Source organism: Sceloporus occidentalis, unplaced genomic scaffold (assembly GCF_023333645.1).
Source record: "Sceloporus occidentalis isolate IW3139 unplaced genomic scaffold, rSceOcc1.0.p SCAF_28, whole genome shotgun sequence".
Lineage (NCBI taxonomy): Eukaryota > Metazoa > Chordata > Lepidosauria > Squamata > Phrynosomatidae > Sceloporus > Sceloporus occidentalis.
The window spans coordinates 6213284-6271283 of NW_028317008.1; the positions used below are offsets into that span (position 1 = coordinate 6213284).

The 58000-nt window shown below is 40.8% G+C and overlaps 1 protein-coding gene across 1 annotated transcript; it reads right to left on the minus strand.

The window, feature by feature from the left end:
* Positions 1 to 6413: 6413 nt before the first annotated feature.
* LOC149299745 (solute carrier family 41 member 2) lies at positions 6414 to 41946 on the minus strand. Its single transcript, XM_089486033.1, has 10 exons — positions 41428 to 41946; positions 40709 to 40816; positions 38886 to 38957; positions 38288 to 38432; positions 37585 to 37731; positions 30763 to 30910; positions 27530 to 27609; positions 19442 to 19573; positions 18552 to 18700; positions 6414 to 6599 (listed from the first exon to the last, which is right to left on the minus strand). Exons 1-10 carry the CDS (start codon positions 41944 to 41946, stop codon positions 6414 to 6416), a joined length of 1686 nt encoding a protein of 561 aa, XP_089342159.1.
* Between the last annotated feature and the right edge of the window lie 16054 nt (positions 41947 to 58000).

Genomic DNA, 58000 nt, shown 5'->3' on the forward strand with positions numbered 1-58000 from the left:
CTTTGCCCCCTGCCCCCCTCTTCCAACATACTCTCTGGCACATATATGCAGATATGCTTACACAAATCACACACTCATACTTACTAACACATACATTAGCACACACAATTACACATGCATGTTCACACGCATACACACAATTAAACATCCATGCTTACACACATACACAATTACACATCCATGCTAACAAACATACATCCCCACCTCCGCTTACCAGCTTTCTGCAGCCTCGGTTTCACTGCAGGGTCACGTGATGTCCCCATACGCTCCTGTCTTCCCGTGCCGGTTCAAAATAGTTTAGAAAGGACCCTTCTGACCTGGATCAGTGTGGTCCAGGTCGGAAGGGCAGTTTCTAAATTATTTTGCATCGGTACGAGGAAACACAAAGCAGGGGTCGCACCATCACTGGGACCCCTGTAGTTACGGCAGTGCCACCAGCCATTAGTCAGACTTTCCAGACTTTACTGCTGCATCTTGGATTGTTGGTAACTAGGCGCATATATCGTACATGTTCTATTAAAACATAGAATTGGAAGACTAGATAGGTCAAATCCGCTGTCAAATTGTATGCCTCTCAAGGCTGCACCCAGGTAAGGTTTGTTACCTTTCACATTAATCAAGGATGTTCAATCCAGGCCTTTTGGGTCTTTATGTTTTAAGACAGCTTATTACTATGTAATTAACCAATTCATTCTGTGCATTGCTGAGCAATATGACAAACAGCACCTTACAAACCTTGGAAATCGGAAGCCCTCAAGGACTGAATCTGCAGCTGGGTTAACAGAGCTATCCAGAAGCTGCGGCGAGTCTCCCTGTTCGGTCTCGGTACTGGCTTGTAATGCTGAGTGCCGGAAGATTACCTCGTTTCCGGCGCTCAGCATTACAAGCCGGCACCGAGACCGAACAGGGAGACTCGCCGCAGGACTGCTGAAAGGTAAGTACAAGGGGGGGGTAAGGGTACATAATGGGGGGGGGCAGAGACGGAGGGAGAGGAAGGGTAGATAAGGGGGGCGGCATTTTGTCTTTGGCCGGCCCTGACACCAGGACATCTCATGATAATGCCAAGGAACTTCAGGGTCTTTCTTTAAGATCATGAGATACATCACTGACAAGTAAAATGAGTGAGTGAGGCTGATATGCGCCTGCTCTCTCACACATAGACATAAATGACTCATTTTCCATAACATCTGCAGGTTGGATCAGGGCAATGCTCTACATGCAGTAAGTAATTAGACTCATCTCATCAAACTGTATAGCCATTCCTTTGAAGATTACTAATGTATCCTGAGGCAAATGATATATTACATCACATAAACATCATCTGCCTTTTATTTACTGAGCAGCACAAAGAGAATACCGTTTTCAGCAGAAAAGGAAAACATTTTGAGAAACATATTCCAGAAAGATAATTATTGCTACAAATGCTAAATACTTGGAAGCAGTATGTTAAGTTGGGGTAGAACAGCAATTAGTGCGATAAGAGTAATTGTTGGAGTCAAATACCCTTTTCGTTGATTCATTTTATACATGAGTATCTTATTTATTTTTAATACTGTGAAATATTGCAAAAACTATGCTACTGAAATAACCCTTTCACCCCATGGGACTAAAAATAAAGTAAAAAAGTCAACTGCATAGTTACTGCTGATGACCTATTACTGTCTGTGATTTTGGAGAAATGTTCCTGTTTCAGCCATATTACTGTGTCTCAAAAAATCCAGCATTATGTTCTTGCAGTCGGATTTTCCTTTAAACTGGACTGCATTAAAACCGTTAGCGTCCCAGTTAACTGCCTGTATGACCATTTTATTCCTGAATCAGGGAGGTGCAGAATACCTTAGGACTGTATAAACATGTTAATATGGACTGTAAGCTCTTATGGTTGGAGCTCCTATGCTGGTTTGCACCTGCATTTAATTTGTCTGCTGATTTGTGAACTGATTAAAATAATCAAAGGTAATCTCCTGTTACAATGTAATCAGCAAATCTTAACAGAAATGTAATATTCTTTAATGCTATAATCGTATGAATTGTTAAAGAGACAGTAAGTATTCTATATGCCTGCCATGAGAGCTACTTTTATAATCCAAAATGGATCAATTTGCTTGCATTGTTTACAAATGGTACTGTTCTTCTGCATAATCTAATCATAATATAGAAATGATTTGCTAGAAATATGAATATTTAATTAGCAAATGAAGATACATGATGTTTCTATGTGTTTATCTTCTCTTGTTCTGCTAGCGCACCGTATCATTTCATCCGTTCTGTGTTAACAATGTAAACACTGGGCATTTTAAAAGTAAAAGTTTGTTAATGGCTAAGTAACTGATCATAATTTGCATGTATTACATGTATGGAATAAAGGATGTATCACTGCAGGAACTGTAAACTAACATGTTTGGTGAATCATACATCTAATCAGAAAAGGGCCCTGTACAGGTGTGATTCATGGGTAAAATTCCAGAGTCATATGGTGGAGTTGGTGACTTCAGTGTATTGAGAACATTTATAGACATGAGTTCATGAAATGGTCAACTATTCCCTGTGACATAGGTTTAATAAGAATACATCATGCTAGGGAGCAGTGATTTTTAGATTTTAAGGCAGCCATGCAACACACATCCCAAGATAAAGGGCTGAGGACTGTGAGCTGCTGGCCATAGCCCTCCTTCCCCATCTGACATGGATTTGGCTTGTGCACAGTGGCTCTGGCATTTCTTTGGGAAATTTATTTTCTTGTAATCAAGCTGTACAAGCACTAGAATCTTGGAAAGGCAGCAACACATTCTTTGTGAAGGATATTTGACTTAAACGCCCCTATAAGCATGGACACTTTGCCTACAATCCTAGGCAAACTGTGATACGGGTGCATCATTCCTGTATGCATTTACGTTAGCACCTCTCTACAGGCTCAGCACCCAAAGGAACCATGTAGGTTCCCCATAAGGAGCTGCAGAAGACACTAATGTTGAATGCAGTGATGCTTGTTGGTCTTTGAGCAACTCTTTATGGTTTGACGTATCAGGACATACCGGTACTAACAATCATATGTTCCTTAGTAGTGCTAAAATTAGGTAAATACAACACGTGGCATAATACACCATGTCATGATTTATTCAACAAACATAAAGGCAAAATGGAGAAATTTATATCGTTACAAAGAACTGATTTTTAGGCTTCAAATGTCCTTCCTTGCTTTGATAAGTCCAAATGTATATAAATGTTTAAAATGCGTATAGAATCATTAATAGATATATATTTTTTTTAGAATTCATCCTTGTTATTGGCTAGAGCTCTGATAAATCCTTCTTAACTTAAAACATCTTTAATTTTTATTGGGCATCTTCTAACCTGCTTTATATACTTTTAATGCATTTATTTTTGTAAAAGATGCACTTCATTAGAGTTTCGTTTACGTTTCATTACACTGCATGCCGATACTTCTAATGAAACAAATATCTTCCAAACCGCACATCTTGCAGAAACTCGCAGTTTTATTAATTAAACATGAACATCACCAGATTACAGTAGTGTAAAACAGATAAAATGAATTGATAATACTGTCGATAATTATTATCCTTCACTAATTATATTTAATTCTATCTACAGATATCATGAACATTAACATAATTAATGTGTTTAAAGAACTTTATGATTATACATTAGTGAACATCACACCACAAAGATTTATTAAAATGCTTGCAGCTGCCCTCACTCTTATCCTATTTGTCAAGTTCTGATCCCCCACGTCTTTTTAATCATGATTGCTCTTCTTGTAAATCTGCAATAAAACAATGACTGCCTCCTGTGGAAGTTTAAAGGTTTCGGATTTATTAAGTCAAATATGCTATAAATTGTTTCAATCATTCTGTGTAGTCAACATAATTACAAAAATGGGTTTGATTAAAACAAAAAAAAAATCCAACCCAAAAAACAGGTATATATCTAGTTCGCTGATCGTACCTAACAATGTATGTGATGAGTCCGACCACAATATCATGGCAGGTTCTTTTAACTTTTTCGATGCGGTAAGCCACTTGAGGAACTCTGCTGAAAAATAAATTTTCTACTGATGAGCATTCTTAGATTCTAAGTAAATTATTTGAATATTTTGACATACCAAAATTGTAAACAACCTAAAGAATCATTTGTCTTATTTCTTTCCATATGTATTTGTTACGCCACAGTCTTCCTCATCTCCTCCGGTAAGGGTAATAAAGTACAGCAATAAAACTACCGTATTTTATTGCCTAAAATTTCAAGAATTTATTAAGTGTTTATTAAACACTATTTTCTAATAATTTCACTTGCAGGGGTTAAGACAGGAAAGTGTGCTTTTTGCCATTTCAAACTTGATTTTGTGTAGACAATATAGAATGTAATTTGATATTGGGTATGATACAGTAATGTAAATATTCGTGTGAAGATAATTTCCGTTTGTATGCAAAATCATACGCATTTTATTAGAAATAAAGTAACCAGATCTGGCATTTTTGTATAATTTATAACCACGCATCCGCGGTTGCCTAATATATGACATGCCCTAATCGCTGAAAGATGAAAACATTTATTACCTCACATTTGTAATAGGCTGATTTTCAGATCACTCTTTCAGAAAACTGAATCAGCCAGTATTTATAGGGTATTTATAAATCCACAATGTCACAGTGAATGGGTCTCTCTCAACACTCATACATATACCAGTTTTTTGTTAATACAAGTTAAAAAATTGGATCCATTGAAAACCTGAAGGGTTAACTGTAACTGTGTATGAAATAATATGTGTATGATAACGCATAAGGCTTACACGGACGTGCTTGTACATCTGCTTATGTACATAGATAGAGATAGAAATTTCTAGACATTGACATTTTTGTCATTGCATTTCCTTTTTTCTACCAATTTAACAATATACAAAAATGTAGCTAAAAGAAATAAGTTCATGTCTTCCCTACGTTAAACTTTGTTATAGACGTGTAATACTTTTTTGGCACTATATAGATTGAATTTTTAAAACTGACTAAAAAACTGCGGACCTGATTGCCGTCTTGGGTACCCCATGGAGGACTGCGCTGAAACCTTTACCGTAATAGCATTTCTAATAAACATATGTATGCAGCTATGTATGTACGCAACAAAACACCACTCAGACATGATATGTTCCACATTTAACATATTTATTGCCAGTTAGAAATGGGCATTATTGACTTTAATGTCCCACATGTTCCTTTTAATATTTTTCTGTTTTTCTTTTTAACCATATAAGTGGACTTCACAGAAATAACACTTAAAAGAAAAAATCCTGTAAAACATGGAATAAGGGAGGCTTGTTTCCACTTATCACAGCTCACGTTCTGCTTATGTATAAGCCAATATTATAATTCATAAAGTGGGTAAACATTTAATAAGCACCTTTTTTCTTATTTCTTGAACAAAAGGGTACAAAAGACAAATGCGCACACACTTGCAACATTCATTATGCCACCAATAGTTTTAAGTTATCTTTATTACAATAAAGCCATGGATGTGTCAGGAAAGATTTTGGCAACATTTCAATGAAACAAGTTTCTACAGCCCCAGTACCATATATACACAGCAGTACCTGTTTACTCCTCTCATTGTAAGTGACAAAGAAACAGCCTCTCGTGTGCTCTTCTATAAGATGGGCCACAGATCTCGGTGGATCAGAACTCTACAATGCTTCGGTGGCCGGTACTAACACCCTAATTTAAAGGGGGGCATGTTTTATGTATAAAATATTTGCATAATTTGCATGTAATTAACAGTTATATATGTAGGTTATGCTACATGGACATCCCCATTTTTAAGTACCAATGTACAATTAAATAAGTTACGATAACAACCTAGGAAACAAATGAGTTCTGAAACATTTTAGTTGCATAATAGCATGTTCGTTTGCTTGCAAGCAAACTAAACAAATAACTAAGAAGTAACACACGAGCATGGACAAGTTGTAATAAGCCCAAAATATGCAAAATAAAATTAATGATTTAAATTTTAAAAAATAAAAATAAATGTAAAACACAAGAGATTTAAAACAAAAATCAACTTAGATTCCACTGTTGGCAAACACAAGAAACACAATGGAAAGACACCAAATACTCTATGTGTAGAATTGCTAAATCATAAAACAAAAAATTCTTTAAGTTATTTTGTAAGGTGCATATCTGAGAAGAACCTGAAAGTAAACCTTTAGTTGAATCGCATCCGGACCGCATTACTTATTTAATATTGGTCATCAATTAAACTAATCAGATTTTTTTTTTCCTGGAACATATAACATTTCTTGGTCTTTCAGTGGGCATATCCCAGTCTCCCTCAGGAATGATTCACTTTGCTCACAATCACAAGTCTGTGTCTGAGGAATAGCTGACCTGGAACGAAATCCTTCAGTCTCCAACATCTCCATCTCTGTCACCAATTAGCCAAAGAATGTGGAAGCTGATGGCCAGTAAGGCTGTTCCTAAAAGATCTCCCAATGCAGTAAGATAGGGAATGGAAAAACTGTCTGGGTCTTTTCCTTTCCTCCAAATGTGATGCACCATCCAGTCTGCAATCCACAGAAGAGCAAATACCTGCAGTGTTTTAAAAAAAAAAATATGGAAGACCAGGTTGTCAATGGCTTGACTATTTTGCTTGTACTACAGAGACAGTGTTCAGAAACAAGGAGCCCGCTGCACAGGCTTACCCTGTGGAAACATCCTGGATTATGTGGGGACAAACGCAGCTCTGTTTGGCAGGGAAAAGGTGAAGGCTCACATGTATGGTAGGATTTGGGCAAGAAGCTGACTGACTTACATTGTGTTAAGAATAACCTTTTTAACTAGTAATAACATACCTTCATACCTTTCAATTTCAATAAGTAATACATTTCAATCTATATAACCATTCACACTTGTATATAATCATTCATACTTAGAGAATGCAAGAGAATTCTTTGAAAATATCTATAATTATAAGAAAATACATACACACGCAACATGGAAAAATATATTTTTATATAAATATAAAAAACTATAATATATAATAATAAAAAAAAAAAAATTACACATTTTTCTGGATCAAAAGATATGCAAATTCTTATGATTTACAGAAAACATCCACATGCATTTCATGTTCATCACTTAATATAGTGATTTTTCCATAACTGCATTATACACTCAGCTCAGTAATTAATTTATCTACGTTGATTCCCAGTTCATTAATTTAGTACTATTTTTAGGTTTTTTTTCCCGGCTGACAAAAGCTCGTCTCTTGCAGCTGAGCAAATTCTAATAACTATAACATATTCATTCTCACATTGTGGGGAATAGAAATTTCTCGACAGAGCTCATGTCCTTTTTTTTATGCCATTTCACAAAATAATTACAGAATATTACAAAAAAAAGCAAAATGTTCTTCTTATTTAAAAGGCAAACATTTTCCACTAAATATGCTAGAAACATTCCATGCCTTTAAATAATACACTGGATACGTATACTGATTAGCATGTACGGTGTGACCAGCTGACAATATCTTAGTATTTTAAGATAAAAGAGTATCAAAGCACAATCAGAAAACCTCCTTATTATACTGATGTCAAAAATTAGTGCATTTCCTCACAACATCTGGCAAATCAGGAAAATACCCCATGGGCTTCTATTCGCTAATGCTGCTCATTTAGCAGACCCAATTCTTAAATGTGGGGGTCACATATTTCCATAACAGATAACACTAATTATATATATATATATTATTATTATTATTATTCTTTTATTTATATAGCGCCAACAGTTTACGCAGCGCTTAATACAATACATAAATTCAAGGGATATGACAAGACAAGAATTGACAGACTAAGACAAACCGATACATTTGGTGGAGAGAGCCCTGCTCGCAAGCTTACAATCTAGATATATATATATATATATATATATATATATATATGTATATATATATATATATATCATTCGCAATTACTGTTTTTTGAATTGTGACTACAAGGGTGAAGATCACCACGATGGGGGATTAGGTCTATGCCAGATTACCAGATAAAAAGAGTTAATTTTTTCATACGACTCTTATTCCAGAGAAACTAGTTATGGATGACCCTTAAGAAGAATGTCTAATCAGGAAGATTGTGTTTTCTGCTTCCCACTGAATGTATGACTTACACATACTATGTTCTCCAGTTATGCAGAATAAAATACAGATATGACATATTGGTATATATTCTAATTTCTTCTGTATAAGAAGCAAACCAAAACTTCCATTCTGTTTTTCTTAAATTGACAAATATTTCAGCTGTTTACATGGAAAATAAATATGAGCTACGCAGACACACAAAGTCCCCTCAACGGTTTACCCCAGCTAATTATATAGTTAGGTGTGCTGACTTTGCTCCAAAGACATATTTAAGAGTGTGTTTTCTTTGGAAGACCTTTCCCTGGTGGCTGACTCAAGTCTTTATTCTCTTGTGACAAATGAAAGCCTGTGTAGAGGTGTGCTTCATATACCGGCGTAAAATAATTTAGGGTCACTGTCTAATGCAGCTGTAACATCACTTTAACCCCTTCGTGACAAAGGCTGATTTTACTTTTTGTATCCGTCGTGACAATGGCCGTTTTAACATTTCTGCGCTGCTCGTGTTTAGCTGTAATTTTCTTCTTTCCCGTTTACTGAACCCACACAAGTTAGATATTGTTTTTATGTTTTTTTTGCTTTTTTCTACACGTTATGGGGCAATAAGTACAGGTAGCGTTTTGCTATTTCAAAGCCATTTTTCCAAATCTGGTAATTCTTCCCCCCATGTGCCATTTCGGGTATCTTTGAAGCCGGCCAATGCAATTTACCCCATCAAGTCATATATTTTTGAAAACTAGACAGCCCAGGATATTCCAAATGCTGGTATATTAACCCTTTCCAAGCACTAATTCTACCATCAGCCTTTGTCAAACTTTATGGTAGTAATTTTTTTGCATTTGTTTTTTCACACACATTTTACTTGAGGTATGAATTAAAAGGTTCTGGTATATGTCACTATTATAAAACACCATTGTTAAAAAACAATATGTGTTGAGAAACATCTCCTGAGTACAGCGATACCTCACATGAATGATTTTGCCTGGCTGTTTGGGGGCAAAAGGGCCACATTTGAGGCATGCGCATTTTTCAATGTTGAACTTTGGCATTTGGGGATCCACTGCCCATGCCCGTTTTGGTACATCTTTGAGCCGGGCCATTTCAGTGTGCCCAACAAAACCATATATTTTTGAAAACTAGACACCCCAGGGTATTTTAACTCTTTGCATGCACACATTTTACCACCAGAGTTTTCCAAAGTTTGCAGTAGTATTCTTTTGTGTGTATCCCCCCCCACACACTTATTTTATGTATGAATTTACAGCTCCTGGTATATGCCGCTGTCACACGACACCCCAATATGTGTTCAGCAACATCTCCACATGCATGGGTTTGTCATTTTTTTGGGGAACTAAAAGGCCACTGGAAATTAGATGTGTGGCCATCCTTCCCCCCGGGTAATTGGGACATTGTTGAACACGGCCAATTCAATTTACCCCATCAAATCATACATTTTTTAAAAGTAGACACCCCATGGGCATTCAATATGCCAGTATTTTAACTCTTTCCATGCGAGAATTCTTTTAAGCTAATGTGCTAATTTTAGGACTTGCTCACAAAAATATTTTTTATATATATATTTTAATTTTGCCTTTTTTTTATTTATTTTTTTTAACATTTTTTTCAACTTGAAGGTTCCCCTGATAGTGACATCAGTGGGAAATTATTTTTACATTTTACTGTTTTTTATATATTTTTTTCTAATTATTATTAATTTAATTTCATTTTTTATTTTTACTAATCACACTGTGATTAGAAAGCTGGGCTCCATTGACTTGCATGATTGAATGCAGTACCTGTATTCAACCTGCAAGTGGAGCCAGAGTTCTCCAGAGGGTCTGGAGACCATCTAGCGTACTTTTTCATCTTTATTATTATTTTTCCCGGGCGGCAGCCATCTTGCGGATGGCGAAGATTACTTGCAGCTGCTGCTGTGACCGCTCTCCGGAGCGGTCACAGCCCGTCCTGGGGTAAGTATTTGGTGTCGCTGAATGCCTCCTGATCGAGGCATTCCAGCGACACCATTTAAGTTTAGGAGGTGATCGTTGATACAATGTATGGCGGATGTTGACGCCCCGGGGAGGGGCCAGACACGGCCCCTGGCGCCGATCGTGGCGTTGCTGAATGCCTCGAGGTCGAGGCATTACAGCAACGCCGTTTCGGTGCAGAAAGCAAACGTAGATCGCTTTCTGCACCCGTTTAAAGACATGGCGGTCCTGGCACGTTAATTGTCACTAACCTGATGTTAGTGCATGACGTGCCAGAACTGGCAATTGTCATTAAGGGGTTAAAAAGGTGCTGCCCCACCTTCTCTGCTGTATGTAAGACTTTTCAACTAAATGCAGCATAAGAAACATCTTCACTAGTACTGCTGAATGTCCAAATTCTTCCCAGAAATAATTCTCTAATCAAGTAAACTTGACCTCATTCAAAATCATGTGACATAGAAAGTCACTGATCGGTTGCTTCTATAGAAAGTTGTGTTTTTAATAACTAATAGCCTAATGTCAATTACGCACTCATATAAAGTGTACATTACATTTACATAGCACCAGCAGATTCCATAGTGCTTTTATAATCAAAGTGGCTAGGATAAATTTAAAATCACAAACAATAACAAACTGGTACAAAAGGAGAGGAGGGGGCCTGCTCTTGCGATCTTACAATCTAGTTGGTGGTTGAGGGTGAAGTGAAACAGCAGGAGAGGACTGCTTGGATGGGGATGAGTTGGTTGAGTCGGGATGAGCCGCCCAAGAACTGAGCCCTGAGGAACACCAACAGATAGTGGTAGGCGAAAGGAACAAGTTCCAGTAAAGGAGACACTAAAAGCACGGTCAGAGAGGTAGGATTTGAACCAGGAAGGAGCTATGGCACAGATGCCATACATTTTATGAATCTTTAACTTTAAACAATCCTAAACTCAGACCACCATAATCATATATGTAAGTTAATTCACTAGAGCTTGCAAGAGGCTTACTTCACTATGCAAGCTCTTCTTGCAGAAGAAGCTCACTGGCGTTGGACCTTTATAATACACAGCGTGGTCAGTGAGTGGACATTGCAACTCTCATCCAAACTCCCACTTCTTTGAATATATGTATTTATTCAAAATAAATTTGACCCAAGCTCAGTACAGAACCCAGATTATGAAGTTTAGATTATACAGCAAATATGTACACCGATATGCATATTTCCCACTGATCAAGTAATTTATGGTGACTGTGCAGGTCTAGTCTAGTCTATGCTTCAGCCGCTTTCATTTCTGACAGATTGTGTGCATAGTACAGATTTTTTGCTAAAGCGATGCTTTTGAAAACTTTAATCAGCCTTTTTTCTTATTTTTAAGTATAAACAATTTCTAAACATTTTTCTGTGCTTAAAATGTCTACTTTTTCAAGGTGAAAGCCCTGCATTAACTTTGAATTAAACCTTCTCTCACCTATTGGAGGACTTCTAGTTGGGATGAAAATAGCTCTTGGGCAAAGGAATTGATGTGGATCAAGTGCATTGTGGGAATGAAGTGCTTAAATCAATCATTTTAAGAATATAAACAAGCTTTGGGCCAACAAACGGAAATCAATATTATCAATCTGAAGCACTAGGTACCTTTGATAATTTGTGAAGGAGATTAGAATGCATTTCAAACCTGTCTCTATGCTTTATTGATACAGACCGGTAGATATTTAGAATGCACTATTGATTGATGTGGTACAGCAAATTCTAGTAAATATTAGATATAGTGTTAGAAAGTAACAGAATCATGCTTTTATAAACTGTTTTCACTTAAGGAATGTGTTTGTTGTAATAATTACTTCTTAAGGAAAATAGGGCTTAACAATAAACCCCTGCATATTACTAGATGTCTTAAATTCCTGGTCATCTACAGGAGGAGGAGAACAGTCACTTCTCTCCCTCTTAACCAGGCAATCATCTTTGTGTTCTGTGGAGAGGAAAGGGTTTGCCTTTTGATCCTGTAAGCGCAGCGACCCAAATCAATAAACTAAGGACTGCTGTTGTGTTCGGTAAGATTTAATGATTAGCATGCTACACTGCTATACATTCGCATTCATTCAATAGCACACTCTTTACTGATAAGTGTTCTGTTGATTAATGTTAGTGTAAAATATGACATAGAAGGGCACCATAAAGATTCTTTTTAAGTGCGGCTCATTCAGTCACCTTATATATATATGCTAAAATATGATGGCACAGAATATATCCACATAACATGGCTCCATCACGGCTGAAATATTCTTCTATTTAACATACACACTTGCCTAGATGCCTGAACTTGCTCCTGTAGGAAAAAGCTCTCAATTGTTCACGTGTTATCATATGGATACTATGCCTTGATATCTCTTTAAGACATGTAGAAACAACAGGTATAATTATCATGCCTTAATGCCCCTACCACTAGGCTTTGGTCTTTTATTTCCTACTTATATGATTGAGTGATGTCCATGTGTCACTTTTTGTCTGCAAAGCATTTCTTTGCGAAGTAAAATGCCAAGTTGCTATTTCTTACTCCTAATATGAAAGTAATAAAACAGTTCAGCTGCTAAATACACTGTTACTCCATGCTATTTGCCTGAAGTTTCTTGACACAGGTTCATATTTCACAGTTAATTCTCCAAGAGAACCAACTATATATCTAGGTAGAGATATCCATGCACTCCATCTATAAGCGACATGGAACATGAACTGAAGGCATCTATACATGGTTTTCACTAGGCCTGGGATGGATGTCAACCTTAATTTAATTGTCTTCCTAGTCTTTCAACAGAACAAATGTATTTTCCTCCATAAACTTCTGCAATTGCCTGCAAAGAAGAGTGTAAGACAATGTGTTTGGATATAGAGTGATCTCTGTATATGAAAAGTATCATTTTGCTGCTAAAGCAGGAAAGCAATATAAGAAATCTCTTAAGGGATAACACTAGGTTTATGTATAAAGGACAAATCTGGTGGGAAATAGAAGCAATCAGCAGTCATGTTTCATTGATTGCAATGGCAATTCCATCACTTTGATCACTTTCCACCAGAATGCCACATCTCTAGCTAGTTGTGTAAGATTCTGTTTGGATTTACTCACCCAACTAGTAGTCCAGGGCCCTTAGTATCGCAGATGGTATCAATCAAACCAGCAGAGCCTTATTAACTGCCCAGCAATGAGTTTACATTGTCCATATCTCACCAACATTGTACACACTGCACTAGCCCACAACCTTTCCAGATGGACATCTAATTGCATGGTCCATGCAGTGCCACAGTGCTGCCATAAGGGAAGCAGAGCAACAATCGCGACATGATATGCAGTATTCTAATTTATTCAAGAAAGCAACCCAATGAATGGCATCAATGATCATTATTAATGTCTGTCCACAAGCTTTCAATGTCACAAGCCACTTGGATAGTATCTTGCAGATTTATAAAAACATGTTTATTTTAATGCATATTTATAAAGTGGTATAAAGTGCCCCAGTCTTCGTATTTGGCTGCTAGCACAAGTTCTGAGTATCTGTATAAAGAGGTTATTTTAGGTGCTTATTAAAGAGGTTGTATAGACCAAAATCTTACAACACTAAATAGATATCAATACCAAATTCTGTGACATTCCGTCAGCCTGGCTGGGTCAGAATTTGCATTTTTACTGTACGGCAGTTATATAGTCATCAAAAGCAGTGCTAAAATGCAGTCAATTTAAGAATAGAGTAAACCCAGTATTTAGCTTTCAAGTCTTATGTGGATCGGCAATTTATAACGCAGCCGAGGGGCTGCAGCCCTCGTGTACAGCAAAGTAAAATATTTTTTCAGATATTTCCCCTTTTATTAACATGTCTACAGTTCATATGGCTTGTAATTGCACAAATGTAATGCTTTTTACACTGGAAAAAAATAAAATAAGCTGAATAAATCTGTTTATTCAGGTTCCCTGCCACAATACAGTGATTGACACCTTTATAATTTACAACAGAAATCAGAGTTTTAAAACCACACAATAATTTTGGAACCTAATGGTTTTCGTACCAATTCCATTAAGGGGATATTTCAGCAGTTTTCTGCCGAACACATAATCATGCTCCATTCTTGAAAAGTGAATTTCGACGACGTGCTTAGAAAAACCAACAAACTATGTGAAAGCAGGTACTAGAAGTTGTTTCTTTTCACTGCCTGAGGACTGTTGGGTTCATTTATCATACTGTTAACCTACTTCCAAAATGTGAAAAATATATAAATCACGTGTTTTCATTATATTGTTACTATGAGGGGTTGTTGAAACGATTACAAATACATCTAGTTTTCTGTCATTTATGCTATCCTTGCTATAACATTTTTGGTCCCTTGCAAAAGTATTCCCTAAACAATTCTTTCATATTAAGTGTTTAGAACATAGTGTCAAATTGAATGAAATTTCAATGTATTGTTGATAATTCACTAGTACGAGAAAACTTCTAAGGGGGGTCTGAATGATTTTGCAAGGTCCTGTATTCTTTTATTGCTACATATGCAAAAGCGGATTAAATTATGCTATAGCAAATGGAATATATGGGAGCTTGTTATTTTGCTGGGCAAGCATCTTTCTTTTTTATATATGCAATTTTATTACAATATTTTCAGGGTCACTTTGGGATAAAAGTAAGCAAATAACACATGTGCTTTTTGTAAAACCACGAGAACAGCACAACTGTTGCCTCAGCAAATACACAGAAGATGAATTCACATCCTTTTACATATAAAATGGAAAGTTACAGTAAGTCAGGGACATTGCATGTCATCTCTGCTATAAATTAATGAGTAAGAGGTTATGTAATGGATCAATTCACACAGTGAATGATACATTTCATTCATACATTTTATACAGTATAATACATCTGATCCAGTTTCATGAATTCTTAATACCACATATCAGACAAGCTACCAAGCTACCAGAACACAAAATTATGTTTTTAAAGGAGTAGTAACCTCCCCTTTACCACTCCACATGGTTTTGGAAGATTATGTCCTTGACACTCACAGGATGGCAATTGTCCCCCCATGCGGTCCAAAATTGTTCAAAGGGCTGGTCCAGGTCAGACTGAGAATGTATGTATAAGTGTTTTTGCGCCAGTGTGGATGTGCACGTGTAAGTGTTTGCGTGTTAGCATGATGTCTATGTGTGTTTGTGTGTTATCATGGATATGTATGTGTAAGTGGGGTAAGAGGGAGTGTGTTTGTATGAGTATGAGTAAGTGTATGTTAGTGTAGGTCTGTGTAAGCATGTGTGTATGTGTGTAAGCATGAGTTTGTGTACATGTGTGCGCCAGTGCTTATGTTGGGGGGGGGGGCAATGGGCCGATGGGGCCACTTGGCTTTACTTGCCCACCAAGCCAGAAGGTGCTAGCCCTTCCCTGTCCCTGTCCCAGCAGAGAATTGATGTAATGGTCCAGTAAGCCATTACGGAGTAGTGATCTAAAGTGTTTATTTGACTCTTGTGTTTTTCCCTCCATTTTGTTTTTAGAATAATATTAATTCTATTATGGAAGGTACAATTACTGAAATTAAGAGTTAACTTACTACTTGGCGCACCATTATTGTATACTGGATACAGTAATATTGTATTTAGTTATAAAAGTATCATATTCAGATTAGAAGTCCATTTTTAATGAGCAGTGTAGTCACTCATTAACATATCTATGATATTACAAGTCATCACAACTGTTTTAAGTCGGCATTTTCAACTGTGATTTGTCAAAATAAATTAAAGGAAAAGGGTTCCAAACTGGTGTCCCCCCAACACCATTAATGGTGTTATGTATTGAATATGATCTGAAATTGTGATGTATTTGATTATAAATCTCTATATGACATTTAGCATTCCAACAGACCTTTGGTTTCTTTTTTTGGTATGCAGCTCTATATTGTTTACATATATTAAATGTAAAATTATTATGTTTCCCTTCCTACCTGAGGACATATATTGCCGTTGTTGATAGCTGCCCCAAACATGTTTTTGTTTTTGTAATGAACAGCCATTGGGCCACTCTCATCCATACTAATTAGCAATCCACATTATTCCTTTTTACAATGGCATTAATTGGACATAATATTACACTGTGACCAGTCTTGCCAATTATGCAAATAGCGCTTATCATCTTGGCAGAAGTCAGCATTTAGTGAACAGATCCCATGGAGCCAATATAAACATGTCGTATTACATGATATGTAGAACATGAAACAAAATCAGCTTGGGCATTTAAAATCACCAGCAGCATTGTGCAACACAGCAGGTACATTCAAATCCCACGCACCTGTCAACAACACAAAAAAAAGGATAATGTTGAAAGTAAGCAAACAATAGAGAGCATGTGCACAATAGGGCTCACATTCAGACACCGCTCCTAGCATCCTCAGGTACACCAGCAAAATAGGTGCTATGTGAAATTGCTATTGGGCTTTAAAGAACTTTCCCTATGACATCCAGGTCCTGCTGGGTTTACTGCACATGAACTCAGTTCAGCTGTAAAACAGGAGTGCCGTTGAGAACAATCCGCTCTCAGCCTATTATTTTGGCCTGCACAGAATCTGCCAAAGTGACGTTCACACCTGCTATTAAACCTGCAGTCATGCTCAGTTTTTCAGTCTCTGTCTATAAGGTATCCCGACAGAGCTTCGGTGAGAAACTGTTCACTTACTTAGCTGGCAGCTCTTACCAGTCAATGGCTCTGGGTAAGTGCTTTTTCCACTGCAGCTGAGTTCAGCATATAAAACAGAGATGACATGCCTTGCAAGTGGCAGAGCAGCCTGCTAGACAGGCTTGGGTACCAGAAGCAACAAAGTGGAATGTCTTAGCGTGGGATCCATGTGTATAAAAAGTGAAAGTATGAAGGCATACACCGATCATCCATAACATTATGACCACCTGTCTAATATTGTGTAAGTCCCCCTTTTGCTGCCAAAACAGCGCTGACCCGCCGAGGCATGAACTCCACTAGATCTCTGAAGGTATGCAGTGGTATCAAGTTGCGAGGTGGTGCCTGCATGGATCGGACTTGTTTTTCAACACCTTGGAGTCATTGTTGTGTTCCTCAAACCATTCCTGAACCATTTTTGCTTTGTGGCAGGGCGCATTTTCCTGCGGAAAGAGGCCAATGCCATGTCCATGAAAGGGTGTACATGGTCTGCAACAATGTTTAGGTAGGTGGTGTGTGTCAAAGTAACATTCATGAAAGGCAGGACCCGAGGTTTCCCCAGCAGAACATTGCCCAAAGCACCACACTGCCCCTGCCGGCTTGCCTTCTCCCCATAGTGCATCGTGGTGCCATGCGTTCTTCAGGTAACCACGCACACACTACCGGCCATCTGACTTATCAGACCAGGCCATCGTCTTCCATCGCTCTGTGATCCAGTTCTTATGCTCATGTGCCCATTATAGTGCAGTGGACAGTGGTCAGCATGGCCACCCTGACTGGTCTGCGGCTGTGTGTTCTGAGACCATTCTATCAGCAACTTTTTCAGCAATTTGAGCTACAGCAGCTCATCTGTTGGATTTGACAGCACAGGCCAGGTTGTCCCCAACCTGCACTAATGAGCCTTGGCTGCCTATTAGTGTGTCGCCGGTTCACAGCTTTTCCTCCCTTGGCCACTTTTTTACTGACCACTGCAGACCGGGAACATCCCACAAGAGCTGTAGTTCTGGGGATGATCTCACACAGTCTTCTAGCCATCACAATTTGGCCCTTGTCAAAGTCACTCAGATGCTTACGCTTGCCCATTTTTCCTGCTTCTAACACATCAACTTTGATGATGAAATGTTCACTCTCTGCCTAATATATCCCACCCACTGACAGGTGCCATGATAACAAGAATATCAGTGTTATTCACTTCACCTGTCAGTGGTCATAATGTTATGGCTGATCAGTGTATAGTTGTTCTAATAGTGAGCTCATTAAAGGTATCTGGTAGGGGGGGTTGGACCAGATATCTAAGACTAAAAACCTAAGACATGTTATGTATCATCGTCAACCTGTCTAAATATTTTCACAGATATAGCCATAGACAAAACATTAACTACGCTTCTAGTATGCTAACCAACTAAACCATGTCAGCTTTGCCATTTTTCTTCCTCACATACCCTTTAAAGTGACACTTTTTTCCTTTATGTACATAATGTGTTGACCTTTGAATGTAGCACCCCAGCATATAAAATTTCTCTAGAGAGATTCAACTAATTTTAGAAAAGCCAAAAAAACCGCTAGGCCTGCAATTAAACTAAATAACACTCCAGTGTTCTAATGCACTGTATGTTGTCCAAGTTTAATTACATCCTGAAAGAGACACTGTGCTGCTGATATCATTACTTTGAAGAAGACAGGGATGTTATGGTGTTACACTGCTCTCATACAAGCGATTCAGCTGGTAAGTCTTACCTGCAGCAAAGCTGCCAATAAATAAACTGCTATGAAGATAGGAGTCAGGGAAGTGTGTCCGCTCTTCATTAAATAGATGGTGTATAAAAAAATTAAATGTCCCGGAATCACCAGGGAGAGGAGAACTTGAGCCGATTTATGGTTTACGCCTGCAAAAGAAAATATATTTCCAATTAAAGGGCGAGTGTATTGAAATTGTGTTCACTAACTTTTCTCAGCTCTTCAACATCCTATATATGTCACCATCCACTGGTTTGGAATCCACTGACATGCTTTACACACAGCATGAAACAAGGATCCCGAGTCTACATACTAATAGAAACATTCTCAAAAGGCTGCAAACATCAGAAAATAAATGTGAATAAGGAGCATTTTTGCAAAATGAAACTTAAAATTTAAGGTAAAATAGTATGTTGAAAAGAAATGCAGTAAAATAAAGTAGCAGGCAAGATGCACAGGTTATCAAATGTATCTAGATTGTAAGCTTTTATATTGTGTGTTGGTTTGTCGTCCCCATACTGTGTAAAGTGCTGTATAAATTGCTGGCACAATATAAATATTATTTATTGATTTATTTAGCACCATATTATGCAGTGCTGTACAGAAACAAAATGTAATGAGCCTGCTTAAACTACCTTACAATATATGATACAATAATGATATTATAAATCTTAATTTCTGTAAGAATACCACACTGAATGATCACAGGAGGATTTGCTTAATAATTCCTTCATTTTGGTATTTCTTCTCTCTAGCAGACTCCTGCTAAAATTACAGTTTCTGTGGGGATCTCACTCCTGCTAGGGTAGGTCTATTACGTTATTCATTCACAAATAATCTGAGAAAGGCTATATATTCTGGAATAGAAACTATAGAAAAGAACAATGTACCTGTTCCACAAAAGGTCCTGCATGGATGGTAACATCCTTTGGCATCTTCTGGCAGTTCCCCAGGTATACTGTGTAAATGGAGATAAGTAGAAATCCTGCTTGCCTGAATGGCGACCAAGTTACCGCCAATCCCTAAAAAATAAAATGAAATAATGTGAATACATCCTCCATATTTTAGAGCATTATTACAAACACGTATCTTTAAAAATCAGTATGCAGCTTTATTATTTTTGCCAACAATGAATGAATTGTAATTTTGCAATTAGGCCACAATACAATAGACACAACAAGGACTTAGAGACGGCAGAAACACACAAATTAATCTGCTAGATGATCGCTTTTCTACTGATAAGGGAGAATAATGGCTATATCTCATACAGCCAGCGTCTATGAAGACAGTCTAAAGTCACAGAACCAATGACACCAATACTACTGCTGCATTGTTAAAACAAACACCAACTAAATGCATTATCATCTTTGATTTATATAGCACCGACAATTTACGCAGCACTTCTTACAATACATATATTCAAGGGGAATGACGACACTAGAAGAGATGGACTAAGTCAAACGATACATTAGGTAGAGAGGGCCCTGCTCTCAAGCTTACAATCTAGAGGGAGTTTAAACAGAAGACGGGTACACATTATAAAGGAGAAGAAATGAGCGGATCCTCACATAAAATGGGTGGGTCAGAGACTTATGTGTAATGCAACAAATGTATTTTTCACCGAGAGATGGGTGGAGAAATTGAATTGTCTCCCAGATGAAGATGGAGATTACAAGTAATGGCGAAGGGAATAAGATTGCTTATGCAGGGTTGAGATATCATGTACGTCTGGACTGACAGACTCAGTCCTTCATATTGAAGGCATATGTAAACACTTAAGAATGAGGTATGCTTAACAAGGCATCCATAAATGATGTAAAAGGCTAACATTAGCCTTTTAAAATTGACAATTGTTGCAGAAGGGAAAACTGCCTTCCATCAAATCTCTACTAGCGGCTAAGCAGGCCTGTATTGTTTCAACTTTGATAGCATGTTAAATTTAATGTTGTGACATATTCAAGGGTTTTGTTTTATTAAATGCTTTGACAAACTGCTGAGTGATTTTTTTATCTTCAAAAAATAAAGTTCCACCAAAAAGGTCCCTGTATTTTATTCTCCACACTTCAGAACCTTGGGTTTTGGCTTTGAAGACAAGAAAGCATATGACTGCCTTCCATTCTGGTCAACGAGAATTAGTGTACAGCTGTTTCTTTGCTCATTACGTTCTATATATTGTGTGCTTTCATTTGAAGCACCACTGGTATATTATGAAAGGAGTCCGTAGGCTTCAAGCGTCATCTGAAACGTCTTTCCTTTAATCCACAGCGCAAGGCAGCTTGTTATGTATGTACAGATGATAGCATGTGCCCTCTTTTTGATGCTAAAAGCATCCCTTCTCCCAGTGGTTGTCATTCTAAGCCTTTTATCCGTTTTCATATAGGTCATCTGCTAGTGCTGAGTTTGGATCGCAAGTAGCCAGAATAAATAGCCTGGCAGCCTGCCACGGACCTCGATCGACAGTACTGCCGTTACATGAATCAAGTGGAAAGAAAACAATCATTCAAAAAGCATAAGACTAGGGGCTACAGACACTGAAATTATTTGTGCTATCGCCGGTATTTCAGGCCATTTTTTTGTAACTGCAATTTCTGAGATAATTTTTTAATCCCTTGCACTAATTAGTTTTGTCTCAGATTTACAAATTAGGGTACCGAAAATCAGTGGGCCAGAAAACCTTATCAACAAATAGTAAATTAAGTGTATGGCTGTGCAGGAACAAAGAGTGGCATAACCAACAGCAGGTGGATTTTAGCTCAGTAAAGACAATTCTGTGAGCAAAAATGTTTGGATGACACATATGTTTCATTTAACAAAATCCATAACCTCAGGAACACAACAATACAACCATAATGCACCCCACATTTCATTTATTTTTACAATCTGACGTCACCGACATCACCGTAAGCTGCTTGGAAAGGTTTTAGGAAAAAAAGCCTCTACTCCCATCCGAAAATAAACTCAGCTGACTTCAGTGTGCCAGACGCTACTGGAACTTCAAATGGGTTCTATGGTCAGAAACCAGAACCGGGTTTAGATACCAGAGACAGGTTTGGTGCAGAGAGGTAGCCATATGGCTACTCACAGAGTAGATGTAAACATACGCAAGTGGTAACATAATGCTAATTTCTATTTCCTAATAATGAAAAATACAAACTACTGAACCCGGTCAATGCTACATTGCACACTGTAGTAACATAAGCAGAATTGTTTTATATTAACATTAAAATGTGATTTGGGTTTTTAATTGCATGCAACGTATTTGCAATGTTGCAATGTTAGTTGAGAGCCGAGGACATGCCGATAGACTGACGTCCAACGCAGCTAATGATCACATGTTCTAGTTGGTGGTCCTATGTGTTAAGATATTTATGAAAGTACATTATTAGCAGGTAGAGAAAATAAGCAAGTAATTCATAAAACTACAAACTGAGAAAATGAATCACCGGGCCACATAATCTTTGCTGACCACTGAAATGTTAAAAATGTGATTCTTTTACTCAGCATGTCCAATACCATTTTTCCTTTTTCCATTAAATAATTTCAATACTGCTATTTATTTCTTAATTTACATGTTTTTACATTATACAAAAGGGTATGGTAACCACGTTAACACACGTTTCAGAAGTAGGTGGCTCTGCTCTCATGAGCCTACATCTTTCAAAATAGATATATATGCTTACCCACAAAATACAATCTGATGGACGCAGAATAGCATGATTTAGCCAATACCTGTCTAATGGGCCGGTTTGAGCTTCTGCTCTATAAACACTGAAATTTTAAAGTTTAACACAGAGAAACCTCCAAACCAAACCAACCTCAATTTCCATGTACAACACATTTATATATTTATAAAATAAATACATTTTGGGATTTCATCATACTGATAATTGTCTATCTTTAGATCAAGCCTTCCAAGTTTGTGAATCATGAACATAAGCGTTAAGACCCCCTCCATAAAAATGTATTCCTGTATTACACAGACCTGTGCACCTTTTGACCTTCAAAATTGCTACTCCATGAGTGCCCTCAAAAAAGTATACCTCTTTATTTTCAATACTTCTTTCAGTACATACTTTACGCCAGGGCTTGACAAATTTGTTGTGAATCTAGGCGCCAGCTAAAAAAGGTAGGAGCCAGGATTTTTTTAAAACTAACAGTTGGTCAGGAGTGATCTGATCATCATCAGCCCACTTACTAAACTCACAGCATTTGACCTGGAAGCACCCTGGACTTTCAGGTCAGTGCTGGGGGGTTTTTTTTTATTATTATTTTTTTGATATTTTTATTTTATTTTTTTTAACTCTTTCAATGCTGATGTTCCATTGGAGCACAGCATTGACCGATATTTAGTCCTAACAAGCTTGTGGGGACAAAGGTTAACCCCTGCAATGCCACGAATGTGTCATATACATGTCTTTTAGCGAAATACATACCTAAAATGCAACATAAAACAACGTTGTTTTTATTTGATTTTCTCCTGAGGAAGCCGACGATCCATCGGCGAAACGCGTTGAGAGACAATAAATTGGAGAGATTTGTTACAGTATACCGGATGATTTATTTTAACACGCTTATGCACATTACTCTTTGAGTTGTGCTACATCTTTATCGTAAGTGTATTTTGATCTTTTAAGATCAGCTTATAGAAGATACTGCACCATCCTGGTTTATTTTTGCTTTTACAGAATACAGATTTTAGAAGCTTCTATTGAATTTTGATGAGCCTGCCTTATCCAGCCCATTTGTGAGTGGATCTTACACCATATTAAATATTCCTTGATATATTACACTATTGGTTTTGTTTTTGTTTTCTTCCCCCCATGTATATGCGCTCCATCATTTCCTGTTGGTTTCTGTATACACTTTTAGGAAGAGTGTAATTTGGTAGCTGCTTTCATTGTGGGGAAGTATCCATTTATATTTATTTTCATTTTATTACACGTGGAATTTTTGTTTTTTTCCACTTTCGTTCAGGAAGGGAAAGCTACAAGAAACTTTGACTTAACTAAAGCTTTATAAGAGTTACTAAGAAGTCGGGGTCCGGAGACTATTTAATATTCTATTTAGGATCCAGAATGATTTAGAGGTATGTGGAGACTCAATGGCAACTTCAAACATATCTTAAATTAATCGTATGATAGGAAATTCTGACGTTATTATAAAGCAGGTTATTGATCGACGTGTTTGTCCAACGTACTGGAAGCCATACGATGTCTGCCAAGTTAATTTAGTTCCCTTCAGCCACTTCTTGCTCTATATCGAGCAACCCGTTACCACCAAACTCACTTCAGCAGCTACATGTAATTTTGTCAGATAGATGTTTCCCTTGCAGAACTGAAAATAAAATACCTCCCAAGGGTCCCTCTTTTGGACCTAAATTGACCCAATACTGCCTGTTCATCTTTCTTTAGCGCTGATTGGTGGGGATGAATGTAGCCCAAAATATGCCTGTCTTTATGAGAAATTGTGCACTTATATATATGTATAGTAAGGAATTCAATAGAAATGTTCACTTGGGTTTTAAACAATTTAATTGGTATATAATACAATCAGGAACTAGTAGAACTCCAAGTAACAAAATAGCACAAGAACCATGTGCTGATCAGTGTCACGTACCTATACCCCGAAACTTGAAGAACCGCAACTTCACCCTGGGAGATACCGAATGGGAAGGCCCAAAGGGAACACCCAGGGCCGAAGAGATATTGAGCAGCCAGAGGACAGGGTATAGGCAAAATAATATAGGCAGTCTCTGAGGAGTAGATGGCAGTAGCGTGGACAGTGAAAGTAGCACCGGAACTGCAAAACGAAGTGAAGAAATCAAGCCAGGAGTCGGTACACGGAGGAGTTACTCAGACAAGCCAGGATTCGGTACACGGAGGAGTTACTCAGACAAGCCAGGATTCGGTACACGGAGGAGTTAGTCAGACAAGCCAGGATTCGGTACACGGAGTAGTAAACAAAGCAGGAGCAGCTAGCAGCACATCAGACTCAAAGACCACACAAGGGTAAAGTGCAGCAGACCAGCAGGCTTTTTAAATTAGGAGCCACACCAAGCCACGCCCCCGGAACTGCACTGGAGATTGCTCAGGCAGCAACACCCCCAGTCATCTCCCAGCCTGGGCACGCCCACTCCTATGACTCACACGCAGGTTGCTAGGAGACGTGTGGCTAGAAGCAGCTATACTAGTTTTGCTGTTATGCCGCAAATGCGAGGAACGGCGCCCTGACAAGGATTCTCCGGAGAGGTAAGTTGTGACAATCAGTATGTATAGATGTTATAACATATCAATGAATTATTTGTCCATTCTGGCCCTCTTGCTATGCAGTTCATGGCCACTGTTTGGGGTGGCGGTTGGTGAACTGAAACTCCTCTTCTTCCCTTTTTGAACGTAGTTTTCAGGCCCATTCACTTTAACAAAAGTCCCCCCACAGGTAAGCGGATGGTATGACCATCAACGTTCCCGAGCAGAGGGTGCCCGATTTATTGCCCGCATCATGAAGCCAAACTTTGGCCCCCAAGTTCTGCAGGGACCATTACAGAGCCACCCGTGTTTTCTGCATTCAGCAACCTCTGCATAGAAATTGTGGTGGATGGAAATGTTGGCGCCAGTGATGTTATTTATGCGCTCCATGTATTTGCAGAACTCCGGTCCGTGGGCTCCATCATCTTTGTATTGGCGTGTTACAAACAGGAAAGCGTGAATCATTTCATGGAGAAGGACCTCAACGAGATCTCTCCTTGATCTCAAGCTCAATAGTGGCTTGCTGATATAAATAGTGCACACGTCTTCATTTTCCTTGTAGTAACAAATCCCGTTTTTTAGTATCATCCTGCGGCTCCATTTTACTTCCACCCCCTTCAACTGTCCCTGGAAAAACATGCCATTAAACGACATGAACAATTCCTGGAGGTTGGGGTTTGGGTCCAGCACCTCCCAAGCATGATCGATAACTGATAAGCACTCAGGATCTATATAATCCATCGTACTGGGGAAAAGCTTCCACAACTAATCAAGTTTATCACCGCAGCAGCTCCCTCTCACAGTAATCAAGTAGCAAATGCAATGACAGCAACAGTTTATGACACTATGATGTCATGGTGAGTTACAAAATGTTTACACCCAGCACTAAGCTACGTACACAAACTCACTAAAACTCACAAAAAAGTTGAATGTTTCAACTTAACCAACTTTGCTGCTATCTATGACCTTCATGAAAACTGTTCAAAGCTTTTTTTCGCCATTTTTTTTACCTTGTTCAATCGCAATTTCCACTTTTGCTATTTATTGTATCCACACAATTTATATATTATCCCGCCCCCCCGATGGAGAGATATAAGCCATCATTTAATATGAATAATATTTAAAAAAGATAAAATAATTATCAATAAAAATAAATGTTCAATCATACATACCTAATATCAAACCTCTCCTTTTCGAGGATCCAGTGGCATCACTAGAATTACACACGGGGCAGGATAAGCTACCCTGTTCCTGTCCATCTTGTGGTAAGGGTACAGCCTCACACCTATATATATATATATATATATATATATATATATATATATATACATACTGTACATATATACATGTACTATACGCTGCCTTTACGCATGCCTGCCCATACATACACACATATACTTCCCTTACACACGCTTGCTTGCACACATACACACACACTGCCCTTACACTTGCCTGCCCATTATATATATATATATATACATACACACACACACACACACACACACACACACACACACACAAACACATACATAAACTGCCCTTACATTTGCCTGTTGCTCTCATGGAGCGATCAGGCAGCAGGGGAGGGTTGGGGCTGGTCTCCACACTCATGTGGAGACCGAAGAACCCTCTCCCCTGTCCCTGAAGCTGCCTCTGGCAGCTGGGACGCAATTGCTGGTCTATAGACCAGCCATTGCAGGGGGGAGTCTCTGATGACTGCTGTAGGCTTCCATGCCTACATGAGTCATCAAAGGGCTTGTGGGGGCTCGTTTTTGCTGCAGAGCCCCGTACAAAATGGGAATTAACCCCTAAAATGATCCCGGCATTGAAGGCGTTAACGCTGCACTGTCCCTCTCATGGAGCGATCAGGCAGCAGGGGGTGTTGTGTCAGGTCCCCAATCAACACTTAACCCCCTTCCCTGAAGCTGCCTGTGGCAGCTGAAAACACGATTGCTGGTTTTCCTGCAACCGCGTTTTCAGCCTACAGGATCACTCCGTGGGAGTGATCGCAGGCTCGAAGTGGCTGTGCTGGTCTGTGGTGACGCGGGGGCAATTTTTTGTGGATGTAAGAGGCTGACAAACACCTAGGCGCCAGGACAAAATTCTCTGTCGTCATGGAGACCTGCACCTGGGATTTGTCGAGCCCTGCTTTACGCTACCTCTCATCAACCCGTATGTCCTACATGAACCTCTGGGAAGAAAAATAGCCCCCACTGTCACAAACGGACAGAAAAATAACACCCAATAGAAGAACTCCCATCTAGACTTATGGCGCCAGTTTATGAATAAATTCCCCCTACTGCTCAGGACATCTACAGAAGCTTTCATATAACTGCACGTTCTTACTTATAAGAGCATCTTTTTATTATCATATATATGACAAAATTTATGGGCAGTTAGAAATCAAGGGAAGAGAATGTTGGGTTTAATGACAAAATAATCACTTCACGATTGAAAAGAGTTGATTGTTCCAAAAATTGCATTTCCAGCTGTGACATAAACATTATGTTTTTGTCTGATGGGGTGAGTCTCACTCAGAAAGCTGGTGCTTTGGGAAACACACACTGCATTATAGGTACTTTAACAAGCATAAAAGTGGCAAGCAGGGAGCACTTTATACGTTTACATGGGATTCACGCATACTTAATCCCCCACACCAGCATCCATTATTGTACACATGAAAGAGGAATCATGATCTGAGATCTACAAGCAAGAAATAATGTGTATGCTTACCATTGATAACTGGAGTATAGACAACAATCCCAACCAGATTCGGATCTGACACTGTTGTGTCTAGTATAAGGCCACCAATGCTGAAGAAAAAAAAACATATTTTATTCACTACATTCAAGAGAATTCACTGGGAACTTCATGATTTATTTAAAATCTTGATTTAAAATGCTACAAGTTCAAATGCTATACTACATCCATTGGGATTCTTACAGCTCCTGTCACTTGCAATGCACTAAGATATGAAACTTCCTTTGTTGTATGTCTCCGCAAAGCACTCACTTAGCTCCAGGCATCTGGTTAATTAGCAGCTGAGCAAAGCCAACCGTAAGGGGAAAAAAGTCTAAGCTAGAGAAGTTACAACATAAAAAGTTGCCAAGAAATAAGTGTCTTGCATTGATTTATCAGGTGGTACTAGTGTGAAAAATATCACATCTTTATATTTCCACAGTATATACAAAAACACTGACCCTATGTATTGTATTTACAAATAATTGGACCGCTTGTGTTAGAGATGGTCCATCTATACTTTTTCCCTTATTACTGCAAAAACATTAAGATGCCAAGGTGGCGAGTATGTTGACTGACAGATGTTAGAATTGGTTAGAAGTCACAGAATGTGACCATTGGTGATTATCACAGCCTCGTGCAATTATAGGTTCTCTCATCCACAGATTTGATGGATATATAAAATTCGATAAATAGCAGCTTGCTAGAAAAGTAGCAATTTTACCATCCATTATAATTGCCATCCTCAAATCCACTTTGTTTTTCTAACATTGAATATACCGTTTCTACCTTTTTATTTTTTCTTTCAAGCAAGAACTTCAAGAGTCCTTAAGAACTAGAGCCAAGAGAGCCAGGCATGACTTTTATTTCTAGGTAGTACATGTATTGCAATAACGTCCCCATGTCTCACAACAGTTTATGAATGTCTCTGGAGTGCCACTACATATTCATCAAGCTGACAGGGTAAACGGAATAGTAATAATAATATACCACACAACCTAAGCAAGTTTAAAAGTATCAGGAAGCTGGTTTCGTAAAACACACTACAGGCATTGGAAGAATTATTATATATATATATTATATATATTATACATAACAGGTAAACATTATTCCCATAGTTTCCAATGTGTAGCAGGCATTTAAGGAAATAGAGGTTCACTGATGTTGGTGAAAAACTTAATTATGAAGCCGAGTGAACCTGCATCCTTGCATTATGAGTACATTGCATTGGCTGTTGGGTTGAGCAGCACTGGGCAGAGGTCATACCTAGACATTAGTCTTCCCCTAAACAGCCACAGATCCTCAGAGTATGAGCCCTTGAGTTGGTGTGGCCGACGGCATTTTGTTGTGTCCTGATTTGTGAAGAGTATCGGGAACATACAATAAAATATGTTGGAATTAGACAAGGGTCGAGTGAGGATGCATTAAGTCAGCCATGGTCACAGGCAAATGTCAGGGCAGGTAGAGGTTGCACGTGATCAAGCCAATAGCCGGAATAGGTAATACACACTTTATCCCTTGAAGGACCCAAGTTCAGACTTTGCGAATGAGAGGATCATATATAATGGTAAATGGTGTACACTAGGTGCAGCAACCACATACACAACCATGCCACTAGAATACAACTAGAGCGAACGCTATACTAAGTGATAAGAAAACAGCGCCAACAGTGACCACACCGATGGGTGGATGTGAATGACAAACACTAATGAACTCATTTACACATTGCCATACACATTGCACCAAGGATACCAAAGCAATGTAAAATGCAAGAGCATTTACCCATTATAGGAAGTAATACCCCTGAAGCTCTACCTCTTTCTGCATCCTTGTTATTTAATTCACCAGAACCCTGGTAACCATCTACTATTTATAGAAATTGCTATTATTTCTAGACACTTCCTGCATATTTTATTCACTTTTTTCTTTGTATATATATTTAATATATATATTTAAAGTAATTAAAAAAATGTTTTTGCCTTTGTCTGCCTGTGCAATGTAATGCATATTATTAAACTATATTCTGTGCTTGTATTGAGTGGCAATTATCAGTGATGAAAAAAAGCATAATTCTAATTTAACAAGATTTGCAAAATGTCAGCTAATGACGTAAAATCTATTATTTAGTAGTCTGTATTGTAACTATTAGTCACATCTACCTGCATATTGTTAAAATATACACAAAAGTGATGTTAATTATATTTAGACATGAGTATGATTATTTAAGTGTCTGTATTGTAGAAGTTTTACGTTGTTCTTACAGGACTGGCAGAGAACAAACATCTACTATTGGAAAACATTTATCCATTTAACTGGTAAAGCTTGTTTAAATAGTTCTGCCACTTCATTTGCATGTACATTCGCTGTTTGATGATGCAAACTATGATCAGTTGGTCCTGAACTGGAAATGAAGGACACCTCTTATGTGGGCCAGTTACAAGGGAAATCTATGATCTCCCCAACCAACATATTTCTGCTATGGAAGCTGTGCGGGCTCAGCACACCCTTCATAGACTGCATTAAAAGGCTCTGCACCCTTTTAAGGTACCACTTGCCAGTATATGACGTCATATCCTGGCTCTCCGTTTCTTTAAGGCACATGTCACCTTTTTGTGTACCGGAGAGCCGACCATAGAGGTGGAAGCAAATGGTTGGCCCTAGGGCGGCTTCAAAGGAAATATACCACTGAGCACACAGTATCAGGAGACACTGGAAGTTTATATGACTTGTTATAAAGCCATGATAATGGTGCCCCCCCCCCCCCCCTTAAGCAACTTCTATATGGATACTGGGAATAGGATGTCTTCCTCTGCTGGGGAGATTGTAATTGCAAAGGGGGTGGCAGATTAAACTTTTAAGTACCAAAGTGCTTTTCAGTACAATAAATGATAAATACCTTGCTACAAATGGTTACACAGTGAACATGATAAAACAGTCCAAAGGGCTGTTAGTAGCCATTAACCGTCACTAGTTATTAGTACTACTCAATACACGCCTTTGTGAGTAAATATATAAAGTGAAACATAGTAACTTTTATTCCACTCCCAACATCCAGAGCACCTACACCTATACAATATATGTATGAACTAAATGAAAACTAGAAAATACCTGTGAAAATATTAACTGGTTAGCAGTGTTTCCCTAATAACAGTAGAAACGAAACCCGCTCATTCTCATTAAACAGCGCATGGGTGGCACAATAAGCAAGCTACAAGAAGTGTACTAACCTGCTAATAAGCATTGCAGTAATTACTGGCTCCCAGCCTGAGTGAAGAACGGTCCTCGTGGCTGGGTGTTTAGATGCGATGACGATCCATATCGGCGTTAGAGCCAAGAAGAAGCAACCAAACAGCGGAGATACAAAGGAGTATGTATCTAGAAAACGTTGTTAACACATTTACAGTCAGATTCCACGGTTGATGTATAGAAACAAGCCCCAGCAAAAGCCTTATTCTCTACATTCATCCTGTAAATATTAAACAATGCAAACCTTTCCCCAAGTACGCAATTATGGGGAGGGAAATGGATGTCAAATTAGTTTTAATTATACCTTTCTTTTTGAGAACCTGTAGGAGAGATATTGATATATATTCCGTATGTGAAACACTCTGCAGAGAACCTAAACTCTGGCTCTTTCAGCGTGATGGGAGAATAGGTAAACTAAACAAGTGGTGCTGCTCAGTGATAGACTGCCGCTTTACTGCTCAGCAGGGTTCATGGCATGCTTTACTCATACAGGAGGAAAAAAGGGCATGATTGCATTAGTTCTAGAAATGGAGGTCGAAATGGAGCGCTGGTATGGCAGTTATAGAAACCCAGACGTAAAAGTTGGGCAACTTGCAGACCTTAACATCTTTTTTTTGTTTTTTTACACTAAATCTCACATAACTCCCAGGCAGCTGCCCTAGCATTCAGCCTAAACTTGATTAAACCTGTAGCACAGACCTCGCCTGCCTTGAAAACAATTTATTTTCAATATAATCACAGCTGCTCAAAAAGTGAGAATGGAGAACTACTGTCTCAAAGTAGTAAACTTCTTTCCCAGTAGAGATAAAAAGCTCATTTGATATGTGGAGCCTATTAAATTAAAGAAAGCCTGCAGAGGGATAGCACTCGTTAATCCATCCCCGAGTAAAGTTATTCTTTCTCTCCGTCATTAAAAGTTCAGTTAGAAATCAGAATCGATGGGAGAATTGTTAGAGGAGTATGTTTATCTCTCCTGCGTGGGTGGTAGGAGAGAGGATGGTTCACTATTAATATGTTTTTCTATTGCAATATGAATCCGTAAGCTGCTCTGATCAATGATACATTTAATGCTGATTTGATTTTGCGTATTGTCAACTGGTTTTAACATCCAATCTTTGACTTTACATACCTGGCAGACATCTTTTACAGATTTTATGGAAAGTGTCGCAATGCTGGAAATGTTTACGATCCAACATTGTAAACGTTTACGATCCACACAAAACCGCTCCTCACATGTTTACTCAAATTCGGAATGTCTCTAACCCTAGCTCTTCTGAATCAAAGTTGTGCCACTAAGTGATAAGGTTTGTTTTTTTACCGTTATCGAATGGTCCAGTTTATGAGATATTCTCGGCTCATTTACCCTATGGAGGCTGGTGTCTGGCTGGCACACCTTTACCGTGGGACCTTTACTTATCTCACATTGGGCTTCTGAATCACATATGCTCACATATGCTGAAACGTAAAGCCGCTGTTCAAAAGTATCGGATGCTTCTAGATCTCAGAGGCACGCGAGTTCTAGGGGAAGCTGGCTTATTAGTCTTTGAGTTAAAGTTTCCCGCCAAAATAAAACATTTATTTTCCTTGTTTTTCTAAACCAGTTATAAAACATACTGCAAACATTTAAACAAATGAAAAATGAGCAGCCGAGAAGGATAAAGATTCTTCAGCTGTTTAACAAAAACACATGAAATAAGTTGTTTTGTTTTTTTACTATAAATATAAAAGAAAAACAGCCATAAGGTTTGCTAAATTTCGCTCAGCATCAGAGAACGGAGAAAGAGTGTAAGGTGTTTATTGCAGATACCTGTAAAAAAAATAACATATGGTGCATAGTCCTCACAATGGCAGGGGCATATTTAAATAAACAAAAGTAGAACAGTACTTTTAGCTCGGCAGTGTGGTCTGGTTATGCTGACCTCTTGGCGCTTCTATTCCCCATGGGGTTAATCCATGATCTTATGTACGTCTATGCCCACCTCCTGCTTAGGCCCTCCACTTTCCGAGTCTCACATGGAGAGGGGAAAAGAGAGAGCACCGGGCCAGATGAATATATTTGGGCAGTTTTAATGCTCTAGTACATAATGTAAGGTCATCATAGGTGGCAGCTCCTCATTAATTCATGTGTGGTGCTCATGTCTCTGGATGATTGGTTAACATAATAAATTTGGTTGAAATCAATGATTAATGGTTCAATGATTAAGCATAACAGTATCTTAATGACATCCTCGGGAAACAGACTGACGACTTCTTTGTATGCCACAAACTCTATCTCTACAAGAGCTCAGAAAAACAATGTTCTGTCAAAAATTAGACCTTTAACACAAGTGATTTCATCTTGAATTTATATTTTCTTAGGGAACTCAACAAAAAGTCCAACAGACTTCAAAGCTGATTGATTTTATTAACATAAAAATGGAAATGTCCTCATGGCCATGCAATCAGTACCCACTTTCCCTGGAGTGGGCTTTCATTCCATATCGTGATTAAGGGCAACTTTATTTTTTTCCCTCTGATTAGCATTTAATTATCCTATTAATCTTGTTAAAAACGATCACTAAGACAACTTTATTAGGCATTCGTAGCACTGCAAATCTGTTCCGTTGACTCAAACGATTTGAGAAGGATCCTGAATTACTGCATTGCAGACCTCTCCTGCAGCAGCGAAAGGCAAATAAAAACAAAATGGATGAACAGATGAATTATGATCGCCACTCGAGTGACTGCCAACAGAATTTTTTTTGATTTCAAATTGGAAAAAATATATTTTTTTCTGGCTATATGCATTAAATAAGCATACAGGGTATCAAAGTGGCAGTGACAGTCAATTATACACATTCAAAACCACAAATGTACAAGCTATAGGAGGTTATGTTTAATTAGTCCAGCAATGCTAAAATCTGCAAGGATGAGCACTTCCTTTTAAAAGCTTTACTATAAATGTATTTGAGAGCAAGGATTACATTGACAGTGTAAGTGCTAATTTTATACGTTAATACGTTTATCTGTTTGGAAGGTTATGTCTGTGACTGTGGTGATGGCAGCCCCAGTACCATTTCTATCCATTTAAATGGCTACAGCCAAGCGGATGGAGCGTTACTGCTCCTTGTGTATAGCGAGTGTCACTGTTTTGTGATGCACACGTTCTCTCTGTAGACACGAACGCTGCAGATATTATCATTCACTATGACTTGATCAAGTGATATGTGTCACAGGTATCCAGGCACGTTATATGACCTGGCAGTAGTTGGATGGCAGCTCACACAGAAAGTGCAGCCCGCAGTGAAGACAGGGCTCTGTGCGAGGTAAGAGAAGAGATGGAGAGCTGTATGAGCTACATGGCTGATGTATGGTGTTGGACAGCGGGTGTGCACGTGTATGTGTATGGTATAAGAGTGTGTGTAAGAACACACACTGCGCGAGCAGCCTTGGTTTTAGTGCGGGCTCACAGAACATCACATTACAAGACCCTACGGTACAAGCAAGGCTGCGCACACACTGTGTGCGAGCAGCTAGAAAGAAGGCTCCGGGCGAGGTGAATGGGTAAGGAGAGAGTGAGAGAGTAAGGGAGTTAGGGAGGGAGATAGTCAGTATGTATTTATGTATGCACAGTATGTTAGCATGTGTAAGTATATGTGTATATATCTTAGCATGAGCGTGTTAGCATGAATGTGTAAGTGCATGTTAGCGAGAGTATGTGTATGTGCTAGCGTTAGTGTGCAAGAGTGTGTTAAAGGAAGAGTATGAGTACGTATGTGTGTGTTAGTGTGAGAATATGTGATTTAGTTAGATTAAGAATGTGTGCGTGTGTGTTGAGTATGTATGTGTGTGTGTTAGCGTGAGTGTGTACATGTAAGTATGAGTGTTGAAGTGTGTGTTAGTGTGAGAGTGAGTATGTGTAGATGTGTGTGTATTAGCGTCAGTGTGCATGCGTTTGTTTTGGGGAGGACAAGGGGCAGATGGTGCCACTTGGCTTTACTTGTGCAAGCCCTCCCCTGGACAGAAGGGACCTTAGGGTAGGACTGATTATTAATCCATAGTGCTGCCATCTGTTAATAAACGTTACAAAAGATTCAGATTGGCTTTTATAAAACGTCCTAAATTACATAATAAACTATGAACAGAAGCGTTTGTTAATTTAGTTCACTATATAAGGCTGAGTTTTGTTCCGCTTGTAAACTGCCTATGTTATTATAGGATGGTGGATCCCCCTAGTGGTCAAAATGGAAAATGGCAACACTAATATTTCATTATATTGTGTCAGGTCTACATTATGATGCACCTATGATATTTGGGGTGTATAAGCGATAGAAAGGATGCCAAGGGGGCCAACATCAAGCAAATCTACTCCTACTGAGAAATAATCTCGCTCCAAGAAGGCCCATATAAAAGTCTCCCGTAATAGTAATAGTGGTTCACTAGTCAGATTGGCCATTGTAGTTGGTATAGATAACAGCTCACATGCCCTAGTTGTTAATGTTCCATGTTTGGTACATGACATATACCTTCCTCTCTTTGTAACAGCAACATACTGTATCTATCCTAATCGCTCTGTCATACTGTACATCTTCCAAGCAAACAAAGCATAACGTATATTATCCAGTGACAACAGCATACTCCAACACTACTCAGTAGCCCCTCTCTAGTCTTAGGTAAGTATCTAACACACCCCTTCTACATCTTCCACATCATAGTATTTCTAAATGAAATCATTTGTCCTCATTTCCAAGTGCACTACCTCGTCTTCCCACGAGTAAACCCACATGCAAGTGAAGTGGTTAAACGGCAACCGCATGTACTGTCAAGTGGCAAGGCATAAGGGGATGGGCTGACAGCAGCCAAGAGAGTTCCTGGTCTTTCTGACAGCGAAGGTATTCTGGTGACAGCATGTGATTACTACAACATACGCTTCCACCCACAAGCCTGGAAATACTGAGAAACAACACAGAGGCACTCAATTACTGTCCTCACTGCTCTGCGACAGGCAACTCATACACTTCCTCCAGCATATGAACTACGTTTAACCCGTACCTCTTCTGTCTGCATGGAATAATGGGTTAAATAATTAACATGACGACATCTGACTCACTGCGTGCACACATGTCATATCTACATGTGAAAGGATGCGTTACATGTTGATACGTGCATGTTGCCATGATTTTTACCACTTCAATCAGTTAACAGAAGCATAAATTACATGAATAAAAATTGGAAAACCCACAGTTTTGCATTTAGTTCAGGATGATACAGGTGATCTGATGTTTTATACTTACCCTAGAGTTGATATGACACTATATATAATAAAGGTAACTCCTGCAGAAAGAGCTGCGCTTGTTCTGAATAATGCAATTCCATATGCATGACCAGCCAAGCTCTTGAAATGAGTAAATTAGTTAAATTCACTGTTAATATAACAAACCTTTTCTTAGTATTTCATGTTTTAATGCAGGATCTATATGGCACTGTTCTACTGATTGGTGGATAAGGCTATTGTGACTGTCAACTGTTTGATCTTTACCAATATATTAGTTAATCAAACTGAATCCACTCCCAAACATTAGGAATGGTGGATCCAGCTAATTCTTTGTATAAAGGTAAAATGACTCTCTCCACTAGTATATCGATACCCCTTTCAACAGTGGCGGAACTACTGGGGTCGCGACTGGAGTTCTGCCAGTCAGGGGGGGCCCAAGGGGTGCCGAGTGGTCGTTTTCTGTCTCCTCTGCTCCCTGCCATGCGGCAGTGGTGGGAGCGTGAGGCGTCAGTCTTGAGTGCCGGCGCTTCACGCTGAGCGCCGGCATATGACATCAGAGCAGCGACACAAAGGCCTCGCGCCCCCACCACAGGACTGCACGGTAAGTGACCTACAAAGGGGGAGAGGGTAGATAGTGAGAAGGGGGGGGGGTAGAGTAGATAGTGAGAAGGGGGGTAGGGAGAGGGTAGATAGTGAGAAGGGAGGGAGAGGAGTAGATAGCCTGAAAAGAGGGGGGAGGAGGTAGATAGTGTGAGAAGGGGGTATATAGTGTGAGAAGGAGTAGATTGAGTTGGGGGTGGGGGGGGCCCTTAACAGATTCTCGCACCGGGGCCCTGAGGCTTCTAGTTACGCCCCTGCCTTTTAATGAACTATACCTTACTTCCCTAAGTAGTTTCTGCTGTGTATTGTTACAGAGATTACAGTCAAATGATAACCCCAGAGGTTTCTCATTTGTTGACTCCCTCAATCTCATTTACAAAATGTGTTACTATTATTATTTTTTTATATATATGGCGCCATCAATTCTGCAACGCTGTACAAAGGGTAGAAACAAGAGACGAGGAGGGCCCTGCTCAAATGACTTTACAGTTTAGAGGGATTTAGGGTGTATTATACAAGAGGTAAGAGTGCACTTGTTGGGGATGGACTGGCCACATGTCACGCGCGCCGCCGCGGCACGTACCTTTGGGGCTTGCCCGTCACTGCCGCTGACGCCGTGCGGACGCGTCAGTGTCGCGGCTCTGCCGCGACCCGACGTCGGCAGGGCAGCCCTGCCTCTACACTCTCGGCCGGGATCGCGCCTGCACGCCGAGGACGTGCAGACGCGTCCCCTCCTCGTACCGCCGGGACCGCGGGTATGACGCAACGCAGGTCTGCCTCGGCCGCGTTTTGAAGGCAAACTGTGGTCACATGAAATACTGATATGATTTAGATGTTTCTTTGCATTATGAAAGCATTCTTACTTTATAGCATTTTTCACCTAAAACCTTTGCGCTTGTCCAACACTAGTTGCATAACATGAATATTGATAATTGTTACGTGATCTTACCAAGGCAGTAGTAAAGTCCCTGACTTATCCAGGCTAGTATGGCGAGTGTGATGAGATCCCCAAAACTGGCAGCGATAGGAGTGGCAACATTGTCTGGATTTATTCCAGTTTTCTTTGACCCAACAATAACACCAACCATGATTATACCTGAAATAAAGAGTGTAAGGGTTCTATAAATGTAATCAAGGACCCTATAGACAAATATGCATTAAGATCGTGCAGTAAAACTTTTTTCCAGGCAAAGAGTTGAATATTAATTTAATAACAATGACCTAAGGGTTACCTTTAAGTCTAATAACCTCACATCATAAAATGCTCTTGTTATATGTATGTAGACAATCAACTTGTTGACCGACAACTTCTACAAGCAAAATAGGTCTGTTTAGTTTCCATTTTCTTACACTTTCCATATTTTTATACGTTTACATGTTAGCACATGTAATTATTAGCAATAAAACCACAGAACTATAGGAGAACTATAAGAAAACTAGATTGTGCCACTACTTTGACCCCCGATTTTATTAAATGTAACATTCCCCCAGATGTACAGACAGTGTTTCTCTTCGGTGTATTGCTTGATACACTTAAATCAAGATCTAATGGCTTTCTGAAAGAAAACAGAACCTTGGCAAACGCTGCCTGAGATTGGTCCTTCGCTTTACTGGTCCATGGTGTATTGATTGTTGCTGACAGTAAATCATACCTTGCAAAAGAGACGCAATGAAGGCTGTAGCCACGCTGCTGGAGCATAGCAGTATGGCGTGATCGAGGCGATATTTTCCTTCTGGAATCCAGCCCAATATAACAGCTGCTACAGCTGCCAGAAAACCAACCACGGTTGCCTGCACCTGGAAAGACACGGGCGTAAATCACTGCAGAGTAAAAGCATGGGGTAAATGCAAGTAGACACCCTTGACAAATGAACCCCCCAGTAAGAAAGGCACGGTAGTCAGGGTACAACATAATAAATTATTTATGGTGCTACTATATAAGCAGATTAAACTGCCGCTTAGGGCCCTTATTGTTGTAAGGTGAAAGAGAGAGATCGGATTTATCATATATTAGTACAATGCAGAAACACATCATTCACCTAATGTATGTCATGTGATCCTGCCGGGCGCATCATGGCCCCCACTTTACTGCGGCAATGGAAGCCCTGGCCAATTTTTACCCCCTGGAAAACCCTGGGTGCCAGGAAGTGGTTTCTAGTCGCCATGTTGACCTTGCCCTGTCCCTGTATACAACTACAGCTCAGCACGTTAACTCTAACGAGAATCAATATAATTTGTTCCGACACAAACCTGCTTTAAGGCCAGATTGCCAATGATTAGGTTCCACTTCTCGATTGGAGAGTCCATCTTTCCGACATTAACCTAAAAGAAACATATGTGCGCTTATATGGCACTTGTGCTCCTGATCGAGAAATTACACAGGGAATTCACCAGGTACTTGTTACATGCAAAGTATGACACCCATGGATTGAAATGTAAGCAAACATACATATTCTTTAATTCACAAAAAACTGGAAAAGTGCAAAACTATATTGAAAAGATTACTTTACACCACACGCAGTCTTATTAGAAATAACTGCTAAATTGTGTCTAAGCAATTCATTTATTTTTAGTTGAACGAAATATAGCTCAAATATTATTATCATATTTTGAGGTGATCTGTCTCACTAATCCTTAAGGGAAAATGTCCCCATCATATCTCTTAGAATGACTTAATTCATTTATCAAAGCTACCTATAACTTGCAGTCTGTGCAATTGTTCTCTAGGCATGTAGTTAAAGTTAACCACAAACCGTAGCGTTGCCACAATCAGCTCAGTGTGGCGAGTCGGCAAATAAAGGCTTATTGAAGCAGGAAATGAAATAAAACCGTGTCTTCTTCATAGGTAACCTACATTACTATATACACAACTAGCATGCTCAAAGAAATGGTTTTCCATGAGTCATTTACCACTTTAATGCAATTGATAGCTTTCAATTACTACTGTCCACATGGTGGCCTACAAACTGCATGTGGCCTTAAGAAGTTTGTGTGTGGCCCACAGCTTTGCTGTATTATGGTGAGATTTGCAATGTTATATGAACCACCATTGGGGGAGAAAAAAATATGAAAGGGTCCTACTTTAAACCTTACTAATCTCAAGCAGGCTTCTGACGAGTCAAGGTAGCGCAACTATCGTTGATTTACCAAGGCCAGTACGGAAGCATAACGTTTTAGTACGCTGAAGTCAGATGATGGAAATGCGTTGAGTCTTTTTATGTCACAATCTTCTGCTATCACCTGGTTAACAAGTTTACGAAAGCGTGGCTACGGGGAACAAACTTGTGACTTTTCACAAGACTTTATTAGACTGTGCTAGCACCAACTGGAAAAACATCAATATCATGTGTTACTCGAAAGCAATTACTTCAGCATAGACCTTCTAAGTTATGCATCTCCAATACAACCGGTCTTCTGAACAACCGGGTGGACTTTTTTTTCGTAGGCGACAGATTACGATTAAATTGCTGTCCCCTCGGTTTCAAAGCACAATAGTTTTCTTGGGTCCAGTATATTATCTCTCTCACCATTTATTATTTCTACAGCGAGAAGCTCTTGTTTTTGAGAATTCTGTAGGGAACCTTTAAAGAATGCAATGTTTATGTTTGCTTGGAGCTCAACCATTTTAGCTCCATAAACGCCAAGTGGGCATAAAGCCTTTCAAACTCCAGGAATCAGTGGATCCTGGTGAAAGTTCCCACTAATGTAAAGGATCATTGTGTGCAGCTGTCAGTGTTATAATTGATGAAAGTGTAACAATATGGAAACTTACAGATTATTATCACTGAACTAGGGGTTTTCAGGAACGCTGTACTTGGCCAAACAAGGACAATTGTTTTAGGATGTGTGGATAGGAGTTTGGGATAGGGACTTTTGTCAGGCGCATGTACATGCAATTGTTACCTAATCTTGATTAGTTAGGTGTTTTTAAAAAGAATAATACATTTTCAAATGTTTGTTTTTTTACACTATTTGATACATGAACACATTTTTGGGAGATTATTCCCCCCACACATCTAACCCATGCAAGAAAGCAGTGAATCTTAGTAAGATTTCTCGGAATGTTTACATACGGCTGTTGACAGTCTGGAAGCTAATGTCATTTCTAAGTTTCCTTTAAGGCCAAGCAGCGCCGGAACCAAGATGAAAACTTCAGGGAGGTTTTTGAATACGTCCCAGTGCTGTTGAAAAATCACAAGTCAAGCGTTAAAAACTGAAATTAAACTGATTATACATTAAGCAACATAGACAGACGTCACTGAATGAGTTATATTGCTCTGTCTCCATCACTCAGTTCACCATTTGTCCGATACGCTTACTGTAATTTTTAGCTGAACTCCTACTGCATTCAGTATAAATCTGTCACACACTGTCCCTAAGCCCTGACTAGTATGAACCACAAAACACCTACAAACATGAACACTACCTTTAGATATCTCAACACTAAATCACACTTCATTTAAGAACTAATTAACATGAATAACACATTGTGATGTAGGATTATTCAAAATAAGAGGTGCATATTCTATAAATAATATATATATCAATTGAAGAGAGGTGAATCTCATCCTTTATTTAAAGTCGGCACAAGTAAGCAAATTGTGGAAAAACATCAGTAGAATTTATAATCAAGCTATATTTTATTTGGTACCTATTATTAAATGTGGAGTTGCATAGAACATGATGCAGCACTTTCTCGTAATCCTAGGGTTACAAGATACAAACGGCCTCTGCTCCCAAAGCCAGTCCATGGTTAACCCTACATAAAACAAACAGCCTGATAGACGCTCACCTGTACAATGTCTAGCACCATACCGGCTGACACAGTTCCAAATCCTGCTAGTAAAAATGGCACAAGTATCTGCAGGGCCATGGAAACACTAGATTCTTTCGGTGGCCTCTTGGCTCCCTCAACAAGTAGGTCTTTATCTCCATCTCCAGAGGTCCTGCTGTCCTGCAGCATGGCGTCTGTTTCAGATGCATCTCTACCATCACAGTAATCATAGCTGTCATAGTCATAATTTGAGCTGCAAATGTTCGAGCAGTGAGGACCGTTTCCGTGGTACGCTGGTTCAGAGAAGTGATGGTATTCCAAGTGCTGATCAGCTCGAATGTTAAAGCCATGACCAGTGGGAGTCAATCCATTAATCTTCTTCAGTCTTTCCTCTGGGTTTTTGTGGCACGCTATAGGAACCATACTCAACAAGAGAGACAGGAACCTGTCAGACTGAACAGCATTCAGGTGAATTTTCCAGTTTATGGAACCATTGCGGGTACAAACGCTTGGAGTTTTTCCATGACTGCCAGTCATTGTGTCACAGCTGTGACCCCAAATGGTACATTGATGTGGAGCTGGCTTCTGTGGAGTAGGTAACACAAAACAGGTAAGCATTGCAGCATATGGCATTTTGAAGTATATGACACATTTCATTGTTTTCTGTTTTCTCCAATGGCTTTTTGTGTTTTATAGCTAAGATTGATGGTAATTCGTTAAATTGTTATACTACACAAATGATCCTACAAAGGGAATAAAAAAGGAATATCACACATAGATCTGTCTTCGTACAGCAGCCATAAGGTTAAACCCTAACATCACTCCTGGGCTGATAAATGACTCTCAGTATGATGTCCAACTCTGCTCCTTGGTTTATGCAAAACCATCTCATCAATGCACATTTCATTGTTTTATTGAATATTAATTAGACGGATAATAAAAGTCTGGCAGGATTTCAGCCGACAATGTCTGGCTGAACAAGGCTGCCTGGGAGGCATGCAGTTGTCTAGACTTTTCAGTTCGACAATCAATGTTCCCAATATTCCCTGTATGAACTGAACAATAAACTATACCAATATTCTATTAGCAGACTCCGAAGTAAATCAAATCAGATACAATAACAGAGGAAATCAAATAATTATCGGACGCATACAGGGTTTAGAGATCACAGAGATTTAGAGGTATGCAAGGATTTTAAGTCAAGACACGGAGGCTCATATTGTGCATTACCCTTTCTTTACTCCCACAAAGCAGCAAAGAAAACATACAACAGTAAAAAGTATGAGCAGGAGTGTATACATAATAACCCCTCCCACATAACAAGCATTCCATAAAAGGGACACACATCCCAAAATCCTCCTCTTTCTTTGCTGCTCCCAGACAGCAGATAAGTATTCCTGATTTTTATTACTTTCTTGCTATATACTTGTGTTTTAGGACTGTGGGTTTCCCCCTTGTGGGGTTTTTCCTGTGGTCCAGAGATTCATTATACTTATATTTATTTATTTATTTATCTATTTTTGTTGTGTTTTGTATAGCTGCATTTTATTGTGTGGTCCCCGGTTTCCTTACCTGGGCTTGGTGTCCCGTGCTCCCTGTCGGGCCGGGCGCTCGGGGGACCTCTATCCCTTTGCCTGTCCTCCCCCCCCCCCCTTGTTTCTTACAGGCTTCTGCCTGTTAGTTCTAGTTGCCGGCGTTCCTTTCGGTTCGCCGGCGTTTTTTCTGCGACGGTCAACCGGCGTTTTTCTTCGGCGGTCCGTCGGCGTTTTGCTCTTCGGCGGTCCGCTCGTGTTTCTCTTTTGTTTTGGCGGCCCGTCGGCTCTGGCGTTTCCTCGGCTGGTGCGGATCCCTTCCGGCGGTCGCGTGTGCTTCTGTCGGTAGGGTTCTGCCGTGCTTTTTTGTTGTGCGTCTTTTGACGTCCTGCGCGCCTATCCCTGGCTCCTCCCACGTTGTTCGCGGGCTTTTCTCACTTTAGCCCTGCGACGTGCGGTGAATAGAGCCTCGGGTCGAGCGTTTTGTGTCCTTCTGGCATCTCCCATTCCTGCCTTGGCCGTTTTTTCGCTGCAGGTGGTTTTTTCTTTCTGCTATCTTTTGCCATTTTCTATTAAAGGGGCATATCCCTGTTACTTTATTTTACAGTGCTTATATACCTTTATATATATATACTGTCATGGCTGGTCGCCAATCCCCTTCTAGGGATGTATCTGATGTTGAATCCTCTCCCAGAGAGGATCTTCCTGTTGATTTGCCTTCTGTTGACCCTTTGCAGGAATTAAATAATTCGGTTTCTATGGCTATTGCTTCTGCAATGTCATCTATGACTACGGCCTTGTCAGCTTCTCTGACTCAGGCCATTAAGAAATCCCTGCCTGGGTCTGTGCCCAGCACAGATCCCCCCTCTGATTCTTCCCATAAGCCCCCTGGGGGAAAAAAGGTGTCCTTTAAGTCTCACCATACTAATATGTCTGCCTCCAGAACCTCTAAGAATGATGATGATTTTGCCATCCAAGATAGCGTTCCACCAAAACGCAAAAGAGCCCTTACTCGCCGGGCAGAACAGGCGAGGAAGTGGAAAAGTGCCAGAGCACTTTCCTCTAGCTCTTCTGATTCTGAGCTAGAATCCGTTGAGGAGGCTTGGAACTCATCTGACTCCAGTTTGGGGGATCAGTTCACTAATGATTCGGCACCACCTTCTGAGGTTGCTGCGCAGGCTAGTTCCTCGCAGTCTGGTTGCCGTTCTAAGTCCCAGGACGCTGCTGTCCTTGATCAATTTGGTGAGCCATATTTTGATCCGGAGGATCTTCATCATCCCCGTTCTGCTGAGTGGGTTCCTTCTGACCATGTGGCCCGCTATTTACAGGCCAGGGTGCGTAAGCCCCTAAGCAAAAGCTCGCGCAGCAAGCTGCGTGCGGAATGCCCACGACCTATTGTCCCAGGCAAGGTCTGTGAAACTCCCATTGTCGACCCTAAGATGGTCCAATACTTGGCAAAGGCTGGTTGGAACCCCCGTAAAGGCCTGGAATCAGCCCTCAGGGCTACGCAGGATAAGCTCCTGGATATCTTTGGTCCCTTGACCAAGATGTTCCAAATGATTGAGGAATGGGTGGCTTCCGGTTCCCCTCCAGACCCTGTAGTTCTCCGTGGCTGGATGCAACGGGCCATATGCATTGCCGGCAACACTAATACCTGCCTCTCTATTGAGCGGCGTAAGGCCATTTTGTTTAAGATCGAGCCGAAGTTGTCTAACCTGGCTCTCACGGAGATGGGCAGCGAGGCTCAGGGCCTCTTGTTTGGGGATTCCTTTATTAAGGATCTCGGGCGCTATGTGGGGGCATTCACGGCTCTGGATAAGGCTCAGTCCTCTATGAGGAAAGTCTTTAGCCCTCGGGTTTCTCCCAGGGCCGGCAGAGGTAGGAGCCGTCTGTCCGGCCGCTCCTTCACGGGCTCAGTTCGCTCGAGCCGAGGCTCCTATTCTTCTTTCCAGGCTCAGCGGCCTCAGTTCCAGGGCAACTACTCCGGCAGACAGCCTTTCTTCCCGCAACGCGGACGCCCGTGGCGGGCCAGAGGCCATCGTGGATCCCAGTTCTCCCGCCGTCCCTCCGGTAAGTCTCTTTCCATCTCACCCTTTTTCCCGCTATCCTGTCGGGGGCAGACTCACCCATTTTTTTGCGGGTTTGGCAAGCTGTCACTTCCGACGCTTGGGTGCTGCAGACGGTCAGGGGTTATGTCATCGAACTGGTGGGTTCTCCCCAGATGTTTTCTCCCCCGCGCCCGTTTCGTTTCTCCCAACAGGACGCAGAACTGGTGGATGCCGAGATATTCTCCCTGGCCGAGAAGAACGCCATAGAACGGGTTCCCCCGGGCACCCCAGGTTTCCTCAGCAATATCTTCCTGGTCCACAAAAAAGGAGGTGGCCTCCGGCCGGTGATCAACCTGCGGCACCTCAACGGTTATGTCCGCTACCGCCACTTCAAGATGGAGGGCATCCATCTTCTTCGAGATCTCCTGCTGTCAAACGATTGGATGGTCAAAATCGATCTCAAAGACGCGTACCTCACGGTCCCGGTGGCGGAGGAGTCCAGGAATCTCCTTCATTTTCACTGGCGCAACGTCTCCTGGCGCTTCACTTGTCTCCCTTTTGGACTTTCGTCAGCTCCTTGGTGCTTCACCAAGCTTCTCAAGCCTGTGGTGGCGCTCCTGCGGTCTCGGGGTGTTCGGCTGATTATTTATCTGGACGATATGCTCCTCATGGCTCAGGACAAGGAGGTCTTGCGCATGCACACCCAGTGGACACTGGACTTGGTCCAGCAGTTGGGTTTCCTCGTCAACGAAGACAAATCCCACCTTATCCCGTCCAGGAGGCTGGAGTTCCTGGGTTTCATCGTGGATTCCGTGGACAGTGTTCTTCGCCTTCCGACCTCCAAGATCCACTCCATCAAAAAGGAAATTCGAAGGGTTCTACGTTTGCGGGCGGTCTCGATCCGCCAGTTAGCCCGCATCATCGGCCTCCTAGCAGCCTCCATTCAGGCGATTTTTCCGGCTCCTCTACATTACAGGGCTCTTCAACGCCTCAAGATTCACCACCTCCGCGCGGGGGCGTCCTATGCGGATCTCATCACCTTGGATGCTCCCACCATAGCGGAGTTGCGTTGGTGGTTGGCCAACATGTCCGCTTGGAACGGCAAGGCGATTTTCGGCACTGCACCGGATCTTTCAATAGATTCCGACGCCAGCCTCCACGGCTGGGGCGCGAGATGTGGCGAGATTTCCACGGGCGGTCCTTGGTCCCAGGCGGAGACGGGTTTGCACATCAATTGCCTGGAACTCCTGGCGGGCTCGTTTGCCATACGGAGTTTTTCCAAGGATCGCATCAACTCTTGCATCCGTCTGCGCATGGACAATGTCTCTGCAGTGCGCTATATCAATTGCCTGGGGGGCACCCAGTCAGCTGTTCTGGCGGACCTGGCCAAGGATCTGTGGTCCTTCTGCTTGGAGCGCAACATCACGGTGCAAGCGGAATATATTCCTGGGCTTTCCAACGTGGTGGCGGATTGGAATTCACGCTACCTCACGGACGCCAGCGACTGGACCCTGGAGTGGGGTGTGTTTTCATCTATTATGGAACTCTGGGGCCCGCTCCGCATCGATCTCTTCGCTTCCCGGTTGAATTCCCGTCTCCCTCTCTTCTACAGCTGGAGGCCAGACCCGGACGCGTTGGCGGTGGACGCCTTCCTGCAAGAGTGGTCCGGAGGCCGTCACTACGCTTTCCCTCCGTTCGCTATGATCCCCAGGACGCTCCTTCCAGTCCGCCGGCAGCAAGTCACAGTGGTGCTGGTGGTGCCGTTCTGGCCCTCCCAGGCGTGGTTCCCCAGTCTTCTGGATCTTTTGGTGGAGGTTCCTCGGTTGCTCCGTTCCCCCAACCCTCTGCTTCTGGATCCTGCAGGGGCTCCTCACCCTTTGATTCAGGATGGCAGTCTTTCTCTCCTGGCTTGTTTGGTCTCCGGGAGTCCGGGCACTCCGCCGGCCTTTCGGTCTCGGCTCAGCAGCTCCTGGCCGGAGCTTGGGCTCCAGGTACCCACAAGTCTTATGGTGCAGCCTGGCAAGCTTGGTCTTCTTGGTGCTTGGAACGGGATTTGGATCCCTTTTCAGCTCCTCTGACCTCTGTCATCCTTTTCCTTACCTCTTTATTTGATTTAGGGCGTGCTTACAGAACCGTGAATTTGTATCGTTCTGCGATCTCTGCGGCTCATGTTGGTTTTGACGGGGTCCCTCTGGGCAAACACCCGCTGATTTGCCGTCTCCTTAGGGGTATCCGGCTTGCTCGGCCGCCTCGTCCCAGGTATTCCTCTACTTGGGATGTGTCTCTGGTTCTGCGCCTTTTTCTCTCTTGGCCCCCTAATTCTGATTTGTCCTTGCGGCAGCTGTCGGCGAAGTTGGTTATGTTGTTCTGCCTCATTTCATGTAAACGCGTCTCTGACGTTCGGGCTCTCGATTGGGACGCTCGGTCTTTTATTCCTGAGGGGGTTCGTTTCGACATCTCGCGTCGCACTAAAACCGCCATCAGGTCGGTCACTTACCCGGCTTTCCCGGCTAATGCCGCTCTGTGCCCCGTGGCTTGCCTCCAGGAATATGAGGCTCGCACTTTGGGTTTCCGTTCTGCTCTTTCGCCTCAGTTGTTTCTTTCTTTTCGCTCTCCTTATGCTCCTGTGTCGTCGGCGTCTTTATCTCGTTGGATCAAGTGGGTTATGGCCCTTGCGGGCGTAGATATCTCCAAGTTTGGGGCGCATTCTACTCGGAGCGCTGCTGCGTCCAAATCCCTGGCATTGGGGGGCCGCCTGGAGGATATTCTGCGCGCGGCGGATTGGTCCAGGGAATCCACCTTTCGAGACTTTTATTTTAAACCTATTGATCATGTTTTTTCATCGGTGGTATCCTAGCTTTGAACTTGCACAATATGAGCCTCCGTGTCTTGACTTAAAATTGGTGGATTTTACTAAAATATGACGTAAAGTCATGATTTTATGAAAGACACGGAGGCGAATATTGTTCCCTGCCCTTTTGTCTAGCCCTCCCTTGTTTCTTGGCTTGGGGTGGGTTTTTTCTTGGCAGGTTGATGGTTCCCGTGGCCTGGTAGGTTTTTGTACCTGGTTGTGTCTATTTGTTCTGTTTTTCTCATGGGTTTTATGCGTATCCTTCGTGACTGTTATATATTTTTTGGTCTGCCTCTTTCGATGTTTGGGAACTGGCTCACTAACTTGTGCCCACGATTTCTTCTCCCCTTCTGTTTTTCTTAGGTTCCTCCTTTTAATCCTCGCCTACATGGTGGAGGTTGAAGTGTGATCCGGCCATCTCCTTGCCCTCGGTGTTCCGTTGGTCGTTCGTACGGTGGTGGCGATTCCTGTTTGGCTCAAGTTGCCGGTTGTTCCTGTTTGGAGAGTTCAGTCTTCGTCGCAGCCTAGAAAGAGGAGGATTTTGGGATGTGTGTCCCTTTTATGGAATGCTTGTTACGTGGGAGGGGTTATTATGTATACACTCCTACTGGTTTTTTCTTTTTACTGTTGTATGTTTTCTTTGCTGCTGTGTGGGAGTAAAGAAAGGGTAATGCACAATATTCGCCTCCGTGTCTTTCATAAAATCATGACTTTACGTCATATTTTAGTAAAATCCACCAATTAATGGATTTGTGTTTGTGTCTACTTCTGGTATAATCTACCAATTTTAAATCAAAACACCGAAGTTGTACATGTATGTTTAACTATTTCTGTAAGACCAAGATAGTGTAAAGGAGGATAATTCAGAAACAGACACCAGTTTTTGTAGGGATGATTCTGTTTCGACAGCCAGAAAGTTATAAAATAATCCTAAATCCAAGAAAACAAACAGCAGATGAATCACCAATACGCATACATTTAGATGAAGTAAATAGTGTCATGGTGATTGCAACAGTCTTAATAACAGCCTACAGATACCAAAGCCAGAAAAAGGGACTGCTCGTCTAAAGAGTCCGGCCTAGGGCAACACACAATCCATGACTACATCAATGGCCACTGGCTGAGAAACCACAATCTCAAAGATATCAATACATTCCCATTGTAAGGAATATTCTACAGGCAATGTTGGAATTTCTGCTAAATAAGGATTTTCCCCTCTCTCTCATGTCTGCTAATACAAGCAGCCAGCTGTAATAACATATTAGCTGAGAATGGTGGCAATCTCTGAAACTCCAACTGCCAGTCCTTCTTCTATAGGAAGCCATTGCTACGTTCACTCATTTCACCTGCTAGTACATATGGTGTTGCAACTGTTTAATCAATAGCCCATATTTGTATTTCTAGTCCATGTCTTGATATGTAAATACAGCCCTAAGTAAACAAAATAGGCAAGAACCTGCTACAGAAATAGGCCACGGCATCTCCAGGAGGATGAACAGGTATAAACAAGGATCCTAAAAACAAAAATCTATATTCCGAGGGCTAACCAGAGGCAAGATATCATCACGTACATCGACGTCCACGGAAGATATTATGCTATTAATACAACAGACCTGTGCACTGGATGATCCAACAATATCCTATACCCATCATTACTTTTCAGTAACTTCATTTCTATTAGTACAAGTTGTCTACCTTGACATGGAGGTTAGAAAGTGCCAGATTAAGACCATCTGGGGTTGCTAGACATAAAATCACACACTTTACCTTAGAGACACAACCGGATTATACATCAGGGGGTTCTAGGCGCATGTTAATAGATTATCCGGCTGTGCAGTTAGTGTTACTAACGCCATTAAACTCATTCCTGCAAACATACAGTATAAGCAGAGTAACGTAATAGCCATATAAATACAGGAAACCCGTTCAGTTAAGGTTATGTCTTTACTGGTTAACTGAACAGAATTAGAATACCAGCTTTAAAGGCAATTTAGATCTTGATGAAGAAGAGACCTGGGAACTCTTGCAGGCCTGTGCTCTGATTTTCATATTCTCTCCCGCCGTCAGGGTGGCTTGGAAGACCGGTCTCTGACAACAGCACAACGTAAACAGCATCAGCGTATATTCTCTGCACAGCCTGACAGATGAACATATGATTACAGATGATAAGAGCTGCTTCCCTTTGACCTTGCAATGCAGTAACTATTACAGTAGCTGCCGCCGCAGACTACTCTCTCCCCATTTGTAAACGGGAATACTTGTGTAAATGTTTTCATCTACAATGTACAATTATAAAACATTCTCTACCTTTTTTTAGGGACAAAAATCAGAAGAGTTAAACAGAATCCTCACCTGCTGGTAAAGAACCAGGTCCTTCACAGATAAACGGAGAAAAGCCAAAAAATCAAAACCAAGCCACTTTCCTAATACAGCTATTACCCAAGAACTAGGTAACCAAACACAAAGAAGACTCCTGACCCACAACGCTGCAGATGCAATGACATGCGAAGAAGGAAGCGGTGTGTCTACTCCTGTACTCGCATATCCAGGCCGAGCAGCTTGGAAATGACAGGCGAACAACCGGTGTTGTGTAATCGATCAAGATGGCAGATAAACTGGAAACCGTATGCCTGAATGACTGGTTATTCCTGCTGATGTAAGCATGGTCCGATGTCTGAGCATAGTATGAACACAAATACAGATCGTCTAAACTTGGATATTTCTAGTAATATAAATGAGCTTGGAAAAAAAAAAAAACACGTCCATCAACTCCAACCTTGCTGTTAATCCAAAAGAAAGCAAAATAAACTCATAATAAAGTCATTTCCGACTGTGGCTCAAAAAGGGGGAAAAAACAATGTGCTTTCTCACTGGATCAATAAACTATAGCTAATCCCGTTCCTGCAACCAATTATATCGTTGTGTATTTGTCTTTGCTAAAAAAAATAAATCTAGGCCATAAGGTACATATTGAATTGGAACCACATAAAGAACCACTTTTGTGCTTTGGGTGAATATTCCTTTCTGCAAGTCTGAAAGGATGACCTGATGTTCTTTGCATGGTCCTATTAATGGAGAGGCTACTAGAGAGCAGCTCGTATTGTCCCCATATTTCTATAATACTATCATATCCCCTCAAATGGTGCATTTTTTATGTAGACAAGTGTAACTTCTCTAGTCTTTCTTCATGAATAAGATGTTCCATTTCTTTAATTCACTTTGTAGCCACCTTTACACTTTTTCAAGCTCCAATATAACCTTTTTAAGAACAGGTGCCGAGACCTGCATATTCAAGGCCGGGTTTTACCACTGGCTTACACAGAGGCACAGATATATATTTTTCTCCTGTCAACCAATACCTCTTTAAAAACCTTACTGGCCCTTGCAGCAGTTGCCTGGGAAATTGTGAATTATTTTTTGCCTACAATGACTCCCAATTCAATGTTTTTCCTAAAACAACTTCATTTAAGGTTCATATTAAATTTACAGATGTATTTCTTGTTCCAAAATGCATAACTTTGCATTTGTCAACATGACATCTCACCTGCCACTTGGTCACCCAGTCATTCGACACATGGCTTTCCACTGCAAGATCATTACTGCAGATATTAAACAACGGGCCCAGGACAGAACCCCAACCAACTACACTTACCACTTATGTCCAATTGGAGAATTTTCCCTCTCTAAAGTGTCTCTTTAAATGGACACTCCAACCATCACCTGCACTTTAATGAGTGCTCCATTTTGCAAATACCTAGGGGATTCTGTAGAATCCTCCCATATACACGTGCCCCTTCCTCACCCCCAGCTAAATCAGGAGCAAGAAACAGAGTTATTTCATATGCATGCCTCCACAGTATGGGCTTCAGGGACGTAAAACTGTGCCTTTAAGCCTGTTTTCAAACCCCGCGAAAAAAATGTTGCCTAAGCCCATCTCTATTTGTACAGTAACTTTTTACACCGGACTGTATTAAAGGCTTTAGCAAAACCCATAGGTATTGCAGGAAGATCCTGTACGTTGCTTCTTTAAACCACACAAAATAAACTGAATACCACACGGTACTCTTACATATAGCTAGACTGGATCCCTCTGCCATACCCATGTAGTGGTACATAGGTAGTATATTTTGGTCCAGGGGTTTAGTCTCCCTATAGGAACTACTGACAGCTTTAATAAATGTTATTTTATTCTTCAGGGAGATAGGGTTTTTGTTTAGTCATACTTGCTAGTGGAGGGAAAAAAAGAGCTTTAATTCCCCTAGAACTGGAGTTATTAACTCCATAAAGATATTTTATAGTAGAAAATTGAGGTTAAATGTTAAAACTGAAAAAATGAATTTTTTTTTTTTTTTAAAGCGACAACACTTGTGTCACATGTCCATATTAAATATTTACAATACATAACACCTGGCGTATGTTTATAAATCACACGTGCACATTCGTTAAAACACCGAAAGATTGTTGGGTTCACACAGCGGGTTGACGAGCATATCAAGGATAAGGTAACTTTTTTCCATCTGCAATAATAAAAAGTGTACGTTAGAGGTTCTGGATGCTAGCACAGCACATTAAATATATTTCATTCTGAAAACGTGTGCTTGTTAAAACTGGTTTGTTGTTTTTCCCTCCACTAAATGGAATGCGCACTGTGAACGACTGACACGTTATTTACAATACAAAAGAATCGTCGGTCAGGGCTCAACAAACCCCAGCCATGGCACCATCATGAATTCAGCACCCTATGCTTTCCTGTGGGGGTGTTATGTAGCGGGGGCCATGAGGCTCCCCGATGGGTCACATAATGCAGGAAAGCATAGCGTGCCAGATTCACAAGCACGGAAGATAGGAACGGCGTGGCTGATCTCCAAGAGGTGTGGGGGGGAGTAGTGTATGGGAGTGTATATACTATAGTGCCATAGTCAGTGTGTTTGGGTGCGTTTGCATAGTGTAGAAGTCAGTGTGTATATGTATCGTGCTGGAGTCAGTGTATGTGTATATACTGCAGTGTCAGAGTTTGTATATGTTTGTGAGTGTGTATACTGAAGTATCAGTGTGTATGTGTGTAAAGGTATAGTGCCAGAGCCAGAGTATGTCTACTGTATCGTAGTGCCAGATTCAGTATGTATGTGCCCATAGTGTTTATTTTTATATATGTATAGTGTTAGCCAGTGTGTGTGTGTGCGTGTGTATAAGAGTGTGGTGCTAGCGTGTATGGTGTTACAGAGTGTATTCGTCAGCATATGGTGTTAGCGCGTGTGTGTTACTGTAAGGTGTTAGTGTTTGTGAGCATAAGATGTTAGGGTGTGTAAATGTATTAGTGTATGGCAAGGCTCAACAAATCCCAAGTGCCAGGGGAAAAAAAACATGAAGAACAAAAAACTGGCTCCCAACTTTTTTGGTTGGCTTCTAAATCAAAAGAAAATGTGTCGACCCATCTCAGGTGCAAAATATACCTTAAATTTTATTACATCAATGACTAAACGCTCAACACAGACAGAGGGACAAAATAAAACAAAGTATGTGGTTCTCCGTTACTGATTCTACAGCACAAACCAGTCTTGAACCAAATGTTTTTTATTGTTCAGTGCTATTCCCACTGAACAGGTATATTATGGGTTTCTGGTTCTGACTGTATATGTTGCATAAGAAAAGAGTGTTACCTTTTTAAAGCATATCAAAAGGACAGGGTGAGGGAGTTAGTTGGGGGAGCTACTGAAAAGCTAAAAGCTTATATACCCTCCCAAGTGTCCCCATTTAGGACAATCCCTCTATGGAATCCAAATCTCTCCTCTCCTTTTCTATGAGCTCAAAATGTTTCCCGGGTGACTATATCACAGTGTTTTACCGCCCTAAGTCATAGAAGCGTGTATATAAACAGCAGAAAATTTGGACCACTTGAACCGACGAAGAACCAATTCAACGCTCCCAATGAAAGAATCTCAGGAGACGGCCATTTAAATCCTACCCTCGCTACATACTGTTACAGAATAACTGTGGCAAGCTCTCTTAGGATGCAGTAAGTACAACAGAAGTAACTATACTAGTAAACTATACAGCTAAGCGATACGAAAGTACCGACAGAAACGCACCCAGACACGCATCATTGTTATACAGGATATGTGAATGAAAGAGAAGCCCATATGGACTCAATGTGTGGCATTCTGTTTCCCATTATTGACAATCATATACAGCGATCTCTGATTCCAGTGGGAAAGACATCTAGGCTTGAAGAAGTACTTCTCTTAAAAGAATGCTCACGTCATTGTCTTTCATCACTTATAATAAATAAAGTTTTGGGATTGGGGTGTAATTTTATTATTGTCTCTCATTTTGACATTATTATTTTGCTTGACTTATTTCCAACAGGCAAAGCCATCTCTATAGCTCAGGTCGCGACCCAAGATGAGGATTTGGGAAATGATTATATCGCAATAAGATCGATGGTAAATAGATGGGTAGGGATTCAAACAAAAGCAGTCAGACAAATATAAGTGACCAAGAAAGAAAGTTAAAGGAATGTACATTTCAAGTACTAAAAAAACCAATTACTTTCTTTTTTACATAAGCAGCAAAATTATGAGTTTATACAGTGTCAGGCGGACTGTGATAAAAAACAAACACGCAGTACGATGGGGGCACAGACCATTTAGCTTTACAGGCTAAATGTATATACTAAATTTATATACCCCTAGTATAGGAGGGGTATATAAATCTGACATGTTAGCGCTGTGCGCCTGCAGCAGGGACGCTTGCCCCAGGCATACTCCCAGCGGTGGCTTCTTGCCCCTGAGGTGACAGCTCTCCACCCCGGGGGTAAAAGATGCTGTAACAAATATTCTCTATACATTCCACTAACGGCAATGACTTACTCACTCGAGAGGCTTCAAATGCACATTACCCAAAACGCGGGAGCCTGCCCATTTCTGGCGTTAGTAGCCGTCCCCTCAGGTGTGCGGACAGGTGAGAACACCTCACTCCATAGTGACAGACATGACAGAATGCTGCTCTGGGTATAATGGACGCCGGTGTACATGACTCTTACCTGTCTGACCCCGCTTGACCCCAGGCCATTGTGCCCCTTGGCCTTGTTGTGTCCCCTCTTTTTTCCGATGTCACCCGGTTCCTAAGCAGCGAAACACTCGGGAGCCCGTAGCGCAAGCGTACAGGTCACTATCAGTGTGGGGGCGTGGTTAGCTTGGCGACGTGGCTCTGACGCACTTGGAATGCGCCGACACGTTTCTGTCAGGCGACGGTGAACTGCAAACATTGTAGGCGAGGTGCTGTGAGAAGGATTAGGCCGGGAATACAGTTAATGCTAATAGAATGTAGCGCTGCTGGCTGGGTACAAGTAGGTTGGTGCTAAGGTTTAAAAACACCAGAGCATTCCTCATCCCACGCAGTCACTGAGCGGGTGTCATGGATCGGCGGCCTCTGCAGTTACCATGAACTGAAACGTCCAAAGAAAGCTGGCTGGGCGGGATGAACCTCTACTTTAACTCATTATTGATTGCTTGCTTCCTTTACGTGTCAATACATAACTTGTATTAAACAGGGCAACGAAGCAAACCGAGTACCAGCAGATTTAGAGATAAACAGTGCAGGGGTTGATTTTATTTTAAAAAAGGGGCCATCATTTTAATTCCCTGACTATTCCTTTAAATAAAGGCAATGGAGTGTTTGACTATTACTGCCTCGTTATAGTGATGTCCGGATCATGAACGAATCGTTCATTTGATCCGGTTCTTTTTAGTGATCCGGATGAGTCGGTTCACTAGACTGAACGATTCGTTTGTAACGGTTCAGTCTGTGAATCATGCAGCTGTAACCTGATCCTAGAGCTGTGAGTCATCTGCAGAGCACTCAGACAGACTCTGGGGTCAGGTTACAGCTCATTAATTCACACAGGAACGATGACTCATAGAGTCAGAGAGTCGTTCAAAGAGTCGAATGATCCGAAGAGTCGAATGATCCGAAGAGTCGAATGATTCGAATCTTACAGGGATCCGGATCTTACAAGGATCCGAATCTTACAGAGATTCGAATCATTCAGAGAATATCACTGATACCATACTTTTATAAATAAATACATTAATAATGTTCACACTGCCCCCAGGATTTAGATTCCCCTGAGTTTGCCCCCCCTTTACCTATAACTGCACCTACAGTTAACTTTATTAAATTAATTAAATTAACCCTCAGTCATCAGCATAAAATTAACCCTTATACCCCATCAACCATAACTGCCCCTGAAATTAACCGTAAAGATCCCATTAACCATAACGGCCCCTGAAATTAACCCTAAAGACCCCATTAACCATAACGGCCCCAGAAATTAACCCTAAATACTCCATTAACCATAACTGCCCCTAAATTAATTGCATGTACTCCAGATAAATAAATAATAAATTGGTATGGTTGATGGGGTCTTTAGTGTTAATTTGGGGGCAGTTATGCTTAATGGGGTGTTTAGGGATAATTTAGGGGCAGTTATGCTTAATGGGGTCTTTAGTGTTAATTTAGGGGCAGTTATGCTTAATGAGGTGTTTAGGGTTAATTTGGGGGCAGTTATGCTTAATGGGTCTTTAGTGTTAATTTAGGGGCAGTTATGCTTAATGAGGTGTTTAGGGTTAATTTGGGGGTAGTTATGCTTAATGGGGTCTTTAGTGTTAATTTAGGGGCAGTTATGCTTAATGAGGTGTTTAGGGTTAATTTGGGGGCAGTTATGCTTAATGGGGTCTTTAGTGTTAATTTAGGGGCATTTATGCTTAATGAGGTGTTTAGGGTTAATTTGGGGGCAGTTATGGTTAATGGGGTGTTAAGGGTTAATTTTAGGGGCAGTCATGGTTGATGGGGTGTTAAGGGTTAATTTTAGGGGCAGACATGGTTGATGGGGTGTTTAGGGTTAATTTAATGGTGAGGGTTAATTTAATTAATTTAATAAAGTTAACTTAAGGTGCAGTTGCAGGTAAAGGGGAATGTAAATCCTGGGGGCAGTGATTATTAATGTATTATTTATAACAGTATGGTGACATTCTCTGAATGATTAGAATGCCAATGAAGGCAGAGAGTCGTTCAAAGATCCGGATCTTACAATGATCCGGATCTTACAATGATCCGGATCTTACAGTGATCCGGATCTTACAGTGATCCGGATCTTACAGTGATCCGGATCACTGTAAGATTCGGATCCCTGTAAGATCCGAATCTTTGAACGACTCTCTGCCTTCATTGACATCACTGGAGGCAGGGGGGAGGATTCATAATGAAAGGGGCGGGGCCAATCGTTAGTGTGCCTGCACGGAGTTACTGGAAAACAGTAACTCCGTGCAGACACACTGAGTGATCCGAAGATCCGGATCATGAATCGGATCATTTCAGTGAACGAATCGAAATGATCCGATTCACTTTAATGATCCGAACTTCCCATCACTACCTCGTTATAGTCCCCGGCGCTGCTTTACTAATATCGTTTCCCTTATTCTAATGAACCAGATTCTGACTACAGTTTTAAATGTGTTAACTCAGCTGTAAGCCTAAAGATAAACACACGTGTTTGAATCCCACTGCACTTGTTTACAGTAATCACCAATACGATTAGAAGGGTCAGAAGTAACAAAAAAACAAATTGGTCTTTGGGCGCCCCACTCATGGAATGCTGAGCTGTCCTAGTCACAGCTCTCACATTATGCAATTGGGACTGTGTCGTTAAACGACATCCAAAACAAATGAATTTTTTAGAATAAATCCGTTTGTTTTTAAGAACGGGAAACCAGATTATGGTTTCCGCCTGGTCGTCATTTCCGCCCTGACTAAGGCGGGGTTTACCCTCGTTTTACAGCGTTAACGTAATCAATGCGCTGCCATCTTTCTAGCCAGCAAAGTTAGCACGCTGCACTTAACGCCGGTTGATATGGAAGGGGATGAGGGAGTCACGTCTCCGGAGAGCAGGTCACGGGAGCTGCTCGGTGTTGGCAGTGGCTCGGGAGGTAATGACACCGCTGTATGTTAATGGCTGAGGCGGTGACCGCATGGCGATTAAGCCATGTAAAGAGGGATTTTGATTCGTGGCTCTTGCCCTTGATGCCAGTAGTACTGGAGCTTTAAATGTAAGAATGGACTGTCTCACCCTGTATAATGTATGCTTTAATCAACGAGATTTC

Coding starts and splice junctions, on each gene's coding strand:
- LOC149299745 (XM_089486033.1), bottom strand. CDS start 41,946: ATGACTGGCAGTCATGGAAAAACTCCAAGCGTTTGTACCCGCAATGGT. Junction 38,433..38,885: donor GCAATCTGGCCTTAAAGCAG/GTTTGTGTCGGA, acceptor GTGTCTTTCCAG/GTGCAGGCAACCGTGGTTGG. Junction 18,701..19,441: donor CAGGACCTTTTGTGGAACAG/GTACATTGTTCT, acceptor TTTCTTTTGCAG/GCGTAAACCATAAATCGGCT.